At 36.5% G+C, this 60,948-nt stretch overlaps 1 protein-coding gene and 1 long non-coding RNA gene across 2 annotated transcripts; one reads left to right on the top strand and one right to left on the bottom strand.

Annotated features, from left to right (window-relative positions):
* Nucleotides 1-419: 419 nt before the first annotated feature.
* Nucleotides 420-18,769, bottom strand: LOC102686819 (pantothenate kinase 3). The gene is made up of 7 exons (XM_006631924.3): nt 18,196-18,769; nt 12,668-13,020; nt 10,357-10,610; nt 9,402-9,578; nt 8,626-8,749; nt 6,617-6,742; nt 420-5,656 (listed from the first exon to the last, which is right to left on the bottom strand). The coding sequence occupies exons 1-7, from the start codon at nt 18,221-18,223 to the stop codon at nt 5,606-5,608; spliced, it is 1,113 nt and encodes a 370-aa protein (XP_006631987.1). The 5' UTR covers nt 18,224-18,769; the 3' UTR covers nt 420-5,605.
* Nucleotides 18,770-18,776: 7 nt separating this feature from the next.
* Nucleotides 18,777-20,993, top strand: LOC138241901 (uncharacterized). Its single transcript, XR_011191194.1, has 2 exons — nt 18,777-18,875; nt 20,381-20,993. It is a non-coding gene; the product is annotated as an uncharacterized lncRNA (long non-coding RNA).
* Nucleotides 20,994-60,948: the final 39,955 nt, after the last annotated feature.

Genomic DNA, 60,948 nt, shown 5'->3' with positions numbered 1-60,948 from the left:
TCTAGACTGAGAAAAGTTAGCTGGTTTAGGGGTTTGTTACAGATCTCCCCCTAAACATCTAACATGCTCTCACTGAACAGAGACAGTTGTTCTGGAGCTTAACTCTTATGATAGAAGAGTCTTATGATTCCCATTTCATCTCCTCTCAAAAGCTTCACTGGTAGAAGAAAACCATGATTATGGATACGGTCTATGAAAATTCAAAGAGGATGCCGGAGAAGCATGGTTGTGCCAGCAGCTGTATTTCTGCACCAGGGGAGAGCGTCTCCATTCTGGTATGTCCTTGCTACAGTATATTAATTTTAACATTCTGATAAAACTGGGCCTCTACTGACCCACAGCAATCTGTTTAGTGGTGATATTACTGGTTTCATGATTGCAGACAGCAAGCTAAATGAGAAAATTCAGAATCCACAGCATTCATTTTATGAGTGTTTTATTTCATTTTATTACAGTGTAATTAAAGCCAGAAAATGAGATCGAGCCACAAAGAAGGTCTGAGATGGGATCTCTTCTACCCTAAACCTCCAAAAATATCCAGTTTAGGCAAAGATATACTATGCATCAGAGTAAGGGAAACAAATTATGGATACCATAAAAATGCAAAAAAAAAAACAAAAACAATTTACATTAGATGGTTTTAAAGGCATTTCATTTTGGTGAATATATATAACCTGAACTAAAGCCTGCTGTACCATTGTGCCAGTTTCCATTACTGTTCAACAATTACAGCATCATCCAACTGTTTCTTTAGCTAAAGAACACTGCGTTCTAACAGACGTGTACATGTGCTGGTGCTTGTGTACCACACAAGAGTGTATTTATAAGCCACAATATCAATAAGCCAAGCCATTATGCTTTATGGAGAAAAAATGAAGAAAAAAAATGTTAAGATAAGGATATGTGTTTAGTTTAGTTTTAGATAAGGCCTGTTTAGTTTTAAATGTCAAATCACAGCAGGTACCTGGTAACAAGGTTAACTTTGAATGATCATTTTAGTAAATCCTACAACACTAAATCCAACGACATGGGAATTTATTTGACAAATTAAAAAAAGTCTCTTTCCCCGGATGATACACCATAATGTAGGAGGGAACAATTAAAAAAATGTTTACAGTACTTTCAACATAACAGAAATACAACAGAGTCCAGAATATTTTAACACAGAGAAGCTTACCGTAACCCAATATTGTATTATTTAGTTTCACCAATACTTTAGAAGAACTACTGCATTTCTTTAACCCAATACTGCTGATATCATCAGTACCAATCTGACTTACATGTAATTTAATCAGAATTACATGTGGCAGCAGTGGGTGGAGTAGTGTATTCTCCTTTAACACAGTGACTGACTTCAACATCTGTTGCAATTTACTTGCATAACACTGCCGTCATACACATCACTGAACAGACAGATTTCTAATTGTACAGAAGGTATTATTCCATTAGCGGTTTAAATTAAGGCCAATTCCTTTGTCAAAGATGCCAACACCACCTCACTCTTTACTTGAAGAATATGTCTGCAGGTAAAAGGAACAAGCAAATGAGGAGTTATAATCCCTTGGTTTACTAATTTTAATTAAAGGTACAAACAGGTCTTTACCACTGCTTCATTAATTTTGAACTGTTTACCTTCAACATACAGTGAAACTGATGCTATTCTTAAAGATCTTTATACCACCTATACATTTAGAAATCAAACCATCGATAAATCAATTTGATAATCTGTTCAGTTAAGATAATTATGGGCCTTAAGGGCTCAAGAGAAATTACTTTTTAAAACTTTCTGATTTAACAGATTTAACACATCACCTGTTCAATTGATTATAATGGAATTGTTCCAGATTTTTAGAAACTGGTAATAAGATGGTGACATACAAAACTCCGTGAATTGAGGCTCTCACAATCATGATAAGTGATGTCTCTCTGAAGATCATTGAATTTCAGTGGCATGTGTTTTGGTTATATAATTGAGTTTATAGACCCACACAGCTATACAGAAACACAGAATACTTATTTTTCAAAACACAGAGGCCTATAGTACCATTTAACTTTTTTAAAATGTAGCATTTACAAAGTATTTAGGGTCACTTGGCTTTATACATGTAAGTACTGTCCAGAACATAGTTGATTCCTGTTTTGTTGCACACAAAAACAAACTCAAAATTATTTTTAGTGTTATTGAAGATGTATGATTTTTGCATAAACTTTCTAAACTAGACTTTCCAATTAGAAATACTCCTTGATACCTTAACTAATCTAAATTGTTTCTCAATGGAATAAAAAAAGATAAAAGATTATGTACAGTAAATGCCCACAAAATAAATGCAACCTTTTACTATTATCCCTTATATGGAGAGTGTCAAGACTCTCTTTGTTTGCAATATTTGAAGAAAATAGGAAATACATAACCTTTTAAATTATAGCATCAAACAGATTCTCTGTTTTCATATTCTAATTCAAAATAAAATAAAAGTTACAGTTAATATTGGTCAGAACAAACATTTACCACTCTCTTTTAAACATATATTATTGATTTTTTTTTCGAAAATACTTTAGATACCTTGGTAATGTTTAAATACCTATGACAGTAAAAAAAATACAGTGTGTATAGACTTTACAGCAAATGAATACGGTCCAGACTATGTTATTTACAGGATTTGCCAGCAAAGATAATAGATTAAAATCAATTAAATACAGTGTTACCGACAGTATTGGTTCTGTCCACACAACCTCTGAAACATCTGTTATTCCAAAACACAAAGAAGAACCTAACATTTTTAACATAGGTTTAAGTATGAAAGAAAAATCCAATGCCCTACTTGTCAAAGCCTGCCCTCTACTGGTAGACATTGTTATAGCATGAAAACACTACCTGTATTACTAATTCCTATGTAGCAGTAGGACTCGGTTTAAAATCCTGAAATTATGCTTGAATGTATTAGTATGAGGTAGACATAAAAGGAATATTACATTATTTGTAAAAATGGATATGGATATTCTGGATAATAAAAAACGCTAATATTAAAAAGTGACAATTAAGGCATCTTCAAAACTTATATACAATGTCCACTTCTGTTTTTAGGTCTTTATAATGCAAAGGAAGAAAATAATAAGGCAATAGTAAAAAACAATTAACGATTCAAGTGGCCCCAAAAAAAATGATCCCATGAAAATATTAACCCAGGGTTGATCCCATGAAAAAAAACCTACAAAACTATAAACACTAAATCTTCATTACAGCCTTTCATTTACAACCTGTAAATGTAAATGAAACCTAGCACTGTTCAGTTCAGTGTTGAAATAAGATTAGAAAGCTGTGGCAGCAAAACTGTGATATTTCTACCATTTATATTGTAATGTTTTTTGTTTTATTGTTTCATGACGTCTTCAACAAGGTATGATCATAGACAGACATGAGAAAAATGAAAGAAAAACACAGAGTGAAAGCAGAGTGAAAGAACCCCCACATTAGTCACTGGTGCACATCTTTTGTTTTGGTGAAAATGGCCAGATTTCATGCACACACATTGTATTATCACTAAAAATGAGGAAAATTGTGATTTTTATTTTAGTCCTTTCCTTTTCTTTTTAATTAAAGACAACTTGTATTAAGACGCAAGTTTAAGTTTAGCAATTCTGCATGCACAAACCAGATGGTCAATTATGAATTCATACACTGGGACTTCTTTCAGCAAAGATTGAAATGTGTCATTTGAACAATTTTCAACTTTTCTGTTGTTACATGAGCATCTAGTATCCTTCATATTTGACAATGATTATTAGCATCTTTTCAATTATATAATGATATTAGCTTCTTTTAAGACTTCAAGTAATCAAACTAATTGCTTTAGGTCTGTGATTATGATTGGTTTTAAGTGATAGTCAAATTGAATTAATTGTAATAGAGATTTGTGGCCAGGCCTTGTGGTTTACAGATAAATGGCACTAGACTACAAAAAAAAGATACTGTACTACATTTCCACAATGTTACTGTCTCTGAAGTAATGCCCATCTTTAATATAAACAACACATCATTAACACAAAAAGGAATTACTAAAAAAGTAAGTTTAATCTTTTAAAAAGGCAAAGTCTTTTATATTACAAAAATTATTTTAAGGAGTGTTTCAATAGCTCAGAAATGTTACAAACCCAAAAAGGCTACTTGGTCGAGTTAAGCTTGTATGTTTTAGTAGCTATTTAAAACATTTTTATATATTGAATATATGAATGTTTAAGAACAATTTGCAAATGTTGCATGTAATAAGTTGGACTTGGTTTAGTCACCTGACAGGTTAGTCACCTGACAGATTCAAATGATCTGTAGATGAGGTTTTGAAGATAGTTTTACAAGTGTCAGTAACTCCCAGTGCAAAATCCCTTTTTGTCCACTTTCACTACTAGTGCAAAATAGAGATATGCAGACTTCTCATGCTCTTAATTCCCAAGGTTTATGCTACACAGATATTATCACCTTGCACTTAAATTCTATCTACAAAGCTATGGGAATACACACCTGTTGATATATACAGCAGATTTTAAGTGCTTTGTTTGAGGAAAGCAAGAAAGGATTATGTTGATACTGAAGCATTATTCAGATTTCAGATTCTTATGTGCTTTTAATTTGCACATATAAAATCTAAATGAATAAGTACTTTACTCATATGATGAACTTACAGTATGGTCCAAGCATAAAACTAAACTTCACAGTGGTGATGATTAATCTTCTTTTTATACAAGTGCTGTTGATGAATAATCTAGTGCTGTTTTGTTTGAGTGCCTGAGCAAAACTGGGAATTTTGCTCAATTCACATATATTGTGTGCCATTATCAAGTCCTGACAGACCGCAAGACAAAACGAATTATTAAGAAAAACAGCAAGGTACATTTGATCCCCATGATAAAGAGCAACCGCTATGTAGTTGAAATGCGCATCTTAGGCATAAAGCCCTTTTATCAAGTATTTTAGCATTTTCCAATCGCTGATACTTTCAGGTTTCAACATTGACTTGATTTATGCATAAAAGTGTAATTGGAAGCCACAAGCTTGCTCTACTGTAACACTGTGATCAGATGAAGAGTAAATTAATCTCATACCCACAACCCATTAGTCCCAGCATATAGCTAGGTGTTAAACAACATTTATAACACTGGCCCCTTACCAGCATATTTTTGTGTAAACCATTATCACCTAAAACTTGAATAGCTGTTTAGATACAGTAGATATCGAAGTTTCTCTCAGATACAGTAATTCAGATTTTTTTTATTGGCTTGTGTGTTTGACCAAACAGAACAGGGTTTGGAATCAAATGAGTCAGAGGCTGTGTAGCAATGTTCAGGTAATAACTGAGAAGTGGCACTCATACTGGACCATGTAATTCACAGGTACTCTACTGTATATGTTTTCTGCTCTGTCACTTTTTCCAGGGAGTGTCGAAACGTATTTATAAACTTTAGAGGACCCATGTTCCCTAGGACTCTTCCTCTGTGTGGAACAGCTTAAAAAGTCTCTTTGCAGTCCTTTGGTGGTTTGTCAGACAGACCTGACTGTGAGCTGTGTCATTGTCAGCGCGGGACAGCGGCAACCAGTTGAAAAAGCAGCACTTTAAGTAAAATTTAGAAGGCCCAGAAGCGCACCAACTGCTCCAAAGTAACCCTGCAAGAGAGGTGATTTAAGTTAGGGCAGGCTTTTAAAGTTACCCCTGGAAGGAAAATACTGTATACCATATAGGTGACTGACTGTCATCTGTCATCACACAAATTGAATTATCAGTACCTCTCTAGGAAAAATAGGCCTCAATTTTCTTCAGTCATTAAATAAATATATAACACATTTACAAGAGATCAGAACATGTACATTCAGCATTAATATGCCAACTTGAAAAAAAAAGCAATACAACCGCATTCTACTGATGAGTAAGTAGGCTTTGTTTTTTACATTGTTCACATAGTCGTTGTGTATTTAGAAGAATGAATGGAAGGGATTTTAAAAGATGGACATTTGGGCTTTAGAGTTAGTCTTTATCACTTCTGAATGTATTAGCACTCAGGGAAACCTAAATTTGCCCAATTTGTCATTTGATGCGCTAATGTAGTAAAAGGCCTTGGAAAAAAAAGAAATAAAAATAAACTTTTCAGCTACGGATGCTTTTTTTGCTATTGCTAAAGAATGTTAAAAGAATTCGAGTTCAAGTTGAAAAACGCTCATTAGCTTACAAATTGCTGTACAATCAAAAATTGCAGAGTGACAAGGGGATGTATTTAGATTTTGTGTTCGAATTAAAAGACAGTCCGTCAAGAATTCACCTTTGTGCTAAAGCCCACTTTAATTCAGAAATTTAAATTGCCCTGTTGAGCCTAAAATGACTAAGAGGTAACAAAGTACGACCTGATGTGTAGAGAGAGCAGATTTTATATATTCTTTTCACTTTTGCCACATAAAAAACTATCACTTTGCAGTTCATTGATGTCTAATGATTTAAAGCCTTCAGATCCTATATACCTATCACTCCATGGATATGGACATTTAAATACTTAGTGTATATTTTCATAGTACACTGATAAAGGAATATACGTCGTCATTACTTTAGTCCCATACTGTACATAAAGAAAATACCTCATGCTCCAGAAACAACGCCTTCTGCTGTCCTTGTGACCAGTAGTCCAGAGCATAGGCCAAGAGCTTCATAGACAGAGTGTTCACACGGAGGAAATTTCCAACAAACACCACTCGGTTTATTTTCTAAAGGTAGATAAAAAAAGAAAACAAAATATCCAGTAAAGAGGGCATGTGTATTCATTTATGTGTAATTTTCCCATCACATGTCCAGTACCTCTAGTTTCAATATCAACTTTCCGTTTGGTTGCAAGTAGGACTGTGTACAAATCCAACAATACCATACCACTGTTCCTGTTCCGTTTTAGGCATGGTGTTATGCAGCAAATACATTAGTTCTGCAATAGGAGTTGGCTCTCAACAAACATGACTTAACAGAGGCCGTTTACCCTTTGTAATTAAAATACTTCTGTTTATTTTATAAAGCCCCAGTGGTCTGAACATTTCAATGTCCTTACAGTCCTGGACTTTCAGAGAGTGAATATTATTCTTTAACCACCTCATTTAATTATTCTGAGAGTAAGACCACAATGCGGCTTGCAAAGAAAAATTTAATTTTGGTTAGTTGGAAAAGTAAATCTTTCATCATCATTATTGCAATAAACTCAGCATATGCAAGATGGGGAAACCGTCATGCATTTGTGCAAGTCATGATAGCTCATTTACATCATCTTTAAATGATCATGATTCCCAGTGATTCAGCTGTGAGTCAGAGCAGCCTGGACACACTGATCGCTGATCATGTAGTTCTAGATCTTTCCTGCACAGCCGTAGTCAGAAGACAAGATAGAGGAATTCAGTGTTGCTGTCTATTCCATGAATGAAGGGAAGGCAGAGGTGAAAAACTTCTCCTTCACACGCTTTTGTTTTTGTGTGAACTCCACCAAGATATTCATCAAAACTATTTACAAAGAGATGCTTAATCTGGTTTCAAGTTTTCAAAAATTACCAATGTAGTTCAAAAAACGTCTGTAGAAAGAAAAAGAATGTAGTTCTTTCTTCAAATTAATGTCATCAAAAACTCCTAGGAAGGGAATTAAAGCCAACATAATTTATTGTTTCTTAAAGTGTCACAATGCAGGACAGGCAATCCTAAAACTATCCAGCAACTGTTTTATGGTATGAACCATTGAGCTACCTTTTACACATTAATGAAATGACATACAGTATATTTTCAATCAATTTTCAACACCCTTCTGTTAGTATTATTGTCCCTTTTCAGTCAATAACATTTTAAGAAATGCTAAATTTAGCTCCCATAGATGCACTCAGATGTCATCCGAGATACATGTTCTCACAACTCTGACCACAAATGAGCTGATGTGTACTGCTGATGCTATCTCTCCAAGTTTTCATAGCCCTGTACAATGCTGCTTGATTCTCAAGCCACAAGGCAGCACTGTAAAGAAGCCGAAAGCAAAGAGATCTGGACTGCAGCATGTACCTGTACTACTGCATGTTTGTTTTTCTAAACTAGGTTCAGCACGGAACCACTAATTAACAGAGGTTTGGCAATGAAGCTGTGCGGGCCTAAAATAAAGAACTCGTTTGACTGTGGCAACCCAGGGTGGAGTCATCTCAGAGACGTGTGTCATTATATAACCAAAAAAGGAAATATAGAAAATGAACATGAAGTTGCTCAATGCGGTTCATCTGAGTAATAGGTCTTCCATTCTGCCAATAAAGGCGGTGCCATGTTAACAGTCGATGTGAGGCATAATCAGGTGAAGTACTAATTATACGAGCCATTCAAATACCCGTACTTAGGATTCAATTATGATCCATATTCAATTGTCTTCCCACCAACCTTCGAAAGGCTTGACACTTTGGCTTAGCCCCTGTGCCAAGAAAATCAAGATAAAATAGAGACAAGAAAACAGAAAACTCTCTAGAGTGTGTGATTTTGGGGTGCGGATCAAAGGAAATGAATGCTGAAGGTATTTCACCACCACACAATATCACATTTGTAAAACCCTAAAGGTAATTCAAGAGTATTTTTCTCCCCTCACCTCATTCACAGCACACATCTTTGCTATCCAGCCGATGTTGTTGGTGATGGTTACCAAGGTTGCCCTTGCCAAGTCCTCTTTGCTGACAGCCTCCCGCTTTTCTTTGTGGATCATGTTCCCAAAGCTGAAAAGCAGAATTGTACCAGAAGTGTCTTTATTTCAGATGATTGTGGAGCCACAGCCTGAACCTTCCTCCCCCCTCACTGCAGAAGACAGTGGGATCTAGACTTCAGCTGAATTCCCTTCAAATTCCTAGTTGATTAACTCATTACATGCAGACAAAATGGACTTTCTGTTTACAAGCTAAGTGTTCCTTAGTGTTTTAAAGAACGGGGTAGCTACCTAAACTGTTATTTAAACAAAGGAATAACTATGAGGCTCATTGATTTTGAAGAATTTGAATCTTTAGAAAATTACAAGGTTAAAATGAAAACATGTCAAATATATATAAATGCATATAAAATATCATTAAAATAGATGCAATATAAATGTAAGAGCATATCATTGTAGCATGTGTAATAGATACTAGTACACAATTTAAAAACTAAAGGGCAAATAAAAGATAAATGACTGTAAATGAATGTAATTTTTGTTTTTCCTGTTACAAATACACATCATGTAGAGCATCACAATTTAACATTCTGTGGTTCTCATTGTGGTGATTCCTATCAGATCTTTCTCTGATGTGTTATGTGAAGCAGAATATGATGTTTTAAATATTCTTTGCATGAGAGACATCCATCAGTAGAGTCAAAACATTGATTTTTGTATTTCACCTGGATGCCACAGCCCACCCTGGCAAGTCGAAACGTTCGTAGTCCCCCCCGTAGATATCGCGAACCAGCTTGTCAGCATTGGTGCTGTCCCCTCTCGATGCCAGCTCCAGCGCCTCATCGAAACTGTCACAGCCCGTCAGCAAACTGCACAGGCCCAGGAACGTGCCCCCTCCGAGGCTGGAAGAGCAGAAAAAAAACTCCCCAGTTCTCAGCTGGACTGAAACCAAGGGAAGCCAAGCCCAGGAGCAGGGTGGCAGCCTATCAGAGTGTTCATGTGGGCGAGCCAGCTCCTCAGAGCAGCATTCCCACTATGCTCAGCAGTTCACTGTGCAGCTAGATTTTCTATTTTTCTCTATGAAAAGCAGTTTTTGAATGTATCACATCCTAACTTTCACAATAATATGTGACCACTCCAAAATAGACAATTAGGCAAACACACAATTGTATACATGTATCATTTTCTCTCCCTATGACTCCCATAATTTTTCTGTGCGGGACCTGCAAGATTATTCAGGCTTGCACTGATACTGGTAACTAGCTAATTTTGAGGTAGCCACCACAGAACAACAATGTATACAGAAGGGCAGGAAAATTGCACCTTAGCTGGAATTACTACACTGTTTCACACAGTCTTACATGTTTGTTCTCAGTGTCAGGATGTCTTTTAAACAACCTCGTAGGGGGTGCTTTTTAATGTAGTTGTGCAATATCACCCCCCGACAGAACTGCTCTGAGTATGATCTTGGAGATGTCATAGGAACAATACAATTAAAGACAGAATTAAGACAATAAAGATTGTATTGTGCAGCGTGAAGCTAAGAAAATCAGGGAACATTCATCAAGATGCAAATCTTAAAATGAAGAAATAGTATAAACTTTTTGGTAAAACTAGGCCAAACCAAAAACCGGCATAAAGATTGATTACACAACATAAACCTGAGACCGTATTTATTACCTTGTGCCAGACACCCGTTTGTAGTTATCCTTCGAGTACACTGCCAGGATGCTGACCCCTGAGCCAATATTGACCACAAGCAAAGGGTAAGGATCATCCAAGTTATAAGGCACCTTCCGGCAGCGATCTGGATCCAAGGCATTCTCATAGTAATAGCATTCGGCCTGGCCATTAAAACTGGGTGAGTCTATATAAAGCAACCCTTTTACCAGACAGTCCAGCTCGTCTAGTTTGTGAAGCTGCAGGTTTCCAATCTGGAAGAAAAGCAACAAAGGAAAAGCAGGGCTTATTACAGTGTGCACAAACAGATGCAAAATACTGTATCTACAATGTGCACAAACAGATGCAAAATATCTACAATGTCAGTGAGAGACCATGAGGTGAGGTTATTGTCTGTCACGGAGTCAAATGCAACAAGACTTATTCCCACTGGTTCTCAAAAGCAGAGAGACTTCATTTCCTTCTTTGTGCAGAAGTGGTTTCTCAGTCGGTTTTGCATTTGGTGCAGCCAATATTATTCATTATTCTCCTCAATCCAAAATGATATAGATTTACTTAAAAAATGTGATGTCTATTAATGATAATAAAGATTTTAAACCATTTTAATACTTCTATTTCTGTACTAGAATTAAAGCTGAATCTTTTTTTTTTGCTTAGGGTTCAACTTCAGTGTCGAGAGATAATATTAATGCACATTTTCTGAAGTACAGGTACTTGGACTACAATTATCAAGCACAGTATTCAAGTGAGATATATGAAGGAACAAAAATGAGACTTTAGAAATAGACCCTACAGTGTTGAAAACAGACGTCTGAGCTGCTGCAATTACATTAAATCGCAATATCTATTATCTAACCTGTATTTTTATATCTAACCACTTACATAATTTTTTTCCCTCGTCTGATTTTTGATTCTTGTTTCAATTTTCAAAGCATTGAAGGCTTGCCATTATTTGTCACTAAAGCTTACACTTAATTGTTGAAAATGCTTGGTGTTAATGGGCCATACTTTACTACTGTATGTAACAACAGGATTTCCAAAGATTTCAGCCCAAAGTATCACTTTATATCTGCCAATGATATGAATTAATTGATTTTACTATTATTCAACAGATATCTTCTGGAGAGTTCTTCTTTTTATTATTACACTATTTCTATGACCAAGTAAAAGGAACATTTCGAGTTATTTTCACAAGGTTATTTGAACCTTCTACTAAAGGACAACACTAAACACCACTTATATCATGGTCAAAGCTTTAAACTGGGGTATCCTGCGTATTATTCATTACTTTCAAGATGCAAAATATTAGTGAAACAAGATTTATTGATTTACACCAACGCCTATTTTTCTGATACAGAAAATCACATAGACTCATCCATTTTTGGAATTACTGAAGGCCTTGGGAAAATGTAGTTGTCACTGTTACACTAAGAGCCAAACTGACTACCACCCTACCCTTTGTATCCGCTGTGCACCTGTATCCCATTTACAGTTAGCTCTTGATGTCCAGCTTATGAGCTCTGAATGCCACACCCAATACAAGCTCAATTGTGGACTGGGCAATCAAAGTCTGGAATTTGTAGAGAGCACACTACTTGCAATTCCATTGTCACAAAAAGTACAGAAGGTATCAAACTTGAGAATTATGCAACTAGTGGAGTTGTTGCTTATTTCACACCAAAACGCCGTTAGGAATACAAGAGTCCATCATTATAGATGTTAATACATTTTGTTACAAGTAAGGCACTTAACCAATCAAACCCTTATTTAAATGACATGTCCTGAAGCTGGTTCCAGGTGCTGTGTGCTTCTAAAATGCTATTGTAAGTGTAGCACATTGTAATAATGTTGTATTACATTTCTTTTAGAAATGCTTCTAATAATATCATATTTATTGATATCTCTTTCTTCTTTTCACTCAAAAAAACGTGTTCCTCTCTGTGCACACTAAATATTTCTAAGATGACTTTTAAAAACCTGCTCCTGAAGAGCTTTACTTTTAGTACTCCCAAACTGTTATCTCAATTTAAGCAAAAATAAATTAACTTTTACTCTCATTTCCATATGTGGAGGCATTTTTTAACTTTGCACCTTTACACTTTCAAAATTACCTCCAAAACATCAGGCCTCAGATATTACAGCTGACCAATAAAGGTCACTAATTGATTCAATTATCTCCATGAAGAGCTCAGCTAGCAGCAGGAAGCCAGAAACCCCTCTAGCTTTGAGAGTGAGCAGGCTTTTACTGCCTAGTAGCAAAGAAGCTTTGAGAAGGAAAATCGCGCCGACAATCTTCAGGTCCGGGCATTACCGTTCGGAATTCCTCCTCGAATTTGTAGGCCCCGCCCCCGGTGGCGCACAGCACGGTGTGCAGGGTGGAAAAGTTCTTGTCGTGACCCATCTGGATGAAGGTGGGCATGTCGTGAGTCGGGAAGCGGATGAAATGCAGGTTGCCACGACGACCCAGCAGCGTGAGGTCCTTGATCTCTAGGTGGGTGTCGCGGATGCCTGTGGAGCCGTAGGCCACGTTGGAAGTCAGGTACTTGCGGATACTCTTCAGGCACTCCACCTCCTCCTGCTCCTCCTCGGCGGTGATGTCGATCGGCTCAAAATAGACGAGCTTCACCAAGGTCCCCCCAATATCCATCCCAAACCAGGGGAAAGCTGTGAAGACAGTGTGCAAGCGTCAGAGTGATTTTTATTCACCTACTGTATTGTGCAGTTTTGGGAGGGATGCAATCAGGTTAATTACTTCTTTATGAGACGAATGGCATGAGCAACCACGAAACACTGCTACTTCAGGAGTCTATGGCTGCAACAAATGCAAGAGCACACAGTGAAAAATGTGAAGGAGAGTCTCATGATCTCATTTACAGACTCGGTCTGCTTTTTACCTCATCCACTTAGCTCTGTGACAGCAGGAATACTGGATAACAAAAGTACGAGTTGTACTGCTGCATGGATAGGCCTATACCAGGCACTGGAGATTTCAAGACTTCTGCCCTATTTAAAGGTAATCTCAGTCGAACCTGCAGTAATCTGTACCCATGTATAAATATGTCATCTCTGACTCTTTAGGGGAGGCTAAAGAGAATGGCAGCTTACTGCCAAATATTATGCATCTTAAAACAAGAATGGTGCTGAAGTCTCTGTGTGTCCACGTTTGTTTCTGCAGCGCAATCCAATACAATTGTGCTACTTTAGAAGACAGTTCAAGGTCTGTTCTTTTGGTTTTTTCTGGCCTTTCTTTTCACTGATCACTTTACCATATGCAGTTCATTTTAAAAACCTGATTATAGCACAAGTCTTGCAATATCGCCTAGGGTCTAGTCCCAAAATCACAGTTATTATACAAGGAAATCATAAAAATCTGTAAATACAATTAAGACAGTTCAAAACAAACATTTTAATATCACGCAATAGTTTCTGGAAAGGTTTTGCTTCTTCCATTTAAAACATTACTGTCACCCTGTAGATGAGCAGGAACAACGTTGCTATTGGCACGATGGTCTGACTTTGCAGATAATTTTTTTTCCCTTAGAAGTACAATTTCATTACATAGCCTTTGGTGATGTTTAAATCCCATTTTTATAACAATGTATGATGAGATAGTCACAGCATTTATATTAGCTTGTATTTTATTGCACCACTTTTTGGCCTATTTTGTTATTTAATCTCAGCTCTGTTTATGATGGCCATAAAATGGAACACTGTATGCTGAGAACACTTATACTTTAACCCCAGGAATGTATAGTGCTATAGTACATAGATCATGCAATAAATCAATTAAAAATATAATTATGATTTGTTTATTCCAATTCAGAAAGTTTACATCTCAACAGTGTACAGAATCAACCACACTCAGGCATTAAGTGTTATGTAGCAGGATAAAGGTTAAATGAGCCAAAGATGTTTAAATTTGTATTTAACTTCCCTGCAGTGCTTAAGTTATCTATGATAAAATTATATTTATTTAAACACATTATTACTCCACATTTGTTCAAGGATAACTGCATAAGAACAATAAAAAAATGCAGATTTTAGGTTTCCTGTCTTTATGATATATATTTTGACATTTCTTTAAGTGTACAGACTTATTATAGTAACAGTCCTGAAAATACTTCTAATAAAGCTCACCTATATGCCTTATTTTAGAAATAATTAAGCTGTTTACTTGCGATCGAAAGTTCAAGTATCCACAATCCCCTTTGATATCTTGAAAGGTTAAACAGGATCCTCTTGGCTTTGTCTTAAAGAATATTCAGGCAAGGGTAACAAAATAATATTAATAAAGTAATAATGTGGATAAAAAAGTCTGACTAACTTGCAAAATAATTCCTACTGCAATTGCTGGTTTTCTCCAGAACAGCGGGCATTTTGAGCTAACACATTTATCAGGCATCACTGGTGCTAAGCAACCCAGCTGTAGCTCAATGGAATACATTTTCTTTATTCAGTGTGTGAAGATACAAAACCCAGGCTTTTGTGAGTAAACACTGACACATAAATATAAAAGACAGATGCATTCATAGGGTGTCATGATAAGGTAGGGAACTGTTTTTAAACATGTTTTATTCTTAATTTTGATTTACCACTGTCCAAAAAGAGTAAAAGATCCAATAGTAGAAAACAAATGATTTATTGTGAAGTGTTTTCTCTTGATTTAACACTTGTATTAGAAGATGGTAAAGAACATGTTTATTTCAATATAAATTTCTTTCAAACACATATATAAAAATTAGAATCCACCAGCCTACGCCTACATCAGAAAAGCACAAAGCACCTTTGTGTAAGAGGGCAGAAGCCAAAATGAATCAGTGGTGATAACTTCAGGAGGATGTGAGAGAACATTTACTGTTTGCTTGAAAACTGAGTTAAGATGACCTTTAGGAAATTAAATATTTTTTCCTCATTCACATTATAATTAAAAGGTTGTGAATGGAACTTTGTACAGTGAAAGAAATGACAATTTCATAGACAGGACAAAACCAAACAACATTTTTTTTGCTTTAGCATTTTTTAAAGACACTAATAAAATCATAGGTTTGTCTTTCGAAATAGAGATCGAACATTTTCTGGAGTCTACAGGGACTCTTCAATCAGTCTCTTTATAGATTGCAAAGGTTAAAATTTAATTGTATTTCTTATTGTTTTTGGTGATCAACAGTTCATTCTTTTTTAAAAAAAGAAAACATAAAAAGCATTCACATTAGGAACTATAAGGAGCTCATACACATATTTTAATTAATTAAACAGACTAAAACTAAAACTACTGTAGACTAATCAATCAGTTTAACAGATGTTTGACCAGAAGACCGAATCCCATTCCTTTAATTTAAGTGGGTCAGTACCATTCATTCTGGAAGCTGACTGTTCCAGAATTTAAGAATTATTTTCCTTATATCTGCCAGTAAAGGTTTCCTGGTGACATTGCAGTAAAGCTGCTCAGTAAGTCATCATAAACAGAAGCAAAACAGTGATTAGGCCTGAACTCAGCACATCAGCTACTTGTTTCCAAAATGCTGCAATAACAGAACAGTCCCAAAACATATGAAGATAAGTAACAGGTGCATGTAACTTACATGTATTACAAGAGAAATGTGTTATGATTCTCATACAAAAACTCGAATGTGTTTTTCTTATTGTTTTTATATTAAGTATAATCTTATCAAAGTGGTAAATGTTTCATGAACATTGTGGCCTAAGGTGGCTGAAAACTAAGAGGCAGTGGTCCTTCATTACAACACTGTCAATTTCAGCACTGTAGTGACCTTAAAAGTAGAGGAAAGAATAAAAATATTTTTACAAAATTTTATAGTATTAGCAAGTTAATCTGGAAACAAAAGAATATAAACATTAAGAAATTCTTCTACTACAGGCAGAGGGAATTGTGCACAATAGCTTTTGTAATGGGATACAAATATTAAAGACACAAATACAAAAAAAAAGGAATTCCACATTGTTATGTCAATTTAAGGGGTACGGACACTGTAGCATATCAATATCTTTTAAAGTTAAATTCGGGGTTCAGCCCAGATCTCCCCAAACTGTTCAATGTAAATAGACAGATAGATGATAGATGGATACTTTATTGATCCCGAGAGGGAAATTGCAGAATTTGAAAGGAATTTTAAAATAGATGTAATTATTTTAAAATAGACATGATTTCAGAACAAGTCCTCCTACTCTAAAGAAAATGAAGAGCTAAGGACCAAATGTGAATAATGATATCAGTATAAGTTACTGTAAAAAAAACCCCACAAAACAATCACTGAACTGGTCATCAAACCAGGGAGAGTCTTGTTTACTGCCTAGTGAAACTGATTAGATAGAAATCTATCAAAGGTCATTGTACCATTGTAGACAGCTTTCCCTGGTACAGTACATTATGTCCATGGAGCAGATGATTAAGAATAAAGTTCCATGTTTCCATGGATAGATCCTTTTTTAATAAAACCATCAAAACATGACTAACAAACAGTATTAAAATATCAAAAGTTCTAAGTTAATCACCTTTCATGGGGGCCCATTTATAATCAGACTACAGTCACTGACTTTCCCCATGGTTTAAACTCAGAAGTCGTCTGGAATTACAAGTAGAGACCACTTTATTAATTAGTAGTAAAACTACTGTGATGGCATCGTAACAAAAAACCTTTACTGGTACGAGTTCTGAATTCACAAGGCCACAGCAAATGAAATAAATAGTCAAAACAAACTTTATTTTATATAGCACCTTTAAAGGTGGCTTCTCCAGATTATGCAAGATTCCCACTAACAGCTAACAACATAATATGATCCAACATAAAATAGTAATATTTTAAAAAATATTACATTAAACAGGATTAAGTCTGGGAGGAGTCTCGGGGCGGTGTGGTGGCTCTGTGGCTCAGGATCTGCACCTGTGGCTGGAAGGTTGCCGGTTCAAATCCCGCAGCCAGCAGAGGAATCCTACTCTGTCGGGCCCCTGAGCAAGGCCCTTAACCCCAACTGCCCAAGGGGTGCCGAATAAATGGCTGACCCTGCGCTCTGACCCCCAGCTTCTCTCCCTGTCTGTGTGTCATGGAGAACAAGCTGGGGTATGCAAAAAGACAAATTCCTACAGTAATGCCAGAAATTGTATTGGGTTCATAAAGTGATGTTATTCTTTAAGTCTCTTTTCATGTTAATGAAAAATCAGGAAAAATGGCATTTTAAACAATATGCAGTCTAATATTTTGTGTATTCGAATTATTATTCTAACCTTAGAACCTTATTCATGATATATTATAACAAACCTCAGTACTTGATAGACAAGTAACAACGCAAAATGAGAACTGCCGTTACCAACAACAGAACTCTACCACTGGTTCCGGTTTTGGTTTGATTATTTACCAAATTAATTTCCTTTAAACTAAGTCCATTTTAGCATCCCATGTGATTATCATTGCCTTTAGAACATGCAATAAGGGGACTTTGGAACAGACATGCAGGAGACATGTTTCCAGTCTCAGGGGGAGGTGTGATGTACAGTACGTCGATGTGACCTCAAATGTGTTCGAATGTAATCAGACCAGGTCCTTTACTGTAGCTCACGGTGAACAAAACATTGCCTGGAAACGAAATTAATTTCCTACTGAAAGGACAGTCCGCCACAGCGGGAAAATCAGTCTCGAGTCTGAAGACATACAGTATAAAGAGCATAGAGAATCCCCCGCCCACATAAAAATATTATCGCCGAATTTTGGCAATAATATCTTTATCCTCGGTGAAAAAGAAACACACTTAAATTATTTAATAATTCACTGTTACTCTGTAATACATATCATGTACGGCAGAATGGATAGAAGCTCTACTTACACGGCTTTTTAGCATCCTTGATTTTCATCTCTCTGCCAGAGGCGGAATCTGTTCTCCGGGTTTGACAGTTCCTGATTGTGGTCGATTAATATATGGTATACGCTAGTCAACGGCTACGTGGGTACCCACTTACATAAAAAAACTAAAACAAAAAATAGCTAAAACGGTGTCTTAATGAGAAATGTAACGAACAGAATGAAATGGCTTGGATCGGTGATCACAGCGTTGTACAGCCAAGCAACCGACTGTGATCCCTTCTCTGTTCGGCAAACAGTGAACGTAAACCGTATTAAACGTACAAAAAAAATAGTCAATTATATATATATAACAGCGATTTTAGTGTACTTATGGGAGTTGCTATTTCATTTTTTACAACAGGGAATCACGTTAAATAAAACAAAATACATTAACCGACAATAAAACAAACACGAAACGAAACAGCTGTACTACAACTACACAAGCGAGACAAAGGCACTCAGCTGATCACATACTGCAACACTGTACCAATTTACTATCCGGTTACGTCATCAACATGGAAACATTCGCCCTCTTCTTCTTCCAGGTGCACCATGGGAAAAGTAGTCACAAAACCCAGTTTAATTTCACACGGATAAATGTGTTCGCACTACAACTCCCAGGGAGGACATGAATATGAAGCCGAGCAACATGCATAGCCGAAGGTAAGAGTGGGTGGTCATTATGCAACATCGTGTTTATTAGGTTATACCTGTTGTGTGACATTTTTCGGACACGAGTAGGGACTACGAGCCCTGTTTCCATGTGATATAGTTGTTTCGTCTGACAGATTTAAAATCGACGTCACGTCCGGAAAAGATCACAATGTGCGAAATTGTCCGCAGTGTAAATTACGGTAACAGGTGTGGCGACGGTGAACTCGACGTGATCCTATTTTTGTGTCACGCTTGAGAAGTGTGTTTGACATAGCTCAGTGAAAAAAAAACAGAGCGAATAGATGTACAGTTTAATTAAGGCTATTTTTATATGCGCAAAGAACCGAGCTATTACTGTTTGAAAATCTTGATAAATGATGAGGCAGTGACCTAAACGCGCTCACCTTCATTATCTTTCAATGCAAAGATAGCATATTGGAACGCAGACGGCGGCCATTGCAGGTTGTTCGAGCCACAGTATTTTTAAATGTGAATGCTTCCCAGAGGAAACCTGTTCTGTATATTCCCAGCTTTCCACTAACAGACATGGGATATACTTGAGTAGACCCAGAACACACAATCGGAACATAAGGAGAAGTTACATTTTTCTTTACATGAGTCATTCCATGCCATGAATTAAGCACCCATGATTGTGAAGCTGAGGAAGACCCTCAGATAAATTGGTTGCTATTTTAGCAACCAAATGTTCTGTATATAGTCTAGGTGGTTTCAACTCATTGGTGACAGTGCCTTTCTTATATTTTTATCATTAGAAATGAGTGGAGGCCACTCAGTCTTGGCTCACTGTATTGTTTCTTGTTGTGACAGCTTAACATCAGTTTAATGTTTTTTTTCTTGTTTAAACCATATATTTACTTACCCATGACCCCATAACGTGTACCCTTTATATTATTACTGTGTATACTGTACAATGCGAGCATCACGCCTCTGGTTACACCCCCATTTTTACACTAAACATGCAGAGAGAGGTGTTTTGCTCATCACAGACAACGAACGGCGAGTCAGCATACAGGAATGAAGTACAGTATCTGATTTGGGTTGAATGGTGCAGCCTAATCGACCTAGATGTCGATAAATGTCAGTAAAACGAATGAACTTGTAATGAACATTAGCGCTGCAAAGGAGCACTCCAACCACTATATATCAGTGGTCAGGTTGTAGAGGTGGTGGAGAATTTGAAGTTCCTGGGCACCACCATCTCCAACACACAGGTCATCACACCCATTATGGTCAGGAAAGCTCACCAGAGGCTGGAGCATCATGGGAAGCAAGAACCCTCTTTTACAGATCTGTTGTTGAGAGTGCTGTGACCTTCTCTGTCACTGTGTGGTCTGGCAGCACTTCTGCCCAGGACAAGAAACAGCTAGAGAGAGGTGTGTATGTTGCCTCCAAACATGTAGGATGTCACCTTCTCTCTGTAGCCCCACTTTACCTCTCCAGACCGAAACTCACAAGATCCTCACCAACTTTCCCCATCCTGTCCTCCTCTCTAGTAGGACTCAGGTCCGTCAAGACAGAGACTACCAGGCTTCATAACAGCAGCGGAGTGGTGGCTCTGTGGCTAAGGATCTGTGCCTGTGACTAGAAGGTTGCCTGTTCAAATCCCGCAGCCGGCAGAGGAATCCTACTCCGTTGGGCCCCTGAGCAAGGCCCTTAACCCCAACTGCTCCAGGGGCGCTGTACAATGGCTGACCCTGTGCTCTGACCCCTAAACTTCTCTCCCTGTTTGTGTGTCTGTGTCTCATGGAGAGCAAGCTGGGGTATGCGAAAAGATGAATTCCTAATGCAAGAAATTGTATAGGGACTAATAAAGCAACATTATTATTATTATTAAAAAAAAAACCTGTCCAGAGGCTGTAATATGCATAAACTTTGCACTCTAATTCTGAAATGCTTTGCATCGCTCATTGTCATTCTACCAGGCCTCAGTGTTATTTTTCTTATTGTTCTTTATTTTATTACTGGGGCCTGTTTAGGATGATGGGTGGATGCATTCCAGTATCGGCTTTATGTTGTCTATTTGTATTGTATGCCTTTAATCGAATGAGCTCACCGAAACAAATTCCATGTAATTAGTTGTTATGGCAATAAAGTACTGAACTTAAACTTGGTGTTTCTTTTTAATGTCACAGGACCTATAAAGCTAATAGATTTTAAAATCTGGTTTCTTACCTTAAATTGTAAAACAGCTCCTCAGCCTTATACACTTCCTTTTTCTTACATAGAATCATGAATGAGATGCTTTGGAGTCAGATATCTTTGGTACTAGCATATTGTATAACTTTGTATTGTGATGTTCTTCTCTCTATCATTGCAGAACAACCATTCAGCCTAGGTTTTGGTAAAAAAAAAGAAAACTGGTTAATTTCGAATTAAGTTGGTTTATAGAAAACAACTGGTACTCTTGAACAGGAGGTGAATGTTAAAATTTGGGTGATGTAATTAGTGGAGTAACACAGAGCTCTGTACCAACACCTCTGCTCTTCGTAATTTACAGCATGGATCTGGATTCTGGTATTGTTGGTATACTAGCCAGATTTCACGTAATACCGATTTAGAAAGATTAGAAATCACTGTAGATGCAACGAATGTAAAATCCATGTGCTATCCAGGACGGGATGCCATTCCATCACAGAGCATACGCAGACACAGACATGCACACAATCATGGCTAGTTTTTACAGACGCCAATTAACCTACCAGCATGTCTTTGGACTGTGGGAGGAAGCCCACACAAACATGCAGAGAATATACAAACTCCCTGCAGACAGCACCCACGGAATTGAACCCAGGATACCCAGAGATACAAGACAGCAATGCTCACCACTGCAGCACCACATTAAATATTAATTGAATATTAAAGTTCAAGAAGGGGGAGACATTTTTATGCAGGTTCAAGTCTTAACATAGCATTATAGGTTGCTGCTGGAAGAGGTGTTAGTGGGGCCAGCAGGGGGCGCTCACCCTGCGGCTCATGTGGGTCCTAATGCCCCAGTGTAGTGACGGGGACACTATACTGTAAACAGGCGCCGTCCTTCGGATGAGACGTAAAACTGAGGTCCTGACTCTCTGTGGTCATTAAAAATCCCAAGGCGTTTCTCGAAAAGAGTAGGGGTGTACCCCGGCGTCCTGGCCAAATTTCCCATTGGCCTTTATCAATCATGGCCTCCTAACAATCCCCCTCTATAAATTGGCTTCATTACTCTGCTCTCCTCCCCACTGATTGCTGATGTGTGGTGAGCATTCTGGCGCACTATGGCTGTCATCTGGGTGGATGCTGCACATTGGTGGTGGTGGAGGGGAGTCCCCATTACCTGTAAAGCGCTTTGAGTGGGCTGTCCAGACAAGCGCTATATAAGTGTAAGCAATTATTATTATTATTATTATTATTATTATAAAATGTACACAATGAAAACAGTTTAATGATAAATGTTAGGTGTATGTATGTTATTATACCACTTGGTGGAGACAAAGACTAACATAAGACACATTTTGCATTTTTTCACATTTAGATCATTTCACTTAAAAGAAACATTTCTAGAGCTGTCATGTCTTCTTGTGTTACATGGGTTTTCTTGGAATATAAGTCCTGTCTGCAAAGATGTCCTACATTTTGTGAGAGATGTTTGTTTTTTGTCTGGGCCTAAAGGTATTTTACAACTCGAATTCAAGAGTAAGACTGAGCACATGCACAATACAAAAAAAAACAGAATCAAATTACTTTAAAAGTAAGTTTGCCATCTTTTATAAATTAAGCACTTTTGAAGCAACAGAAAAAAAGGATTAATTCAAGAATAACTCATTAAAAATTCTCCACAATTTTGATGGTCCCCAAGAAACAGAAACTTCTAATTGCTTCAGAAACAACATGTTCAAATAAAAAAAAATGTGGATTCTAAACTTTCAATAAAAAGAAGAATTTTGCTCTCGACTGTCCCAAAAAAAACAAACAACTCTGTTTTTCGGAAGCAAAGCTTTTATTGGGAGTAACATTAAAATTATCCAACAAGATTACAAAGACATTATCAAATAAAATTTTAACCCAAAAAAACGTAATGTTCCTTAGCTTTTTACAGTTTATCTTGGCCATTTTTTCACAACAACTTGGCTGTTTTTTCTTTGCGTGCTCGAATAAGGAAATGACAAATTTCTATCAGCTCAGCTTGGGGATGCAGTATGGCCCTTGCAGAATTGTAGGAGAGCTGAAAACAATGCAGGCACCTTCTTCCAGAATGTGTGCTGCTGAGCCATTTTCATCATTTTAAACTGGGCATCTACAGCAGAGTTAGTATTGAATTAGGTGCTCACTGATAACACTGCAGGCTCACAAGAGCCTAGAACACTTTCGGAGTTGCCGTTGCCTGTCTGACTCTTTGAGCCCTGCTGGGTGGTGGTGCTCAGCCAGTTGTGCATTACACAATCGGCTAATGACATAGCACAGCATAGACTGAAGATAGTGATGTCTACACTATACAGTTACATTTGTACTGCACACAAGGACTTTTCCTACTTGAGTCACCTGGGAGATATAAATTTGTTTTAATATGGATTGGGAGTTAGTAAGTTATGATGGTGGGAAGCACAGTTGTGCCTCTCAGGGCTGGGGCCTGGGTTCCATTCCGGACCTGGGGTGCTGTCTGTATGTGGTATATATTTGAGCTTATTTCCTCTGGGTGCTCCAGTTTCCTTCCACAGTCCAAAGACATGTGGGTTGGTTAAGTGGCTTCTGGGAAAATGAGCCCTGGTGTAAGAGTGTGTGCCCCGCGATGACCTGGTGTTCCATCCAGGATGTATCCTGCCTCATGCCTGTTGCTTGCTGGGATAGGCTCCAGCTCCCCCTCAAAGTACGTTTAAAGATGATTTGCTAAAGGCTTTATGCACCCGCTGTAATACAGAATATTAACAAGGAGGCTTCAAACTGCTGAACAGTTAAAGACGCCTTTGAATGTACGTGCATAAGACTTCACCAACTTAATGATTTATGTTTTCTTATGCTCATGTTTATTGGACTTGGACTAACTTTGCAATATCTTAAAGATCTTTTGTCTGTGTGTGCTGTGCAGCATGCATTTGAAAAACTTCTTTAATAAATACGTTATAATATCTGGGGGTTCCGAACGGTTCCTAAACTCTAGGCCGACTCAGCCTACTCAGTTATTTAATTTTTTGGAAAAAGCATAAATATCAGTGGGAAAAAGAATAGAAATGTATTTTTGAGCAATAGCTTAAGTAATAGTTTGTCCTCTGTTCTGTTTCCTGCAAGATCTCACATAAAAGAAGTAGATGGTTTTAGTCAGGCTTGATGATGTAATGTGATCTAGCAGCTATCTCATCACATGTCATCTTCTCAGTGATGGGGAAATATATAAAAAAACTCAACTCAAACAGGGTTCATTACTCTCAGTACCTTTAAATTAAAATACTGTCTCACAATTTTATACCTATTGACTACCTAGTGATTGAGGTTGTCATTCAGGAAAAAACTTCCATTTTTTTGATATATCAAGTTATCTAGGGCAACAGAGCCACCACGAAAAGAGAGTAAATGAATCAAAAAGTTTGTTACACATAAGGTTTTAAAAATTATACAGATATTAAAACAGGACTTTCTCAATTAGTCTAATAAGTATTTAATTCTTAAATACTTAGCCTACAAAGTCAATGCACAGGATCGCTGATTTCCACTAAGTGGTAATATTCCTGTCTTGAGCATTTGTTGTAAGATTTAGTAGAATAGTTTTGTTAAAATGCTTCTAATACCTGTAACACTTATACTCATACTGTTTAATACAGAACTTTGCCTTTGCTTTGCCTGGGGGTTGTTATCAATTTATTCCTCAATAAAGACACTGAGTGAAATATTCATTTAATATATTAGCCATTTCCTGTTCATAATGTTTCCCATTAGTATCTCTAAAACCATTTGCTTTATCCTTTACTGTTCTTTTGCCAATGTAATACTGAATTCTCAAAACATTGACTGAATTTAGTGTAAGTTACAGAATACTTCCATGCAATTGTTGCAGGCCCCTCTTTTCCCATTCCAAAGCCTGACACATCCGCAGGGTAAGAGTTTCTGTTGTTATCTGAATAATATATCTGGCATGAATACTTCATGGCCACCAGCTGGTGGAATGAGTTTAAGCAGCTGAAGAAAGAGACATATTGTTCAGCTGGTCCATTTGAAATGAAATCTCCAATTCCCCTGCTCATTGCTTTGGCAGATCACAAGTAGAATTAGCATGAATAAGCTGCGTGTGTAAGTGTGACATGTATTCATGTGGAACTCCATGAACTGTCTGACATTTTCTCTCTCTTCAGTGATGCACAATGTGACAATTGTGCCATTTGCCTCAGGCTTGCAACCAGAGTTGGGTGGGGGGGGTTGAGGGGTCAGATAAACACTCCAAAACAAAGAAAAATGATCAATCTCTTTGTGAAATGTATGCATAATACTAGAACAAAATTATTTTCTTTTACATGACTTTATTTGTACTCTGCAGTTCAGGTTACTCTCTGTATCCATTAATCTAAAAGTACAAGAGAACAACAGAAAGGTTACAATTAAAAATTGGCCAATTTGAAAAAGTCCTATAATTTCCATTTGTATCTTTATTTTGAAGATAAGTATATAAGTAAGACAGAAAATGAATTCACTGTCATCATGTTGTACTTTTGATTGTATTTGTAAGTATTTGTTGTGAATTTTATGTAAGCCTCTCTTCTCCTAGCTTACTTTTTTTGCAACTCGTACAGCTACAGCAAAAACACTGCTTCAATTCAGACTTCTGCCAGAAAGTCTAAAATAAGTGGAACTAATTACTATGGCTTTGCTCTTTAATGGTGCAGGTTACCCATTAAAACCTTGTTTGTTTTGTGTATGGTTCTCCAAGATGCTGTATCAGAAGCTGTTTTTTATGGGTGAAGAGAACAGAAAATACTATAAAGAAAAATGTGAAGATCCAACATGTATAGAGAATAAGAGGAGAAGCAAAATCATAAAGCATGTTTTTAAATGTGACCATATTACCAAACTAAATTAGCTTCTTAGGAGAAGAATTAGGCCTCCCTCATTTATTGTTTCTTGATGGTTGCTATTGTTTCTCATCTCTCTATTATGTAGATAAGAGAGCTGATAGCTACTGTATACCCGGTTAGAAATGCTATTGCTCAGTTGGATCTTTCCTGATTTGTATGATTCCAGTAACTTAATGGAGTAAAATTGTTGGAGGTCCTGCCTGCTTAATGTGTATGTCAGTGTTAACTGCTGAGCACACAGGCCTTGTCGGCCACACATACTGTACTTATCGTCTGTGGCATTCTAGTAGGTTGTTCACATATACTGTATGTTGCCATACTTAGTTTTGGTTTACCTTTTTAATATTTCAGTAGTGCTTGGAATTGTTTTTGATAAATTGTATCTCATAGCATCTCTGCCAATGGTCAATTGTACAGTACAATAATGGATTGAGAAATAACAATATACCAGTTTGATTTACCTTTTTTAAGTGACAGTTCCTCACTTGATGCATTGTAAGTGCCTGCAAATCACATTACAGTCCCACATGAACAATAACCCTGAGTGACATGTGAAATAATAAAGCTCCAAGGCATACAGCTGCTGTTGAAACTGTATATAAAGTGTGTGATAAGTGTCAGTGTATCTGAGCAAGGGATACACTTTCCATTCATCTTTAACTTATATTTTCTTACTTTTAAATTTTTTGATATTCCTTGTTTCAAACTGAAAGATAGACTGCATGTTCTTTAAAGCTCTTTAAGTGCACCTCACTCTTGTCTTGCTTAATATGACTTTTTGCACATTTCTCATCTAATATGTCATTAAAAACACCAGAACTTATGAAGGCAACTTAGTGTATTTAAATTGTTGATCCATGTTTGGCCTTCATGTTTTGCTTAATATTTTAAAACAAGAGCATCATAAGGTTCTTTTATGCAAAATATTGCTAGTAGATCCATAACAATTGGATAATATTAAAAGAAAAATAGGTATTAAATGAGCGCTGTAAGCAAAAGACTCCTTTAGGTATTATTCATCATTTGTGATAGAAAACTTGCTAAGAGTAAAAATATGTTCAGAATGTCTATCATCTTCTAACTTGTTTGTTAGTTTTGCTGGCAAACTGGGAATGTAAATACATGTATCTTCTAAAGAGTACCACAGGTGGGATTTTTTATTTGCAGGCACTAGCAACCACTGGGATAACCATGAGAGTTAAGGAACAGAAAGACAAAGACTCTTACTAAGATGGAATATATTAAAAGACGTTACAAATAATAAAAAAAAACATACCAAAAGAACTTTCATCCACTGAAACCCTTGTGTAAATCCACATCAGATAAAATGACTAGAAACAGACAAAACAGCTTGATTCAGAGGGTTTTACAGATCTTTGCGCACAACAGGCTGTCAGTGATTCCTTAGCTCATTGTGGAATTTGGAAGCTGAAACTTTGTGCCCTCTGTTGAGACTCCTGTTCCAACAAGCAGCCAGTGGAGGGGTGCTTCCAATTTATAGACCTTCCTGGAGGTGATTAAGAAGATCACATGAGGGGTAGTTTCTGGCAAGTGCAAAGCCAAACTTCTGACCCTAGAGAAAGTGTCTCTAATTCATAATTTCCCAATGCCATGTTGTACAGATCACAAACCATGCAATTTCCCCAAATCCAAAGTCTCAGTGTCCCATGGGTCCTAGCCTAGGCATGCAACCACTATAAAATACATTCTTCCACAAATCTTTCTCGACATCCTCTGGGCTAGAGAACCTGATCAGAAAGGATTTATTGTTTCTCTTTTAAAAAAAACATTTTTGTATTGTTTGTATACGCTCTAGCAGGATCACATAGTGATAGTAACCATGGTTTACATTAAAACACTCTGATAGGTATCAGTTGTAATCCATCATTTCTTCACTGAAGGGTCTAGAAGAAATCCGATTTTGTTCAGTGGAAGGGAGCTGGGACATTGCTGATTTTAACTTGGAATGAGCAAAGAAAAGAGAAAAGTGTACTGTGGATCCACTCTTCCCCTTTGTTCTTTTGTAGTCTGTGAAGTTTTTCAAATACTGTTGGTATGTTGACTTCACATTTCTACGTCTGTAAAGTAAGAAAAAGCTTCCTACCATATTCAATGTGTGTGAATTTCAACGTCATACCTCCAGTTTATAGTAAGAACAAATCTTTGGCAATGATTAACATTAAACAACATCCTATCTGCTCTGCCAGCAGCTGGACTGGTTTTGTTTTCTCTGGGAGTTATTAATGTAGATTGTTTATTGGAAGTATCTCCAATATCAAGTACATTTTATGTTTTTATAAAGGTTACACATAACCTTTATTGTCTAACTCATGTATTTACCATATTCATTTGTGCAGCACCACAAATAGATTATTTGAAATAAATGTGTGGCCAGTGAGTTCCTTGAGACACGGTGAAATGAGTGCACAGCACCGTACATTGTGATTCTCTCAGTCATTGTGATTCATAACCTAATGTCAGTTCCACATAGTGAATTATGTAAATATACGTCTTCCAGCTACGATACTAATGCTAAAGGTCCTGTTTTTCATCTGGCATATTGCAAGCTAGCTTCATAGCTTATTTCAACAGAAGGCAGCTGTCATGGCTATTTCACCTTATTTACGTGTGCAGGTTGGGGTTATGAATCCCTGTAAGACATGCTGCAACAATAAAAGAGTGGGAGGCCAAATTACTGAATACTAAAGAAGAATAATGCTTCTATTAATATGTGTTTATTAAAAAAACAGTGTTCCCTTGAGGTTTTACAGAAAGTGGCTTTCCCCAGAACAAATCCATCCTATCTCAGAAAAGCAAATATTGAGTAATAAAGACACACTGAATCACTCACAAAAAGCAATGTGTCTTTTTCAATCTCTTCATTGGTTTGCGGCATTGCTACAGTTATTTTCCATTATGTCCAAAGAAAATGGAAGGGGCCAGCAGATGGCACCAATAAATCACATAAAGAATTTGAAATGGAGGAAACAAGAGCTCTAGCCAGCAAAAGTCAAATATCTACAGATATCAATTTGAACTATTTTGTTGTATATTGCCCACAGAATGTTACAGAATGAAAGAGTTATAGCATTACTGAGAAATTGAGAAAAAATACACAGCAGTTTGTCTTCTCAGGAAACATTCTTTCTGCATTTCCAGAAGGAAAAGTAAAAGAAAGCAAAAAGCAGATAAAAAGAAATGTAAATAGGTCATGCATGGACACAGGCTCTAATTACGAATCTCAGAATGTTTTCTACTTTGTTTATTTTCTACAAATACATTAAATGCCCTCTGTGTTATAGGAGTCATGTCTTGAACAGCAGTCTTGAAAAAATTTCAGCAAGCAAGGGTTGGGGGACAGTCTGCTCCTTGGTGATAAGTCACAAAGGGAATTTATGTGAGAGGGCATAATTTACACTACAAAGAAACTATTTTTGTTATTTACAGAAGACAAGGAGGCATACTACAGCCAATGCTAAAATTTCCTTTCTATTGATGTGGAAATACACTGCTGTGGAAATGGCTTAGATATTTTAAGCACAATCAAGAGTTCCAAGAAATGTATGTTATGATCATCAACAATTTATTCAAAGCTTCTACTAATGTTTTCTACTATTATTAAAACTGAGACTTGAATACAGCTTGGGTTAGGCAGAAGGAAACCATGTGTGTGATTTTTACAACTCAAAGCAAACTGTACACGAGCAGCCAGTGTGTTTATAGCAGCTCCATTCCGATTGAATACCAAACAAAAGCTTACATGCACACAATAGATAAGAAATCCCACTGTAGCTATTTACAAGTATAAGAGGCTGAATAGCGGCATCTAGTGGTAAATCGACTGAAACTGCAGTCGCTTCTTGAATCGGTCTACCAAAGCTACTTTTGTAAGGCAAAATGGGGAACTACTGTATCACCCGAAGGACATCCGAAGCTGAAACTTTGTGTTTCTTTTCTTCTCTTTTCAGCATGGAATAAACCTTTACCTGTTCCTTTACAGCCTACTTGAACTGTTGAAACAAGTTGTTGTGTATTTCTGCAAAGAACGAAAAGGAAAGGTAAGGTTAGCCACCTGAGAGAAAGAAAACGAAATGGTACATGATCAAAAAGTGAGAGAAAATAGTACACCCCGAATGACAGGAGTGTTCATGCGTAATAACTTTATATTTCAAATGTTTACTGAAAATTCGTTCTGCGTCATTTTTATGAGTTCAGCGGAGGTCCACTAGTTCATGAGATTCAAGAGCAGAGACAGAATTGCCCTTTGGAGAATACAACATTTGTAAAAGCTTGAGAAAAAGATCCAACAGCTTGCCAACTGCTGTTTCACTTAGCAAATATCCCAGGGTGAGTAAGCTGACCAAATAAATGCATTTTCAAAACAACAAAAAAATTCTGCAGTTGCAGTCCAAATGAATAGTAAGAATTTCTCTTGTTGCTATTTAGACAAATGATGATGGGGTTTCTGTCTATTTCAATTTAAAAAATAACTTCAAGTCCATTTAGATATTGATTTCAAGTGCATTTGAGAGAACATATTGGTAGGAAGAGTACAGTATTTGGTGAAGTGAAAAATGCACAATGTAAAAGGATTTGCTCCAATTGGTGTGATGAATCTAACTAATCTTCTTAACATTTCTAAACATTTTCATATTCATCTACCTATTGAAGTGAAATGGAATTACAGTAACCAGTGCATGGGTATTGGTTAATACCTCCTAATAATGAAGACAATTATGGGTATTTATATTCTTTTAAAGTTGATGCTTAACTATAAAATATCACGCAAAAAAAAAACAAATGAGCACATTGTCACCTGTCTATTTGTATATATAAGAATGATAGGAACATTGAGTACTGAAAATGAAGAATCGCAAGACACAAAAATTAAATTCAATTTTGTAAAAATATTACTGAAATATAACCTGAATTCTATGGGAAACGGACATTTAGCAACTCATGTTCTTTACTTTTTTTTTATAAATGGACAATCGGTTTAATGTTATGAATGTATTGTCCTGCATTTAATGCTGTGTTTTATTGCTGTGGTAATATTCTTTTGTAATTTTAAGTCAAACTGTTTTATATGAATGTACCTTAAAATATATAAAATGGATCAATGTTTAAGTACAGACGTTTATTAAAATGGTTTATGCTGGTAATGCTCATTAAATGTGTTTTTTTCCCCCAATAATACTTAATCAAACACCTTCTTTTATATTGGTGGTTCTCTACAATCTTACTTACTCCTAGCTTGGGCAGGGCTATTTTCATGTAAGGTTTCCCTGTGGTTCTCACATTGGTAGTTACTCTCTTTTTTATGGCAAAAGACTTTCCAGTAATTACCAGCTGAGTAAGACAATGAAGCCCTGTTGAACTGGAGTGAACCACAGATTTTGCTGCAGTGAAATTAAAATGATAAAGAACTGCAGTCAGAATATCCTGTTTGAAATGTTCCAAGTGACACAATTAAGAAATGGCAGCAATACTGCAATGCAGCCTAACAAGCCATAAGTTATTCTTAATGATTTCAACACCCATGCACCACTTACAATAAGGTATTACATTATTTTTTTTTCTCGGCCTTTAAAAGCGAAGTTTCAGCAATAATTTCCTGTACGGGCACCCTGTGGATAGTGATTAAAGGAAGTGAGTTATGTATTCTGACAGTCAGAGTGTTAAGTCATTTACATGGATGCTTCTAAAAGAGGAATCATTCATCACACACATATGTGTATATACCATACCTACTGTATACATACGGTATGGGTTTATAAGTGTGTGCATAATTAAATCTGGAGCCTGTTGCTCTTTGCATTTGATATTTTTTCTTGCTTAGAGATGAACATTTTGGCTGATGACAAAGTTCTTTGCACATTATGCACCTGGGTACAAACATTCTGCAAGCTTGCTGGATATATTCCCCATTTCAGTCTTTTTTGGAGAACTACAACAGTCATCAACATATCGTGAAGTCAATTTTAGGACTGAAGATCAAGAGTGAAGATCTAAGGCTCTATCACAACCAACTGTCTATATTTCAAATTGCTCATACGCTGAACTGCTCTTATACTAGAGTTGGACTGAAGATACTGAAATGTTTTCATTCTCACAAAATTATGACAAATGTATTATGAAAAACTTGCCAAGATTTTGAAAAGGTAAATAGAAGTACTTTCTGCATATGAATTGAACCTATGTGTTTCCACAGGACTATGCTGTGTCTCTAATAACCGGTTACTGAGAAGACATTGAGAAAGATTTGCACTGTTGATTATAATCTACCAAGCCATGTAGCCTTAACCTCTTAACAACTAGGTTAAATATTTAATGTGTTTGAAATAAAGTTAAAGTGTGACAGTATAGCATAATGATACTGCAAACAAGGTAGTCAGTTCTGTATTTATTAGGAGCAAAGATGCAGAGGCTGTGGTTGTGATTTGCTCTGAGGAGCCCCAGAGGCAGATTTAAGCCCAAGTGATGTCCATTCCTATTTATTCACCCATTACCTCTCCAGAAGAGACCAGGGGGAAATAAAATAATAATCGCAGCAGCTTTGTGTGTGGAAGTTTATGACTCTTCTGCCTTGCTTTTTAGTTACTGATTTTCTTTGTTATCTACATAGCTATTACCATTTCCAAAGCTTCATGACACATACAGTACAGGGGAATAGTTACTGTGTTATCGTCAATTATAGTCTGCAACCTTCCTTTCCATGAATGGCTTTGTATTGATACACTAATTACATGGGGTTCTTCAATGTTACCTTGCCTTGCCTGGAATTGAAAACTCTCAATACTAAAATGTAATTGAAATTAAAACAGTTAATGCTTTGAGGTTTTACAATGGAAAAACATGTGTACTTCTCTGCTGACATTTACATTTTTTTGTGTTCTGATTAATGATTAATTAATCAACAACCCCGTTCGTTGTCTTATTAATTGATTGATACCCAGAATCTGGCCAAAAGATCAACTAGGAAGTGAAATCAAGAGCACGCAAGAAATAACCTGCTTTTTCACTTTTGCTCTGTCTGGAGCAGGTTTTGTATCCAGGTGGGTGGAGCCATTGATATAACAGGTTTCCTTGCTAGTGTTAGGTCTGCTAAACTGTGACAGATTCTTCGAACATACAGTAGATCTACATACCCATAAGGGTAATAAATGTTTTGGGACTTTTGATACCAAGGGCAGCTAAAGGTTATGCAAAGATATCTACAGATAAAAATTTCATTGGCCAAAAAGCCAATTCCGAGTCCTTTACTGCTTAAAAAGGGTTGTAGAGCTTCTCTATGTCATGAAGAAGGCCTCAGAAACATTAAAACCCGGACCACAATCACCCAACAATTTGTGTAAATTATTCCGAACAGAGATGCTGTGACCTTCTTAAGGTGAGGAAAGACAATGACTCCAGTGGCAAGAAGCTATAACAGATAACTTCTTTTAATTATACACTGGGGTATGGAGATGTTTAAGACTTTTGTCCTTTTCTTTCGTCTCCTAAATCACATGTCTGTATCGATATCTGAAGTCCATTGACCAGCTCAAATTTGTGGCTTAACTATCCCCAGGATACTGCTCAGTTCTTTATTGCACTGCCTTCAGTCAATTATCACATGATACAATGTCACGCATCCATCTTTATTAATTTTAATGTTCCCAATTGGTTTTCTTTCTGTATAGTTCCATGTGCCTGAACTGCCTCAATGACAATTGACCTCTAAGTAATAAAGGAAAGAGGTGACCTCTAATTTTAAGTTATTAAGAATAACTTTGGGGTGCCAAATACATTTTTTAAACACATCAACACACTTTAGATCACACTTTTATTTTTTATATTATTTCCATGTTTCCATTTTTGCCTTTTTATTCTAAAATTCTTTTGCATTAATACATTTAAATTGAATAATGCCATATTTGCATTCCCTTTAGGTTCTTGAAATATGTTCTTCACATATGAAATTAAATAATAGAATAAAGTTCCTGCTTTTGATGTATTTTATGTAAAATACACGCTCCTGTGTGCCCTGTATTATGAAACCCCCATTCATACTTAAGTTTGCCCCAGAGCATAACCTGCAGTGCTTGTAAAAAGTCAAATGTGCTGTTGAGAGCAGCAACAGCTCATTGTGTCGGTGTCAACATTAGCCAGAAGATGACATGAGTTATTGGTGTCTAACAGCATTTGCCCAGAAAACTTCAGAGAAGAAAATTTTCATAATCAAAATAAATTAAATAAGCTCTGTAATGTTTGCAGCTAAATACAGCTCTGTCATCAGTGCTGAAGCTTAAAAAGTGGGCTCTCAACAAAGGTGTAGGGAAGAAATGTAAAAAAATAAACATTTTCCCAGAAGACCTGTGACAGGCTTGCTTGCTCCTTTCCAGAATTCTAGTGATTCTCTAACTTGAACATGGCCACCACAGGTACAGTACTGCTCTGGCCTGACTCATGAGCCTCAGCAATCTGATGTGTTTCTGAATGTGAAATGTTGTGAAGTACTGTCCAAGCATTCAAAGAATCAGAGCCATTCTGATTTTACAAGCCTGTTAAAAACAACACTGCCTTCCAACACATTTACAAGAGTGACTCCAGTACCACAATGATCTATACATACTTAAAACAATTACAAAACAGTCAGACAACACATTGGTGTCATTGTATTTTCCTATGGCAATCCAAGCACCAAGGTCAGTTTGAGTGTTGGTGTCAAGTCTTTCCACTTGGTTTAATCAGCGTCTTAAAGAACAGCCCATTGATTACCGAAAGGGACCTTAGGACTCACATAGAGTTTCAACATAACTGCTGTCTGTCGATACTACAAGTCAGCCTAAGAACAAGAATTCATGTATAATAAACTTGTTGATGAAGTGAAAGAGGATAGTTTAAGTCCCCACGGTCATTTCACTCTGAATCTTGCTTAGACAATGGTTTCCCCGTTTTTACCTGTTTCGTAATTGAGCGTTTCACAGACTTTGAAGTAGAGTCGGCCTCATTTATTAGGCAGTCCTTTTGAAGCGCCTAATTTATTTTTCCCATTAAAACATTTTAATGTTTTAATCCCTCTTGTGTTAACAGAGCTGTTAATAGGAGACAAAGCTACACAGAGGACCTACATTATTAATGCCTACTCAAACACTTTGTTTCCCTTGAGAACCAACCTGGTATTGTGTGCTGCCAACAAACACTAATCCATCTCAGCTTTCTGGTAACGTAAACAACTTGTCAAAATGGTGCTCTCTCCTGTCAAAACCAGTACTGTATGTTGTTAAATGTCAGAAAGGATGGGATAGAATGCAAATGCAGAGGCGTGATAGTCACTGAATTTTAAAACACCTGATTTATCTTTAAGCACTGCAGTGTGCTTCACATGATCATACAGCAGACGCAAGTTTTCACTCTTTTAGTAAGTGATAAGTAATGGTAATGTCTCCAGCTAATATGAATTCACCCAGCATTTTTATGAAAGGGCTTTAATAGGAGTAGATAGTAAATCATCCAAATCTTTACATATTGCAGAATGTCACAATATAGTTTTCTTTAATATATTTATTTTTTTCCAAAAGAGAGTCATTCTGATTTTCATTCTGATTGCAGGTAAGCAAGCCTTTTTTCGACATAAATTCTACATAAGTTAAGAGGTCTTTCGGCTTAGTAAAACTCTTCCTACAGGAAGTTCAGGCTCATTTAATTGGTTTTCTATTCCATGGCCAAATTTGAAAATGTGAGTCTCTGAAAAATAAACCTCCAGAATTTAGCACAGGAGAAAGGGAGGTCTTGATCAAGAGCTTGCTGACAAAAAAAGACAGGGCAATCTGTAATTTGAAAAACAGAAGCCAAACCGATTCAGATGTTGTCAACTATGGGAGACCATTTAACCTTACACCACTTGCTTTAATGCTTACAGCATCAGAATAGAAGGTCAGGACTTAAAACTGATCTAATGTCAACCCTCCATGCTCCCCACACACATGTGCACACAGGATGTAGGCTACTTATCTTCAATGTGAAATAAACTATTAATCCGTTTCCCTGATGGAAAGGAAGAAATGAAGTGGAAATGGACTGCTATGATAAAAAAAAATCATTAACTCTTAGCCTCATGCTGTAGCTGATTTTATAAGAAGACAAAAATATACTGGTAAGAATGTTTCAAAGCAGCAAGACGTCTATGCATGAAATTACAGTTATGCATATAGTACAATAGAGAACTAATACACATGGTGCTACAAATGAAACAAATTGAATGCCTAAGGAGTGATTTATGAGAAGTGTGGAAATGTGTCCCATTTTTGTGCACTTCAAAAATATCTCATTGTATGACACATTCAAGGATTAAATAGCGTTTAGCTTGGTTAGCAAAGCTTCCATTTAAAAACAGACATTTGGAGAAGTAGGCTCGACCAGGTGAAAATAGATATGTATTTTCTGGTCCACTGTAATGGTAAAACATGCATTCAGGCAACACAAACGATATATACATAGATCGTAGCTGCAACTGGTAAATTAATCTAAGGTTTGTTGGTTATGTTGTCACTAAATTACCAATAAATATCATATGGTCAATGGTTTTATTGAGGGAACCCATTCTTTTCTATTCTATGGTTTAATAACAGATTACAGGCTTTTCCAACCCTGACTCTTTTTTTCCTTTCCTCAGATGGAAGCCCACCTTCATTTTGAAATAGATATGAAATGTCATAAAAGAAAAGTGTATTATCTTCCCCTTCTCTGGTCACTGAAGGTGAGCCACAGTACTAAGATAAATCTGAACAATAACTGATATAATTTCATTGAAGGGTATTTTCATGTTCCTCAGGAAACCTAATTGATTATTGGACAACTTTATTTTCCCTGGAAACATGCAATGCTCTGGAGGTTAGCTCAATAATGAGCTCATTGTTTCTCTTTTCAAATCGAAAATAACATAGAATTGAGTGATTTTTTAAAACAGTAAGGCTATACCATTCTAAACATTCTCCATTACATCATTTTTGTTTTCTTTGTAATGAATTTTGATTTCATAATTAGTAAATACCTGAGGTTATGGCTGGAAAATAAACACAAGAATGGAACCAAATACTTTCAGAAGCTGAATGGAATTACTTTAGTGTTCAGGGTTTAATTCACCCTTTTTATTGCATGTAAAATGCATTTTTCCCCAGTGAATGGGAAACATTCCGTATTTTTAAAGGAACATACAAAAACAAAAAAAGTCATTCTAATAGTTAATTTTTAAGGGTTTGTGCAACAAGTAGAAACAGACAATCATCTTTGTTCCTAAAAACTGGATTTAAAAAACTGAGAGCATAAAGCTCTGTCATTAGTATGAAAATAGGAACAGAATGTTGTAATAAATTCCACAGCAACAGAGACTATCCTGAATTCACAAGAAATTGGAGTGCAAAGAGGAACTATTCATAGGATGGGATTGACACATACAAGCACGGGTTTGAAATTACATTTAATCAAGCGAGCATATCTTTGGCAGGTGAGTGGAAGTTATAGAGCCCAGAAAAAAACAACAACATGTAAACTCCACTAAGAATGGGCCTCAGCCCCAAACAGGACCCATGATCCAAGATCTGTAAAACAGCAGCACTAACTAATGGCTAATGGGCACATCTCTGCACAGCCCTTGGAAACAAACTGTAAAAAAAATTAAACAGGGCTTAACTTTACAAAACAAAAATCATATTGTAATTAAATGTTAAGTCCAAAGTGCCATTGAATATACAGTACGAAGATAAAACATCCAAAACAAGCATATCAACTAACATTGAATGAAGCATTAAAAAAAAGATTAACTCTCAAAATGATAGCAGCTAAATGTTTATTCCATTGAAGCTTGCTTTGATTGTTCTACCTGACAGATCTACACTGCCATAATTAATCACATCCATCAAGAAACATTTCTCTGACCTGACTTTCTTCTTAAATGTATGGAAAAAAATCAAACACATTAAGTTGCAAATACATTCTAGGTTATCATCCAACATACACAACTTTGTTTCTAACTTTGTTGAAAAATGTTCATGTGTATTATTTTTTACAAGTTTGCTGAACAAATGTTTTTAACAAGCATGCATTTGACTTTTACAGCAGATTTACTTAGATTTACTGTATGTCCTTGAGGTGCAGAGGTAAATAGTAGAAACTGTGAAATAGAAATAGGAATTGATTGAGATCTGGTGATAGCTGGCCTGGTTTCTTCTCTAACGTGCTTCATTAATTCAGGAATCAGTTTTTTCCTTGGGGCTTTTTTAATGGGAGGTTTGACTAATTCCCTCCAGGTAAGCTGAAATAACTTAAACAAAGACACTCTGCACATTGTAAATAGATAAGACTGTATTGTGCAAAGACCCAAGTCTGTATTCATACATTTGCAATGTGCACATTGTGCAAAATGAATTATTGTCATAAGCATGATCTTGTGACAATCAAATTGTCATCAAATTCTGGTTTACCTCTGCAGTACTGAATCCTAAGTGTCACAAACTGAGACTGAATACAATATCAAAATTTCAAAAACAAACAAACAAACAAACAAACAAACAAACAAACAAACAAACATCCAGGCATGCAATTGGTTGCTCCAATTACAGTATAGTATTAAAAGAGAGAGAAGAGCCTTTAATTAATGTGACCTAGTTTAGACATACTGTATATCCCATTAAGGCTTGACTCTATAACTTGATTACATACGTGCTGATTGAAAAAGGAAATAGGATTTGGCTGTGCAGCTCATTCTATGAGTTGTGACTTCAAGTCATTGAACTATGTCTTCTAATCTGCAAAACATATAAATTCAAGAGCATAAAACTCTGTTTTTTAGTAGTTCAAATTCACATGAAAAATGCAATTGTTTGTCAGTGACATAAGCATGAATAAAGCATTTCAGTTGGATTACACACAGTTGGGCTTAAATGAATGTAAATCTTATATGTAGTCTGCTTGAAAATACTTAACATTAATCTAAGAACTTATTTCATTTACTACTACTTGTCAATTTTTGGACACATCCATGGTGAATTTAAGTAATTTAAAGTACTATAGGTCTGAAACAAATACACCTTTCCTGAGATATCAGTTCAAGTTATGTATTCTTGAGATGTTCTTATAAGGAGACTCCCTAATATGCACACTTGTGTTTGGTCCACAGATTTTCTGCCTCAGTTGTTTGGTTTTGTAAATTATGTGAATTACTCATTCACCTGCATCACAGTCAGTCTCACTGCAGCCGCACAAGAAGAAAGTTAATAAAAACGCGAAGCAATTCCACTTTAGATAAGGAACAGAAAGAAGGGCTGATATTAAATGTGCTTTATTTATTTATTTTGTCTTTGACATTCTGTTTAATTCAGAAATCAGTATCCTGGCATTAAAGCTCAATGTAGGAAACTCATGACACAGCAGCAGGAGATCTGATAATCTAATATACAGGAGGTAAACAAGTCTGTAACTCTCTTCTGTTGCACTGTAAGAACTATATGACAAAATACATGCCCAAATGTATATATGTCTTTCCATATTATTAACAAATACATAGAGAACTCCTGTAAATTACATATAGATACATATAGGTGTAAATTGGTATAATCAAATCTTTACCTACAGTATGCAGTATTTGTTATTGTTCATTTACAAATAAATGTCGTAGTGATCAAATATCAAAGTACGCACAGGACTTGGAATTAGAGTTACTGCTTTTTGAATATTTAAAATCACAGTTCTTTTCTGATTTATTTTAACCACCTTGTTTGGAAATGCCAGTTGTTTACCAATGGTGCTTTGCTGCTCACATCTGCTCCACATGGGATGAATGAGAGACAACATGTTTACAGACTCTTCTGATATGCCTGCCTGTCGGAGCCATTTGTCATAAGTAACATTTGGAGACTATGACCACGATTCCTTAGGTGGCTGTGAATAGTTGCTGCTGGCATAGAGCTGGAATTAGTCATCTAGGGTTTTCTAAGCATCCCAGCCAACAGTGAGTGCTGTTACCTACAGCCTACCAGTGATGTCATCGTGTGACTGGCCACTCACCTTGTCTGCACTGGCTCTAGTCAGGTGCTGTAGAGCCTGCAGCTTGTCAAATAGATGAATAGCTCTGCAGGGTAGGAGTACGCCCACATGTCTCTTCCTCTCCCAAGTGGGACAGAGGTCATTACCAGAGAGCCCAGTCATCAAAACAATTGTTGATTCCAAAATAAGGTGGGTACACAACAAGAAAGATGGAGAAACTGATGAGGCTCCCACAGGCAATACGAAGGCCTGAAGAATTGCTCATTGATTTTACTATGGTTTGTCAGTGCTCCAGTTTTCTTGCACAGCCTAAAGACATACTGGAAGGTTAATAGGCTTCTGGGAAAACTGGCCTGGTGTGAGTGTGTTTGTTGCTGTGTCTGCCCTGCTGTGGACTGGGGTTCTATCCAGTGTGAATCCTGCTTTGTCCCTGTTGCTTGCAGGAATAGGCAATATAGATAAACATACAGTACATGAATGGAAAGAACACTAGTACTGTATACTGACTATAATGAATATATCTCTACATTCTAAGTTCTTTAATAATGAAAATCATATACTGTCATATATTGAATAAAAAAATACTTAATATACACCTTAAAACCCATAGTTATCACACATAGGCACGTTTCTGACAAAGAGTAATAACTGTCCACTAAACCTTCAGGCAGTTGCTTAACAGCAAATTTAAATTGTTGGTTTGTAAATGCTTAATATCTTTTAAATGTTGTAAAAGTGATTCTTAAAGGCCTTTCAGAATCTGACAGCTGTGGGAAACCAGAAAACAGGATTATTTTTTAGCTTTTACCTATGGCAGGTCATCCTGGATAGCTACAGTACATTTAACTAAGAGATTCATTTCAGTGTTTTATGTGATTTCAGTAAGTGATACCATATGATTGATATGCACTTTCTAAGCAGTTGCACACTGTAGGCTGAGCACACAACCTTTTACATCACTGCAAATAGGATTGCCATTCATAAAAAAGGCAGATGCCATAAAAGAAGATGCTTTTCCATTCCAGGTGATTATGCAGAATATATTTCTTTCCAATAGATGGCAATGTTGCCTCTCTACAATAACAGCAGAAAAAAGGATGAAAAAAAGTTAATAAAAAGGTGCGTGAAAAAAATACATAAAATATGGAAGGGCTGCTTGATAGCACAATGGCTCAGATTCAGAAAGACGCTGTGGGCTAGGGGATGAAGTGTTTAATCTGTCTTCTCCGAGCGGCTCAGTGGTAGGACACTGGTCTTTTGTGCTTTAGACGGGGGTCGGGGGGGAGGAGACGCAAGTGTCATGCCTTTTTCAGACGGAGCAGTGACACACTCTTGCCTTTCCCTCCCTTTGACACTGACGATCCAGCCACACTTCATTTCTGTATGCTCATGTGCAGCATTCAAATACAGATCTCATGGCCAACTGTTGAGGTTTTTGCTTCTGCTGGTCTCTGGTACTCCATGAAAATGCAATAAACATTTGAATCCCAGGTATTCCTGAACTGGCCAGTAATCGTGTCAGTTGCAGGTTAGCTAGGTCTTTGGAGATGTACCTCAAACTTCTGCAGGACAAACATTCTGTCACATGCTGTGTCAGTCCAAAGTGTTAAACTCTCTATGTTTAGTGTTGTGTAACGTACACACACTAAGAGCAGGAAATCACTTGATTGGATTGTGTTATTTGAACCTCTAAAGGATCCCTGTGTTTTTGGCTTTTCTCTTAGTGTGATGCATTTTCTATCTAGGAGGACATTGTAACGCCAAATTGTTTTACACCAAGGTCAGGACTGTCACACCAGTGGAGAAGCAGTCTTTCATTCCCCTCGCATAACGGATCGTATGATACTGCTGTATTTACATTTTCACTTTAAAAGAGCTGTCACCATATCCAATCTTATATGACAGAAGAAAACCAAAACTCTCTTTAGTTGCATTGGGATTCCAAATTCTGTTGTGGTGTGATAACAGGTCCTTGTTGACAATAAATCAGACGTACTACAGTCTGTGTGGAATGATACACAATGCAACGTGACTGTTATGGACAAGGACATCATTTTTTGTTCATCCTTAGCAAAACAGATTCCTCAGAAAGGCACCAACTAAAGAATTGATAGGAATAAAATGATTTTTGTGTGGCAGCACAACAGTTTCAGTAAATTTAGGTTGTGAATAGATTTCAGTATAGCTTTGATACAAAGTTAATAGTCTGTCTTGTAAATGAACTATTAATGAAATTCTTTATTGCATGAATGTATTTTTGAAAGTACATCAAGCATTTCAGTAATGCACAATCAATTCAGTTTGAGAGTGAAATTATCATTAGTGAAATCGTTTATGACTGAAAATATTTTCTTCATTACTTTGTGTCTTAAGCATAAAAACTGCTCATATAGCAATGATTGAATAGTATTGGTATATTCACCCAAAAGAAAAGTTATAGTTCCTATTACAGGAATAGTAATAGGAAGAGGCAACACTATTGAATTACACGTGAAATAAAATTCCAATCTGGCAACAATATGTAAAGAAATCATAAACGTAACCCTATTAAAACATTTTAATATCCTGTCCTTAAAACCCAGAAAAGAGTAGTATTCAAGCTTTACAAATACTGTACATTACTAGAAGTAATGCTATTAATAACAATACTATTCAAAACATTTTATCCAATTATTTCACAGTAAATAAACAATGAACAACTTCAGTCTTTAAGACCGTAGATTATTTGTATTCCATCATTTAACTGGTCATTTGCATATGAAGTCAAATGGCTTGTTTTGTGTGTCTAAAGCAGTTTCTAATGGAAAGACACCTGTACCTGCACTGACAGAGATATACATTGATACTGTATAATGGACAAACTAGTAGTGATTTATATGCAAAAATAATGGGGAGTATGTTTAAAAAAAGAAAGATGTTCTGGTTCAGTCATGAGAAAGGTCTTCCCATCTATTGCCGAGGCGATGTGAGAGCTTGTTCAGGCAATGCCCAACGAAGATCCAGCAAATCTGAGGAATTTATTTTAGGTGGTTAAAGTTAGATGTTTGTGATGTTTGCAGCTCAGCGGTAGATTTACTAGCCACGGAACGCATCCATTCTAAAAATGTAACATTGACACAGTGTTAGATGCTACAGTTCATTTAAGAAGATACACAGTGAAGAGTACAAGTGTTATTTAGGGCAGCAGTAATCAGAGAGAGCTGGTGAAGAGTTTGCCACATTCTCACACCTTGTGAGTAACAAAGCTGATACATGAAGTAATGTCACCATCTGCCTGTAGTCTGAATTATTCCGACGACTACAATTATTCTTATTGTTATGCATGTTTTGCAGAGTGTCCTTCAATCCACTGAATTGTCTTCTGGAGACTTCTGATAGATTTACAACATTACAGTTAATTTCTCTGGGAGCACTTGATACTGTATAATGGTTTTAACTAGGCAGATGTAATATTGTGCATTCATACTTGACTGCAAAAGAGGGAGTCTTCATAAATCTTTATGTTAAAACAACCACCATTAAAATATAAACTTTCTTTTTAAATACAATTTCTTACCTGAACTATAACCTTGCAATCCATTGCCATTGTAATTAGGTTTAGCAGTCTCCTAAGGTTATTTTTCTCCTTAGGGACCCTACATAAGGTTGTGAAATTTATTTCAAAATTTCACATTTTTATCAGCAGGCTTCCCCTAGAGACACAGTGCATAAATCTTTGATATCATTAAATATAAGTATTTATGGAAAGGTAGACTCATAGACAGTATCTCTTGTCATAGCACCTGTTTAAGATGGGTGCTTTTCTGTGCTCTGCAATCATATTCAGTTCCCTACCAAATCATCCTTCTGTAAATAAGATGGGTCATTGATCAAGTCACACTGGCGTTCTAGTCTATTGAAACAACGAACAGGGAATATTAAGCAAATATTCAATATTTCACTGGAGATTAATGTTGAGGGAAATATTCTGTTCTAAAATATTTTGCACAAGAAAAGTACAATAGGTTATCTGCACATTCAGATGTGTCCTAGGGACTTACCATTCCAATCTAAAGTCAAGTTCTCTCTTTATTTATCAATCTTCCACTGATGCCTGCATTGTATATGTATATTCCTTATTTTTCTATTGTCCAAGAATCTATCAGTATCATTGGAATCAGTATCTCCTGGCTCACTTTCTAACTTTAAAAGTATTATTTAAAGTACAGTGCAATACAATACAGAAAAAACCTACAGGAAAAAACAAAACAAAACAAAAGATATATCACCATCCATTTAATTCAAAATTGCCTAGAGGTGAAAATGCATTGGAATCCATCATTCTATGAAAATGCATTATGATAAGTTTCATTATGAACAATAGGTTCCATTAGCGTATTATAAATGGATAGTTCTAATAACACAATGTTTTTCAGTCGGGTGATACAAAATCGAATCAAGCATTCACGAAATACTAAACGGTTTCTTATGCAGCCTCATCCTGCTTTGTTTCTCTTGTTTATAATGTGGTATACATTATACCAGGGGAGGCAAGTTCAAAATGACTGACAACTCCTCCTCTGTTTCTTTGCACTAGGGAAACTCAGTAGGAAAGCAGTTAGCAGGCAGAGTTCTGAAGGTTCTCAATAATTGTTGAAGCTCAGATTGTCAGAGCAGAGTAGAATACAATAAATGAGAATCATGCCCAAGTTCACCAACAGCTGCGAAAGCCAGTTGCATGTGCCATATACAGTACATATATTTTACTAATTGAAAACCGTTTGACCTTGAATTGTAAAGCCATATAAATATATCTCCCTTAAAAACGAAAGTAGTTATTGATTTCAGCTCTGTGTGAGTGATGAGAGAGGAAAGAGAATTTTCTTGATTTGCTCCAGCTGACAGCTGTGTAATCACTCGGGTCCCTTGCTCCCTTTTGTTTCTTCCCACAAACATCTGGGCTGAGACTAATTAAGAATGCCTGATGACATCTTATGCCAATGAGGGCCATTCTGTACCTGAGGCAAGGGGAGACGGCTGGATTAGGCCTTGCTCTTTGCCCTGCTCTATGGCTTTATAATCTAAAACTCATTACTGAAATGCTCAAATAGATTTTTCCATTCTTCCTGATAGCTCTTCATATTGCAAATTATTCCACAGCTGGCTCATTTATGAAAGGAGACTTTATCTCATGCCTCAAGACATGCCCGCACAATCAACATACATTGTATTCTATACAGTGATGACAGGAGTTGACAAAAATTATAAGTAAATCATTTAATGGTCTAGAAATTTAAGGACATGATAAGTTTTCATTTTTACTAAGGCATAATTTATTAAAGTGCGGGAAAAGCTAATGAGTATATTTAATGTCTGTTTTTGCTTTTACTTTTTTAATATGCTCTACATATTGTAATCTGAAAAAAACATGCAATATGAATTTTTAATAACTGTTTAATAGGTTTGTATAGAAACCTTCCAATACAATCTGCAATAGATCAGGCAGAAGAGACTGGATCTCTTTAACTCATTTATACGTTAAATAAAAATTATGCCAAAATGGAGAAAAAAAAACTATTTTATATTGAAATGTATTAGTCAAGCACATCTGGGTTGAGCTGATGTATAGTGTAGTTGGATGGATGTGTAATGTGCAGGCAAGGAGCTGGCAGTTCTGTCTCATATGGTCTTGGTGGGAATTACCTTCTGTTGATAAAATATTTTGAGTATGTGCCAAGATATCAGAGATATGTTGGCACTTGACTCCCTATGGCTGGAACATCCCTAATAAAGGTACCTTATCATTTACACACACAAAGATTTATTTCAGTAAATAAATTGGTAAACTGCCAATTAAGAGGGAGAAAAGGAGGAGGCTTTAATAAAGGATAAGTCAGAGAGCTACTGTACTGCAAGGTCGAGGAGGAGGAGGGAGGGAAATGATAATGAAATGCACAAGCGAGGAGTGTGATATTTATTTATACAGTATGTAGGTGGAAGTGGGCGAGATTAGGGCTTGACCTCCTCCTGAACTTTCGTTTTAAACTCCATATATTCTGTGATTAGCCAGCTGAAACATCCCTTTAGGGCAGGGGCTGGACTTCATAGACTTCACTATCCCATGCTGAGTTCTGAATTTTGCCAATTTTTGCTGTTCTTGTTGCAATGCTGAAAATAATATTTTATCTGTTGCTTGCCAAGGATTAGATTTCACCACTCATTCATGCATATCACCTATTGCTGTCGGACTTTGCAAATGATGCTTTGGTAATGAATCATGGCCCTGCTTCAGTAGGATTACGGAGTGCTTTGTTTTTCAAAAGCACAGCAAAGCTAATTAGACTGTTGGATTCACTCCAAACTAGAGTAGCTTCCTTTTTAACGTTAACTGGCTTCTAAATAACATGTGAAAGGCAGCTGCAATTCACATCTTACTGTTGCGCAGTCATACCACTACTTACAAGCTGTAAGGAGTTAATAATGTTTAAATAAAGTTTATTTTTTCAAAATGTTTTTTGCTGCTCTCTGGTCTCTTCCCCTTTATTTCAATTATTTGATCAGTATCGATTTTTTTTTGCCAGAGCACTTCATCGTACCATTAAATGCTTGGTTCCGACAATATGCTGCATTTAATGAAAGTGACTAGTAGAGATGTCAGAAAACTTTAAGAGTAAACATGACTTATTTTTAGAAAAAATCTGTACAATTGTGTGCGTGTGTAGTCAAGAGAAACAAATCCAGTTTAAATTAGTGCATTAACTGAGATTTTTAAAAGCACTGTATGTTTTTGTATCCAGCTATGAGAAAAGTCCTGTTTATAAACTACTCAGCAAAGATTACGTGTATGTGCAGCATGTAGAGAGTGTGAGATTATGTGTGATGAATCCTCTAAAGCAGGAGTGGTCAAGTACTGGGTATAATCCATTTCGATGTAAGTCCTTGGTTGTGTTTCTTAACTATGACTTCAATAATTAGCACTAAGCAATTAACAAATAGGTTGTGCTAGAGATATTACAACAAAATGGACTGGAAGAGCTGGTATTCAACAATGCACATTTGGCATCGATCTTTTTACAGAAGGTGAAATCTTCACCTGGGATAGCATTGAATTCTCTTACAATAGGAAGCCTGAACCTTTGGAGTAGCAAAATTCTTTGCTGCCAGCAGAGCGGTGCTGTGTGGCTCAGAAACTCAGAAACCAGAGCTGCCTGTGAGCTGCTGTGCTCAAATCCCAGCAGCGACAGAGCTGTACTCGTCACATTGCTGCCTTGATGCAAGTCACTGAGACTCATGCAGGTCATCAGCTGCTGATGTGGCTGTGGAGAAGGAGGAATTGAAAGGAGGAGAATGCAGCAAGGAGGTATCGAAAGAGGAGAGGGCAATAGGGCTAATTTGGCACTCCAGTTATAGAAAGCATTGTCACCACGTTGGAAAGTAGATAGCATTGAATTGTGCAGTGATGGGACACTTCTGGCATAACAATTCCCATCTGTCTGGGAAGTTGTGCTGTGTAACTCTTGAAGCTAGAGGCGACAGGTTTGAATCCTAGCAAAGGGACAGAGCTTCATTCAACATACCAAACCCCCATTTTTTTACTTTAATGAGGAATCTATGTGGAGATGTAAAATGTATTAGATATATACCAGGTTCTTTTGTTCTACAAGATGGAATTGTCAGGAAAAGCGAGAAAATGAAAGAGGACATTCTATAACAATATGTTCACCAGAAGGATATTTATAACTCTGTCATCGTCTCTAATTCTGTTCTTGGTTGATTTCCATAGTATACCGTGGGCACAATTAACCATAAGTGAAGAGGGCAGCTCTGTTAATTTTTTCACCAACATTAGTTCTAGTACTAAAGACTAATAACAATGAGTCATATTTTGAAAATACATTGTAAATATTCTAAAAACATGAAGTCTTTAATGTGTTTGAAGGACATCTACTCAATAGTCAGTAAGTAGGCAAATTGAGCAGAGAAACATGCATAGAATTTGGAATATGCAAGAAATGTCAATCTGGGAGATGTATTTTTCACTTGTAAAGTAAAATGACAATATTTGGTGCTCCAGTCAGCCCTATTATTAGATAAGAAAAAGACCTATCAAGTGCAGTAGATGTATTTCTAAAACTTTCAGTGAGCAAGTCTGGTGCAGGCATAGTTTGATTGCTCCAGCATATTTTGAGTGAGACACAGATAAAACTGGCACTGAGTATCTGACAACTAGTGCATTTAATTCCAACAAGGAATAAGAAAAAATATTGCATTGAGTTTGTCATTTTAAAGAGAACCCATTTAATCATGATGGTAATATATGTACCAAAGTCACTAGATGCTGTCACTTAAAAAATAATTGTACAGAACACAAGTAGATTGAATGGAACATTAACCTTAAAGCCTTATTGCTTGAGTCACAGCTCCACAGATAAAAGGTGACATATTGCCAGACTCAATTATAGCCTCAGATAAGATAAATAATGGGACATGCAGGGAGGTTTAGAGACCAGAAGCAAAAGTTGTGTTGAAATAGGCCGTTTGGGTTTTAAAAATATCCTCATCAGTTGATTGAAGACAGATAAGATTGGAGTTCATTAGTATACACCCTTGCTTAAGATTTCACATCATCAGCAGTATTCTAATTATTATGCCCTGTGGTAGCTTGGCACATGTTGCAGTTTTCCCTTCTGTAGGAGATACTTGAATGTTAAGAAGTACTGCCCATTGTTTAGTGTTCACAATGATCGCATGTTCATCTTGAGTGCCTACGGGGTATAAGGGGAAGTTGAGAGCTAGGTCCACCACTTATACACCTCTTCAGAAGAGCCAATCCCATTATCCCAATAAATACAATATTAAGCAAACAATAAATGAAACTGTAATGTACGTTCTAATTTGTATTTTTTGGTCTCTTCTTTTGTCAGATTTTGCTTGTTTTATATCTGAAAGTTAACTGTAGCTAGCTGCACAGTAGTAAACAATGAAATACAAGAAATACCAAACTACACTTTGGTAGTTCAGTTAGATCATAATGAATGCGAGACAGAGACAAATAAATACAGTATGTATAAAGTATCTGGGGTGACTCCTAGCTGAGGTAATGGCAGCCTAGCTGAGCAGGCTGCCGAAACCCTCCTCACTACTGTGAGGAATGAGCCAGGGAGCTGCAGTAAGGGTGTAGATGGGGGAGGGGGGTGCAAGAGAGATTTGCGAAAGGAAGTCATGGGTGCAAGATGTAGGCGAAAAGTGTGTGAGATAAGAATCTAACCTCCCTCCTGCACTTCACAGAAACTCCATTAAATACATTTAATGGAGTTTTTAACAATGTACATTAAAAAAAGAAAAGGAGAAAATAAAAGGAGCAGATTAGACATTATTTTAACTAAAAGGTTTTGGTTACTAAGTGAAGCTGAAAGATTCTCCTTCTTAAACACATTTATACATCACAAATTAAAGCATAATAAAAAATGTCTTGACTGCTATTAGATTTGAAAGAGTTAAAAGAACCCTACAGCACTGAAACACTGCAATTGCCCGTTGCATTAATTGGAAACCAACACATAACATAATGCACATTAATGCAGTGTGCATTAAATAATATCAAAATCATTTAAAATGCCATAGTTTATGCCAAATACTTTACCTCTGTTATTTTGGGTTGGTACATACCGTAGATGACGGGTTAGTCATGCCCTGGTACTTAAAGAGATACATCTGAAAGACAAGAGTGATAAGAGTCTTATCTAGTCTTGCTGTTGTACATAATATATATATATACTTACACGGAGAAGAATGAGACGCTAGGTGCACATACAGATCACAAAGGCAGAAGAGATTGCATACTTCAGCTTTGATCTAATTCCCATCTACCCTTTAAGACTTCTTCAACACACAAGAGATCCACACACACACAAAGGGATTATGTATTAAATGTAAACTGAAAGCTATATTTTTTATTATATAGCAAAACGTTGAAAAAGGAAACAATAGAGAGAAAAACAGTCAGTTATGAAGTTAAAAACTTTACTCTTGGAGCAGAAAGGCATTATAAATGAATGCATGATAAATGTTACCCAAATGAACCCTGCATTTACCCTATATCTTCTCCTGAAATTCCGTGAAGCCGAGAGAATAGACAAGCCCTGCCGCCTTATCCTAAGACAGTGAAAATTGTCTCTTAGCATCCCCAGCTTTGTTTTCCCAGTTCACCTGTTTCATCTTTTTTTACAGCAGATAGTCCCATAATTTCATGAAATACAAGTGAAGTTAGTCTTGTGATATTTTCTGTCAGTGCTGACTTTGTGGAGTTCAACCTGTCAAATGTCAGACTCCAGGTACTGGTCATGTTTTATTAAAAGAGCTTCTGCTTTTCTTGTTTGGGACCACTGTATCTTTGGGCAGACTTCATGCTGTACATGATGTGTATTTGTGTGGATAGCCATGTGTAATAGATGTGTATTAGTATGGATAGCAATGGTCTTATCACAGCTCTAGCCTCTGCATTCCAGGAGTATTTTTTCCTCAGGCTTTGAATCCAAATGAAGAAGTCTTAAAAGTCCCTCATGAAAGACTTTTTGGATGGTGGAGTTATTCTCAGGCCTCGAGCCACATGTGGTTTGACATGTTGACGTTATTAATTTATGAGCTCTAGAGAAATCAATAAAGGCAAAAACAGTGCAAATCAGTTTGATTTTGATGTTTCCTAAAACAGGAAAAGGTCTTCATTGGCACACTTCAATGGGAAACCTCTGCTTTTTTGACTACTTATCAAAGTAATTAATCCCTTCCACATTGCCATTTAAAAATATATTTTCTCTTTATTATGTACATATTATGTGTTTATGGTGATTGGTAAAGTTGCCGTGAATATTATTTGGTAGTTTCTGTAAGAAACAATATTCAGCTCTATTTTCTGAAAGATTTATCACCGAATAAACCTTCTAGCTACATTGGTTTTGAGAAGAGAAAAGCTGTAACCTTGAATTAATTTGAGAGTTCCAGCAGAAAGGTCCTTTACAGTTTTGAATATAATTTTAATGACCTTTTCTTATTTATGACCATTCCAAATTGATTTCAGGTGATTCAATTGTATCCCAAAACTTTGCATTGCATGGGGCAGATTTAAACAATTTTAAACAGTCTTGCTCTTCCTGAAGGACTAAACCCCATCAAGATGAGAGAGATGAGACCCTTGGATGCATTAACTGCAGTACGACTGAACAAACTAGACAGGCCGAATGGCCTCCTCTCCTTTTCAACTATTCTAATTGAACAGAAATAGACATTCTCAGTGAAGAACAGAAGCAACAGCAACAATATACGCATCTACACACATAATCAATATTAAGTGGTTCAGGTGGCTAGCATGCATAGTCAGCAAGAGGTTTATTCCATGCTTAAAAGAGAAGAGAGAAAACATAACGTTTCAATGTTGATATAAAACACTGATGTCTGGAAACTCTGAGGAGTTCTGAACTACTGTAGATGACATTACCCATTATCTTCATTGGTGCACTGTACCGTACATATTAATGTTAGCCTGAATGTGTAAATGAGCTGCAGCTATCTGAATGCCACAGACACCTCTAGTTGGACCTGTGATCCTGTTTGTCTGGAGAGCTTCATTTGGTCTTTTGTATACCAAGACCATATACTAATCATGACAATGAGATTTTAAATGATGGTTCCTGTTGGCTTCCACCTCCCAACTCCCACCCACAACCCCCCACCCTCCCTTTTTCTACTTCCACATTTCTCAACAGTCAGATGCAATTACTAAACAATGTCCCGACAGAATAACTCAGCTGAAATTACCCACTTGAGGCCTGCATTTGGGATGTGCATATCAACCTTGTCACTGGTGTCTGCACTTGTCTTCAGATGCTGTATCCAAGGATGAAAATTGGCATATGAGAAGAAAGATTGCTTTAATTTGCCTTCTGCAAGAACTCTGATATGCTTAATATTTCTGGCAGTCAAAGGTCCCATTTATCTTGATGTTCATTGACGTCTGCTGATGCTGGATAACAGTATCTTAAATCTTATTTGCATGTGAAAGGAATGGATTTCAAACACTCCTTCACACACCTGGCCTAGGGTTGCCTAGGTAACACACTAAGGACTGGCGATGGATACATGTACTCTTCACATGATTACCTTGATCCTATTACTCTGACTCAGTCATTGTGAGAATTGTGGTTTTTTGGTGGATGGTTGACACATCTATTGTCTGCAGGAGCAAAATAAATTTGCAACATTGGAGTATTTGTAAATGAAACCTCTAGCCTTTAAGATAACATGCCTAAGAATTTTCAATATACTGTAAATGTCTTTTAAAGACAAAGTCCCTTCAATAGTGGAAACGGAAACTTTCAAGGTAATGAAAGAAATTTTGCTGCAGCATGATTACACAGTAAAAAAAAGGTTAAAAACATACTGTAGGAGTTCACCTGGTTACATTTAAAAAAAATCATTTTTGTCAGCATTTCTAACCAACAAACTTTGCTTGCACTGTTCAGGTAGCTGATTATTTTGGTACTAGAGATACAGTACAGATTGAAATACCACTGATGAGATAAAACGAGGGTATCTCTGTTCCTAATGTCTTCTAGTTTTTGTTCCAGCCCGAGTAGTCAATTAAACAATTAAGCTAATTATTTTCTTAGACATGTATAGGATTTTCTTGATGTCTTCTACTGCTGTTTACTCAAAATATTCACTTCACTAAACGTACAATTACCTATGAATCATCTTGGAGCCTGGGTAGAAGTATTATAATTACGCAGTTAATTGAATAATTAGACCCACTAAGTAACTGAGAGCTCGGGTGGAACAAAAAGACAGAAAAAGACACAGAAGACACAAGGCTTGACATTCTAATATAAAACAATCACAGCTTCACATACAGTCTTGTATAATTATTACGCACAAAATGGAAGCAATTTGCCTGATTTTTGGAAAAAGTCTGTCCTTTTAAAACTTGGGGTGAAGGCTGAAAATATATTAAAAATGTTGTATGTTCAAACCACAAGAAATTCACAGGAGAATCTAATTTTAACTTCATTTACCTCTTGTTCAAGATAATCAAAAAAATAATAAGTGGGTATGCATATTCGTTCTGGATGTCATCTCATTCTTCAGTTTGAAACAGTGTGGTTCACTGGTAAGGTGTGTTTCCTTGACAGACCTGGGGTGCAGTCAGCCTCAGATTGGCTGGTGAAAGGTTATTACTGATGTAATTGTCGAGTTTCACAGGGCAATTAGTTCAAATGAAGGCTGGCACTGCTCTAATGAACCGACAGCTGGGGTCTTCATCTACAACCAACAGGCAGATTAAGTGTCTTGAAAGCCCAGAATGACACGCACATAGCAAGTTAAGGGATATGATCTAGGAGTGAGGAACACTTAATGAGAACTTGATGATAATAAATTCAGGGAGCAAAAGTGAATTATCTTGCAGAGAAACAGTATTATATCATAGTGGCCATGCAATGACAGGACTATTTTGGTAGTGCTAATTACAACTCTTTGGCAATACAATAGTAATATTGTATCTTAAATTGCTTCACCAATCAAAAATTAGTACATGGTAATAGTGTCTATTTGTTTCAAAATTTGCTCATAATGTGGCATTTCAACTGTACTCACAAATCAGATTTAGAAAGTTCTGCCACAAAGTGCCTATAATAGGTCATATTCTTTCAATTAACAATTTAAAAAAAGAAAAAATATCTATGTAAATAAGAATCAACCCTGAAAAATGTTGTGTATATGTTGTATAAAGATATTGTTTATAAATGCTTCTTACACATGGGTGTGAATAGGTAATAAAGAATTTGTAAGGTAAATAAAAGACAGATGCATCCATTTTCTGGTGGATCTGTGGCTAAGGATCTGCGCCTGTGGCTGGTAGTTTCCCCGTGGCCGGCAGAGGAATCCTACTCCTCTGGGCCCCTGGGCAAGGCCCTTAACCCTAACTGCTCCAGGGGTGCCGTATAAATGGCTGACCCTGCGCTCTGACCCCCAGCTTCTCTCCCTGTCTGTGTGTGTTATGGAGAGCAAGCTGCAGTATGCGAAAAGACAAATTCCTCATGCAAGAAATTGTATACTGTATGGCTAATAAAGTGATCTTATCTTATCTTTCTACTGCCTTAGGCAATTCAGGGTCGAGGGGGAGTTGGAGCCAATCCTGGCAAGCAATGGTGGAGCAAGGCAGGATACACCCTGGACAGGATGCCAGTTCATCGCAATAAATAACAGGTTATTAAAACATTTTTAGGCAGCACCTTTATGTAAAGTGTTTGCGTACTTTACATCTATGTCTCACTAGAAGGAACTCATTGTGAACATTGAGATTGTTTTAGTTCAGCGTACGTTTTCACCAATCTTTTAATAACGAGTTTATTTACTCTATTCAGCTGCTCTATTCTTTTAAAAGGGTTGTCTTCCCTGTCTCCAGGGGGCTTGAGCTTTGAAGAGGTTTTATAAAGGGTTCAGTATACCACAGCTGTTAAGAACAGACCTCAGAGAAAAACATCCAGGATAGAAATCACGAAATTGGAAATTAGAGAGTCTTACAGTATGTTACCAGATGATTCAGATGCCGTTGTGGTGCCATTGGGAAAGCAGAAAAAAATGTGCTCTTTACAGGCTGTCTTGGTGAATAAAATTATGATAATGTCTATTAAAGGAGATTAGAGATCATACAGCCATTCAAAGCTACTTTATGTAAGGCAAGAGGCCGCCTCACTTCTCTATGAATCCATACAGCCAGCGCTCAGTATTTTGGCTTATTACAGTAATCTAGTATGGTGGAGCAGGTGTTTGGAAACATTTAAATGCAGTTTGGCTGGTTATTTGAATATTAAAATTAAATTTCAGTTTAATTTAAAATCAGAGCAGAGACAGGCCCATTCAAACATATCGGGAATCTGTGAGCAAACCTCTCTAAACTTGTCAGTGGAGAGCAACTATTCCAATCAGGCAATGAGACACAGATCCCTGTAATACCTCTTAAGTTGTTTAACACTGTAGGGAAGTGAGGGGATGGCTTTTGATCTTAGTTTTAACAGGGAAATGGATGTCACTAATAAAAACTCACTACAGAAAGTGGTCAGTACTTTGTAAGGACAAGGGTCTTGGCATTGCAGACTAATAAATGTAGGCTTTTGATCTTATTGCTTTAAGGTATGGATTCATTGTGTCTTCTCAAATGTGGGAATCTGTTAATACCTTTTGCATAAAGTTCTAGAAGTTTGTTCACGCAACCAGTTTCCTTGCTGCATTATTTTTTTAAATGACTAATGTGTCACTGTTGATGACAAGATTTACTAAAGCCGTGTCCTGCAAACATATTTCAAAGAGCGAAAAAGATGAAATAAAATCATATCCGCCTGTTCTGGAAAAGACTCGTTCATAGTTGGGGGTGTGCTACGATATTTGCATTTGCCTTTATATTCTTGGATATTTTTGTTTGCGCAGAATGATACTCTTTTAATAAGTCTAATGTAAAAAAAAACAACAAAAAAGGATATGTAGAACAAAAAAAAAAAGAGAAGACAAAAATAGCTATTTTAAATACTGTTTCAACTGGATTCTTAAAAATAACCTGAGACAAATGGTTGCGGAATTCAGCTAATATCAAACATGTTATCATACTGTGATAACTATGTTGCATCTTGGCAATGGCCATAGAATAACGGATTTCAACTGGCTTTTAGTGTTCTTCAGTGATAATCCAAAGTCCTGACTGAATCACATTCCAGAGTAATCAGTCACTTGTCTGCCAGCGGTCCCCTATGTGCTGACTAATTTCCATAAATAAAAGAGTCCATTTTCCTCTTCTTATTTCCCACATCACCAATGGGTTTGACAATCTGTTCTCAGCTGCTAGTTCTTGATTCAATAGAAGAAAGAATTCTGAGAAAAAACAATTTTCAATAAAATAAATCATTGCTTAATTTTCATTGAATGATGGGCTAGGTTTATTTAATTCCCTTTTGTTGATTCCTAAAGGCACATGATTAATTTAGATTCTCAGATATGAATACTCTTGTACTTTAAATATCCACATACTACAGTACTGTACAGAATATGCCTTTTTACAACAAACTGTATTTTATTAACTGTTATGTCAAACTATTAGAAAAATATAAATATCAATTAATGCCCTATTCAAAGAAAATATACTGCATCTATACACAGTGTTTTGCACATACAGTTATTATACAAATTCTTCATGTGGTGATGCATTTTCTGAAATAACGATACACCTTTTATAAAACTTTTATTCAAAGCCTGAATGAATAAGCTGAAAACTGCTAAAGTAAGACAACCTTCAGTAAATGACAGAAAACATAAAGAGAAAAAATTAAATATGTTGATTACTCAAGTATTCAGACCCACAAACTAAATTTCAAAGTCAATTAATGACTTTTCCGTTTTCCACATAAATATTCTATTTACCTCTTTTTTTTAAATCTTGAATGTGTAGAGTATAAATTGCTAAGCAGCAAAATAGGAAAACTACAGTACAAGATTATGAATACATTTTCAAAACACTGTACATCAATATTTTTAAAAGTATCATAAATAATATACAGTAGGCCTCTTTTCATCCAGGTATTCCAGTATTCCAGTTGGTTGAAAAGAAAAATGACTTCCCACATGGCTAAGCCTTCCCAAGCGAGCTAAAAGAAACTTAAAAAAATTCCACTGTTTGGTCAAACTAAAGAATGAAAAAGTACTCTTACAGTATTTACAAGAGTACTGATCGCTGTATTCAACTGACCTGGGCAAATATGCTTCACTGGAGGATACATGGGGCAAAGATCACAACCTGCACTGAGGATGTCTGTAATGATTTCTAATTTATCAGGAAGACAAGAAATACATAATATCAGTATGAGAATAACACAAAAGGTCAAGGTGACTGGTGACTTAATCTTATGGGAAGACCACAGAAATAAAAATGATTTAAATGTTTAATTACAACCAAAAAAATAGAATAATCATAGCATAGACAGGCTGGGTTCCCCTTCTCAACACAGGGCATACTTGAGGAGTAAAAGTTTAAAGCTTCTATTGCTTTTAGGATTGGAACCCCTCCCTCACGAGACCAGGCAACCTCAGAGCACAGGGCCTTTTTACCCCTACGCACTGAATTGGATGGGAATGTTTCCCAGACGTCTACCGTCTAAATAAAATTCACCATGTGTAGTGCTTTTTCCACATAAATTCAATTTACTGATACTGTCTAACTTTGAAAATTGAAAGTTTGCCATTTATTTGCTTCGAGTCCTCAATGACCATTTCTACAGCTGGTGATAGCATTACTTGTGAGCTGACAAATTTAATTAACACTGCAATGCGGGTGTGGAAGTGATAAATGAGGCCTATTAAGGAGGAAATGCAGCAGCATCACCAAAGGTGTACTGCATAGTACACAAGCATTGATGCAGCAATGATACAATGATGCAGCAAGGTGTACTGGTAAAACTTTTACACCTGTTAAGAACATAAGAAAGGTTGCGATAGAGAGCTGGTCATTTGGCCTATGTAGGCTGTTTGATAGATTGTACTGTAGCTAATTCATTCAAAGCATCCCATCAAACTGTTTCTTGCAGAAAGTAATGGTACAGTATCTAATTTAACAACATGGCTAGGTAGCTTATTCCACAACCCATAACCCTTCTGTAAACAAGTGCCTGATGTTCTTGGTATTAGATGCACTTTTATATCATTTTCACTTGTCTGAAAAATGTTTTTTTTAGAAACGGGAGCAGCAATTATGTCATGGTGATCAGAACTTTGCAAATACGTCTCTGTGCCTTTTTGTACGTAGCATCTGAAAATAACACTGTAATTATGTAACCAGTATATTGCTGATCTGTTTAGAAAATGTCATATTTTACATTTAAAGTTTTAGAAAATGAATAATTTTACAACTATGTCAACAGTTCTTCAGACTGCTCTACACATGTTGCTAATATACTTTCCTGTGCACCTGCTCATAATCAGGCAGGCTGATGCAGTGCTTAACTTTCAGGAAATGCGCAAGTAATGTGAGGAATGAGGTTTAAACATCACTGTCCAAGTAAAAGGTTTGGTAAGGGAGTTTAAGCCCACGGGGTTTAGACAGCAGCCCATGTGTTAAATCACAGCATGAATGGAATAGGAAACACTTGAAGAGATATATTTTATTTCTCATGCCTGATTGAATTCCCAGTGGTCTGAGTACAAATCAGATCTCTTTACGTATGTGTAAGAATCATTATTATTATTTTCAAGGTTTTACACCCACACACAGAGTTGGTGGAAAAAGATGAAAGCGTAAAATCACATCTGTCTAATGCTGACCCATACATAAATGAGACACGCTGATACAGTATGTGCCTCTGGCTTTGTGCACTTGCATTAAATACATACACAAGTCATATATACTATATTCATGCATATAAAGATGTTCAATTTAAAAAATGTACTTCATTTCCTTTAATATATTCCATCAGTATCTGTGACAGAAACTCACATGTACGCAGCATGTCCAGAAACAATCAGGTATTTACCATTTTCTCTGCCCTTACTGTACTGTAGTGCCTCCCAAATACCATTCGACTCTATTGTTTCCCATGGATTCTGAAGAGCAAAACATAGAGTGAACAGTGAACTCAAAACAGTGAACTAGAATCTGATGTCCAACATACACAAACCTCAGCACAGGGAACGAGTAAGTAAGTACCATACAGGTCAGAATAGTTGCCTTTTTTCCCTCCTCAAAAATGGAATGGTTCCACACAGGAGCACTGTAATACAGCACAACACAAGATGATTTGTTATAAATGGAGTGAACAAAAAGACACTAATTGCAGCATGGATAACTGGAGAATCTATATAGGCTGGAAAGGATTAAAATATACATTTTAACATCATGTTTTTTGAGAACTACACACTTACTGTATGTAGAATATACAATATGTGGTTTTTACTTTAGTGTTTCTTGTTTGTAGTCATGAAAGTGGCAGTCAGATGTTCATATATTGAGAACATTGTAGAGTTTTTTCTGACTATACAATAGTTGACTGCATTTACAGACAGAACACAATCTACTCACGTACATCCAAGGTGAGAGATTTTACATTCGTTTCTTTTCACTACAGATTGCAAATCAGATGCTTTACAACAGACTAACTAAGGAGCAGACTCATCTTTTTCAAGCCCACTTTTACAAACAAACCATTCACCTTTAAAACAAAATGAGACAAAATGATTCTCATGTTCAATTGGTCGGATTTCCATAATTTACAAGTTTAATTGCCTTCCTGGCTTCACTGCTTGTCTGTTTTAGAAAACTAATGCATACGTCTTCCAATGTTTAAGGGCCTTTAAAAAGATAAAAAACCCACTGAAACACCCAATAGACTGGTGGAGAACAATGTCTGTCCTCAGGTGTCTTCTTTATTATAAAATTCTGAGTTGATTATACTCTGAGACTTATACCTAAACTTACAAGTTTAGGGTCAATTCAATGTCTGTTATTTACAGTATATGCATTGATAAGCATTAGTTAGTTGTCTAGTTCCTACTACAATTTTGCAAATTAAATAATTAGAGGAATGTGCTTAACAAGAATGTTGCTAGATTTGGTAACCAAAATGTATTTTTTATTGTTCCCCGTGGCTTTAGCTAGCAGTCAATAAATCAATTTTGACAAGCAGACATAAGGCTGATTTTGAGTTAAGCTTTAATTGGTAGTTCAGAAACTACACCATACGCTCTACTGTAATATGAAAGACAAGCACATGGGTTCTCGCAAGGAGAAAAGGACATCTTAACAATGTAACATCCATGAATAATTATCATATTTTTGTCTCTGATTAGAATGGATACTGGTGAAATGCGAACAATACTCACTGTAAAAATAAATCATTATTCTGTCTTAAAATGCCATTATCCTCTCTGTGGGGCGTGACGGAAGTGAAAGACAACTTCTGTTCACAAGTGTCCGTCTATTTTTTTGTATTTTTTTCTTTAGCTTCACAACAATACATGGATAGTAATTATGAAGGGAGTCTGAAAAGTAAAAGCAGCTGTCAGTAAAGACCAAGGAAATAAGAACTTTGGGTAACCAAATATCAAAACACTACTGAAAGCCTCCAGTCTACAGTAAACTACATTTTAATGGCTTCTGCAAACATGTGATCAAACATATGAGGAGTATTTTAATTAAATGCATAAAGCGTACTTCATTTGTTTAAGGGCCTTTTGTTCTTTTTTTTTGTAACGTTAATAGGATAACATTTTTGTTTGCGTGTAAAAAAAAATAGAAGAATTCAGCTTTGGGAAGATTTCACCTAGCCTGAACATAAAAGACAAGGATGCTTCTAAAATAATAAATGAGGGAACCTATAGTAGCTCAGACAGTCACTGCACATTTCAACCTTCCTGTCAAAGATTGCTGGTTCAAATCTCAGTTTTGTAACTGGACAACTGGGATTTCCTATGGCTGATTAGATTAAAAGCGGTTCAAAGCACTGGTGCACTTGGCAGCAGTAAACCATGTTTTATGTTGGGTATTCATTGGTGTGTAATCTTATCTACAGGTTCTTCATAAGTCCTCTGTCCAAAGCCTTAGCTCTTCAATCAGGCTTTCAGCTTGCAGAGTGAAATGTCACTACCTATTTTCAAGTGCACAGAAATAGTGCAGTGGGCCAGATAAAATGGCAGGTCTTGTCTGAACTACATTTCCCAAGAAGCTTCTGTCACAGGACCAGCTGAAGGAAGACAATGACAAGGCTACTGTCATTATTAAACACTAGGAAACAGTAGCTTCCCATGGAGGAGTGTAATAGATGTCTGGGCAAGTTGTTGGACCCTTTGTTATACACTCAAACCATGGAAGAAGAGGGAGGGAAGTGTACATCCAACCAATCATCCCTGGGACCATGTTTTTAGGAAAGCGTGAGTTTGGGGAACTATGAGTGATTGAAAGAGTGTTTTTGAAATTGAGAAAAGGAGACTTT

Source organism: Lepisosteus oculatus, chromosome 11 (assembly GCF_040954835.1).
Source record: "Lepisosteus oculatus isolate fLepOcu1 chromosome 11, fLepOcu1.hap2, whole genome shotgun sequence".
Lineage (NCBI taxonomy): Eukaryota > Metazoa > Chordata > Actinopteri > Semionotiformes > Lepisosteidae > Lepisosteus > Lepisosteus oculatus.
The sequence above is the reverse complement of the archived record's forward strand: the minus strand, read 5'-3'. Positions and strand labels throughout refer to the sequence as shown.

What these genes read in the sequence shown, in the direction of transcription:
- LOC102686819 (XM_006631924.3), bottom strand. Translation starts at nt 18,223, where the DNA reads ATGAAAATCAAGGATGCTAAAAAGCCGT. An exon ending in GGGTGGGCTGTGGCATCCAG is followed by an intron (nt 8,750 to 9,401) that starts GTGAAATACAAA and finishes TCTGCTTTTCAG; the next exon opens with CTTTGGGAACATGATCCACA. An exon ending in CGTTGTTTCTGGAGCATGAG is followed by an intron (nt 5,657 to 6,616) that starts GTATTTTCTTTA and finishes CCTCTCTTGCAG; the next exon opens with GGTTACTTTGGAGCAGTTGG.